General features: G+C 36.4%; 1 protein-coding gene across 1 annotated transcript; it reads left to right on the forward strand.

The window, feature by feature from the left end:
* Positions 1-6302: 6302 nt before the first annotated feature.
* Positions 6303-53491, forward strand: RASSF9 (Ras association domain family member 9). Its single transcript, XM_010599138.3, has 2 exons — positions 6303-6849; positions 51965-53491. Exons 1-2 carry the CDS (start codon positions 6803-6805, stop codon positions 53223-53225), a joined length of 1308 nt encoding a protein of 435 aa, XP_010597440.2. The 5' UTR covers positions 6303-6802; the 3' UTR covers positions 53226-53491.
* Positions 53492-72089: the final 18598 nt, after the last annotated feature.

Below are 72089 nucleotides of genomic sequence, written 5' to 3' on the forward strand. Positions count from 1 at the left end.
TGACCTTCTTGATTGAGGCAGAAAAAGGCATTTGACAAAATCCAACAGCCATTCATGATAAAAACTCTCAGCAAAATAGGAATAGAAGAAAAATTCCTCAGCATAATAAAGGACATTTATATAAAGCCAATAGCCAACGTCATCCTAAATGGAGAGAGTCTGAAAGCATTCCCCTTGAGAATGGGAACCAGACAAGAATGCCCTTTATAACCACTCTAATGCAACATTGTGCTGGGTGTCCTAGCCAGAGCAATGAGTCTAGAAAAATAAATAAAGGATATCCAAATTGGTAAAGAAGTAAAAGTGTCTCTATCTGCAGATTTTCCACAGAAAACCCCCCGAAATCCACAAGAAAACTACTGGAACTAATAGAAGTGTTTAGCAGAGTATCAGGATACAAACTAAACGTACAAAATCAGTTGGATACCTCTACACCAACTAAGGGAACATCAAACAGGAAATCACCAAATCAATACCATTTACAGTAGCCCCCAAGAAGATGAAATACTTCGGAATAAATCTAACCAGAGATGTAAAAGACCTATACAAAGAAAATTACAAGACACTACTGCAAGAAACCAAAAGAGACCTACATAAGTGGAAAAACATACCTTGCTCATGGATAGGAAGACTCAACATTACGAAAACATCTATTCTACCCAAAGCGATCTATAGAAATAATGCATTCCAAATCCAAATTCCAATGGCATTTTTTAATGAGATGAAGAAACAAATCACCAACTTCATATGGAAAGGGAAGAGGTCCCAGATAAATAAAGCATTACTGAAGAAGAAGAACAAAGTGGAGGGCCTCACACTACATGATTTTAGAGCCTATTGTACTGCCATGGTAGCCAAAACTGCCTGGTGCTTATACAACAATAGATACATAGACCAATGGAGCAGAATTGAAAATCCAGATGTAAACTCATCCACCTATGAGCAACTGATAGTTGAAAAAGGCCCAAAGTCTGCTAACAGGGGAAAGACAGTCTCTTTAACAAATGATGCTGGCATAACTCGATACGCACCTGTAAAAAAAAAAAAAAAAAAATGAAACAAGACCCATACCTCACACTATGCACAAAAAACTAACTCAAAATGGATGGAAGTCCTAAATATAAAATTTAAAATGATAAAGATCCTGGAAGACAAAATAGGGACAATGCTAGGAGCTCTAATACATGGCATAAACAGAACACAAAACATTACTAACAATGCACAAACACCAGAAGAGAAACTAGACAACTGGGAGCTCCTAAAAATCAAACACTTATGCTCATCAAAAGACTTCACCAAAAAAGTAAAAACACAACCTGCACACTGGGAAAAAAATTTTGGTTACAACAAATCTGATCAGCACTTAGTCTCTAAGATCTAGAAGATACTGCAAAACCTCAATAACAAAAAGACAAATAAGTCCATTAAAAAATGGGCAAAAGATATGAACAGATACTTCACCAAAGGAGACATTCAGGCTGCTAACAGATACATGAGGAAATGCTCACGATCATTAACCATTAGAGAAATGCAAATCAAAATTACAATGAGATACCATTTCACCCCATCAAGGCTGGCATTAATCCAAAAACACAAAATAATAAATGTTGGAGAGGTTGTGGAGAGACTGGAACACTTATACGCTGCTGGTGGGGATGTAAAATGGTACAACCACTTTGGAAATCGATTTGGTGTTCCCTTAAAAACCCAGAAATAGAAGTACCATATGATCCAACAATCCCATTCCTTGGAATATATCCTAGAGAAATAAGAGTTGTCATCTGAATAAATACATGCACACCCATGTTCACTGCAGCACTGCTGACAATAGCAAAAAGATGGAAACAGCCTAGGTGCCCACCAAGGGACGAGTAAATAAGCAAATCATGGTATAGTCACACAATGGAATACTAAGCAACGATAAAGAACAGTGATCAATCCTCGAAACATCTTATACCATGGGTGAATCTGGAAGGCATTATGCTCAGTGAAATTAGTTAATTGTAAAAGAACTAATATTGTATGAGACCACTATTATAAGAACTGAAGAAAAGGTTTAAACACAGAAGAAAACACCCTTTGATTGTTACTAGGGTGGTACTCGAGGGAGAGGAGTATTCACTAAGAGATAGTAAACAAGAATTACCTTAGGTGAAGGGAAGGACAACATGTAATATACAGGAAGTCACCACAACTGGACTAAAACAAGCTAAGAAGTTTCCTGAATACAAGCAAACACTTCAATGGATAGAGTAGAAGGGGCAGGGGGCTGGGCACCGTGGTTTCAGGAGACTTCTAGGTCAACTGGCATGACAAAGTGTATTAAGAAAACGTTCTGCATTCCACTTTGGTGAGTTGAATCTGGGGTCTTAAAAGCTAGCAAGTGGCCATCTAAGATGCAGCAATTGGTCCCAACCCACCTGAAGCAAAGGAGAATGAAGAACACCAAGGAGTCAAGAAAAGTATTAGCCCAAGAGACAGAAAGGGCCACATAAACCAGAGCCTAAGACCAGAAGAACTAGATGGTGCCTGACTTCCACCAATGATCATCCTGATAGTAAACACCACAGAGAGTCAGTGGAGCAGGAGAAAAGTGAGGTGAAGAACTCAAATTCTAGTAAAAAGACTAGGCTTAATGGTTTGACTCGAAACTGGAGGAATCCAGGAAGACATGGTCCCCAGACTCAGAACTGAAACCATTTCTGAAGCCAACTGTTCAGACAAAGATTAGGCTGGACTGTAAGACATAAAATGATACTCGAGAGGAGAGTGCTTCTTAGCTCAAGAAGATACATGAAACTAAATAGCCAGTTCCTGTCCAGAGAGGAGATGAGAAGGCAAAAAGGGACAAGAGCTGGCTGAATGGACAGGGAAATCTGGGGTGGAAAGGAGGAGTGTGTTGTCACATTATAGGGAGAGCAACTAGGGTTACATAACAATGTGTGTATAAATTTTTGTATGAGAAACTAATTTGAACTGTAAATGCTCACTTAAAGCACACGCATACACACAAGCACATTCTTCCAGATAATAGAATAATCTTTAGAAGTGACTACTAGACAATGCTCCATTGTATCATTCAAAGAACAAGTCATCATTCATTTGCCTTATTTTCAAATTTGGGATAATTTTTCTTAACACCCTCTATCCTGGAATAAAAATAGTTAATGCTTGGGCTCGTGCTGTCAGCACTTTTCGTTCATTATTTCATTTTGTCCACAAAATGAAAGTTAATGAACATAAGCCTTTTTTATGAAACTCTGTTTCGTTGGGAAAAATTGTTAGATGGAAAGTCAGATAAAAAAGTTTGAATATTTTGAAGGTTATTGATGTACATAGTCAAATTCATTTCTAAAAAGGACATGCCAATTTATAGTACTGCTGTAGAGTATAAGTGACCATCATACTGACAGAGTTGAGCATCACCTTTGAAAAGAATCTGTCAATTTAAAGATGCAAAATAAAATCTTGTTTCCATTTACCTACATACAGCATTTGGTTCCCAGTGTAGTTGAACATTTGAACACGATTTGTTATTTTCTTTTAAAACTGTCTTTTGCTAATTTTTCTTTTTGGGTATTAGCGACTGTGTTTTTAGTTCCTGAAAACTTTTAATAACTGAGTGATATTAACTCTTTGTGTTTAATTCTGATTCATCAAAGCATTTGTCATAAATAATACTATTAGGCTATTTTACATGAAAATAATAACATCATAAATGAGACTTTCATTTGTGCTAACATGAAACTCAATACAAGATTATACTAATAAAGATCTAATGTTTCCTCTTCTTCCAATAAAACTCTTCTGTTGAAAAAAATGTAATACCACATATATACATAAACAATGTCAATAAGAGTGGGGAACCAAAACTATAGGGAACATTACGAGGATATTTGTAAATGTAAAATCCTTTGCAAATTGACTGTAATCATTATCTTAATAAGTAAACTGTATAGCTTTAGGGGATTATATTTTGAACATTTTAGCATTACCTGGGCAATCTTACATAATAGCTTAAATCATTTTTTTTGTGTGTGATCTTCTTGTAAAATAAAATCTAGAACGGAAACTCAAGTATACTTAAGATTATACAATATGTTGCATGCAAAGCTTGTATTTATCCATAAACATGTTTTCATTGATGCCATAAAGTTGATTGTAAAACATAGCAACCCCATGAACCACCCCATAGCATTTTCTTGGCTACAGTGTTCATGAAAGCAGATTGTCAGATGTTTCTCCCTCAGAGCCACTGGGTGGGTTTGAACTGCCAACCTTTCAGTTTATAGCTTAAGGTTACACCTCTAGGGCTTGGTACCACTGCCATAGATCCTTTTAAAAAATTAATTTAAAAAATTGTCTTGTGAGAATAGAAAAAAGATAACTGAATTATAACATTGGTATTGCAATACTCTATGACTATTTTTTGGATCTACAAACACAAGATGGGCTCAAACATCAAAGATCATGGATATGGCACCTGTTACATAAGGTATATACCTACCGGTAATACATAAGGTAGCCATGAATCAGAGCCAGCTCCAGGGGCAACTAATAACATACACACATGCACACATATACACATAAATGTAAGTATACGGAGCCCTGATGGTGCAGCGCTCAGGCTGCTAACTCAAAGGTCTGCAGTTGGAATCCACTAGCTGCTGCTGGGAAACCCTGCGGGGCGATTAGTTGCACTCTGTCCTGTAGGGTCCCTATGAGTCTGAATCGACTGCACAGCAATGGGCTTGTTTTTTTTTTTTTCGTATATATACTGGCAACAGCAAAAAATACATACGCATATATATTTTTTTTATATATGTATACATATATATATGTAGGGTCGCTATAAGTCACAATGACTCGAAGGCAACAGGTTTGGTTTGGTTTTGGTTTTTATACATATGCATACACAAATACATACACAGGGAGCCTTGGTGGCACAGTGGTTAAGAGCTCGGCTGCTAAGCAAAATGTCGGCGGTAAGAATTCACCAGCTCCTCCTTGGAAACCTTATGGGGAATTTTTACTTTGTCCTGTAGGGTCGCTAAGAGTCGGAATCGATTACACGGCAATGGGTTTGGGTTTTTATATGTACACACCCATATATATAATGTAATATATTTACATATTTAGTACAGAGACCTAAAGAGTATTTTTGATAGTAAATAGAAAGTAGTTTCATATAAATATATAAATATAAAATTTATATTTTGGGGAGTCGGGGTGGGGAGCTCCCAAAGAAAGTGTGAGCCCTTCAAGTTCCTTGCTAAGGCCCAGAAAACCATTGGCGTGAGGCCTGACTCAGAGTGAACCTACAGCCCATTGGTTTCCTCCTGCTCCCTCCCTCTGTCTGATGCCAATAAGCAGAAGCTGGAGGACGCGAAATCCCAGGAAAATATCCTGGGAAATTACCTGGAGCCCTAGATTTCCCACGGCGCCGCCGAGCCCTGGGGTCCCTCAGCCGAGCGCTGGGGCGCCGCACTGGCGTCCAGTCGCCAACTCTGTCTTGGCTCCCGGGTCGTGGTTTGGAGCTTTTTTAGGACGAAGTGAAACCCTCTACCCACGCCCCTCATCCCCAGACCTCCACCCCACACTTTGAATTCTATGAAATCCCGTAGGTGCATCCTATCTCGCTTTACGGGTTGAGGGTGCGAGGTGGCAGGAGCAAACAGTTTGCTTTTTCCTCTAAAATTCCCGAGATCCTAATAAAAAACCCAATGCCGACTAGTCGATTCCGACTCGCGATCCTATAGGACAGAGTAGAACTGTCCCATAGAGTTTCCAAGGAGCACCTAGTGGATTTGAACTACGAATTTTTGGTTAGCAGCCGTAGCACTTAACCACTACGCCACTAGGGTTTAGTTAGGGTTTCTAACAGCCCAGTAAATGCCAAAGAATCGGCTGGGGTCTGTGTAAACGCCGCCGAAGTTGGACACAAACCGCAGCTGGCTCTTACACCCGTGATGTGGCCAGTTAGCCTTTGGTCCTTAAGGTCCTTCAACTCTTAGAAGACGAATTTGAGAAGTGTGGAGGAGGAGTGTTAGCGAAGGTAAGGAAAAAAAAAAAAAAAACGTTGCGGTCGAGTAAGTTTGGGGGAGGCAAGGTAGCTCTTAACGTCAAGAACTCATGAGCTAAAAACTTCAAATAGTCTGTGAGTCCACCTCGATCCAGTCTCCAGCTTCCCTCTTTCTCACTACATTTTACAAGGCTGACACCCCGGGCAGGCAGAATTTTTGGCCCTCACTCACGCTTGCCATGATCGGATTGCTTTTCACAAACAGGAGCTGGCAGGGAGGTGGGGGTATTTACTTTTAATCTTTTTATGTGTGCTCCGTTCACCTTGTGTGGTAGGGTGTGGAAGGCGGGGGAGGGGGGTTTCCAAATCGAGTGAAATTCCCATTCCACGGGTATTACCATGCCTATGAAGCTGGCAGTTCTCGAAGTTTAGCAAATCTGCAAATAACTACAAAACACAATAGAGCATCCCCTCCCTTCCTCTCTCTCTCTCTCTGTTTTCTTTTCCTGCTTCCAAACGCCTTCTTGGAGGCTGAGGGTGAGCTTGGGCAGGTCTCCAAAGGTGCAGCAGGCACAACAATCCTGCAGTTCAAAGTTAAGCACCAGTTGCACAACTTTAGCAGCTGTCTTAGCTGGCTACTAAGGAGCTGAAAGCAAGGGACGTCCGAGGGAGTGAAGAGCCAAGTTTCCAGCCCACCGTCAAATCCAAATACCCTCAACCTCACCTCCACCCCCACCACCGGAAACTTTACAGTCCTGTAACTCGCCCGCATAGCAGGCCATGGCTCCCTTTGGAAGAAACTTGCTAAAGACTCGGCATAAAAACAGGTAAAGTCAAGCGTGTGTGTGCGCGTGTGTGTACTGGGGAGTCCACGTGTGAAAATATGTGCTTCCTTGCTGTTTGATTCTCATGAAAACTACTCTTGTGAGAACAAAGCTCCCAAGAGTTAGGTCTTGTATGAATATGCAGCTCATGAGAATATTGTTCTAGTATCTTGATTTCAGGTGGTCAGGCAAGCATTAGAGAAAAGAAAGAATGAAGAATGATTCTTTTTACTCCTTTTTTTTTTTTCTTTCTTTTTTGCCAGCCCTGGTTCCACAGCTAGCACCATCAACTATATCTCTTTTTGTCACTCTGAACATTTCAGAGTAGTAGGATGGCATTTTGCTTGGCAGAACTTTACTATATTACAAAAAAAAAAAAAAAATTACAGGAAGGGTTAAAAGTCTTAGTGAAGATATAACTAGAATTCATAGCCACTAATGAAATACACAGTTGCAGAGACCATGCTTGGGGTACTCTGGGAGAGGGACATTCATGAAATCTGGAAAGTTCCCAAAAGTGAAAATACTGAGACTTGATATGAACTGATTCTTTAGAAAATCTTCTGGAAGTATAGGTGGTTTTAGGGACTAAATGACGGCTAAAATAGCTGTTCTCCTTAATTATCATTTTACTTTGATTTGCTATTTCAAGTCTGCAGTGCCCGTAGTGTAAATAAATGTATTTTAAAAACATACACGCACACATTTTTCTTGAGCCAATATGTGTTTCAGTCCTATTAAATATTTTACCAGTACCTGAAATGTTACATTTTTAAACCAAAAAAAATATGAGCATGATTTCAGACATAGCCTTTACTTTCTGAATGTGTTTATTTTGGCATCGGGGCTTTCCCATTAGTCTTCTCTCACGTTTGTACTCTTCCTTGTTTGTACTTGTCATAATTTACTCACTGTAAATTTAAAAAGCACACAATTACATGGTAGGAAATGATATAATTATTTTAAAGTGCCTGCATGACAATACAGGGTGGTATGACTTTAACAAAAATCTCTGCTTTATTTTGTGGGCGAATTTCTATTTTAATTTTTTAACTCATTTCCAGATCTATTCCTGATTTCCTTATGAAACTAAAATGATAATAATATATACTGTAAAGCTTTCTAAACCCATTTTATTTGCTAATATTTTGATAATGTATCGCAAATGTGGTATTTCTGGCAATTAGTACAACTATCTGTGTGTTGGAGTCCTGGTGGTACAGTGGTTAAGAGCTCAGGCTGCTAACCAAAAGGCTGGCTGTTCAAACCCACCAGCTACTCCTTAGAAACCCTATGGGGCAGTTCTACTTTGTCTTACAGGGTCCCTTTGAGTTGGAATCAACTCAACGGCAATGAGTTTTTTTTTTTTTTTTTAATCTGTGTGTTAACAAAATACAGTGGTTTGAGTATTAAAAAAAAAAGTTACTGATGGTTATCAAATACAGTTTTGTGTTTTAATGGTGACAGTACTAAACAAACAAACAAAAAAACCAGAAGACCAAAAAACAAGCAAAAACAAAAACCCATATTGCTCTTTAAAATGATTATTCAGTAGCATTAATTTGAAGTATGTTGGTTTAAATGCTATCAAAATGTATGAAAAATTACTTTGGAAAAGTTCATGATTTTAAAAACAAGTTATGATGTCATACTGATTTTTGTGAATATTATCCCTGTAGTTGTATCCCTGTAGTTCTGGGTTTTTTTTTTTTTTTTTTGAGCAATTCAGGGATTCTGCCATTAGTATGAAAAATAACAGTGCAACAAAACTTTGCATGCGCTCCAGTGAGTTCCCCTCAGAGAAGTCCATTCTCCGTTTTCATCACTTCTGTTTCGCCACAGCACTATCTATAAGTAAAACTAACTTTCATTCGCAAAAGTGAGTATACAGGCCTTTTTTTTTAATATGATATTTTCTGTGTAAAATGATAAAAAAAGATAGAATAATAAAAAAAAGGGAAGTTTAATAGTATTTCTCGGAGGAAATGAGATGCTGCTTCTGAAGCTGATGCTTTATTATAATCACAAGTATTTTGGTGAAGGCGGCCGTAGTGAGAGTATATTAAGTTGTTGTAATAACTGAGATTCCTTTACAGATTTGCATTTGTCCAGTTCTTTAGAAAAATGTAAACCACATTGAGGTGGTTGAGGACATAAAAATATGGGTCTTTCAAACTAAACAGTGAGTAAACCACATGGTGTATTGAGGTAGAATGGATATGTATTTATTATTTCAGCGCTTAGTATTACTACACGGGAGGCTTTTTTTTGTTTTTTAACCTCCTAAGAGGTAAAAATATAGATGAACCTTAATTACACCATTGACATTAACCATTCCAATGCCGTTAACTTTATCCATTTTGTTTACAGTGTTCCATATGATTTAAATAATTGCACCCTGACATATGAAGATTAAATATCTTTCCTTAAATGTGATTGATGGTGAAACAGTTATCTGATAAGAACCAATGCATTCTTCAAACGTGTAGTATAAACTACATTGTAGGATGTCCATAAGGGAAGAGTTTGAGTAATATGTGTGCATCCCTTGTATATACCTTATACAATTAAAATAACTATTTCAGTATAATTGTATTTTTATTAACAGGAAAAAATACAGATTTCTAGAGAAAATACTGGGGATTTGAGAGCATATAATTTTGAGAAAGTTTGTTTACTGGACTTTTCCTTATCATGTTCACTATTGGAGTAATAATTAATCATCCAAGATTAAACCTTATGAGCTAGTTCTATAAGCATTTCAAAATACATGGATATTTGAGAGCTTTTAAGACACGGAACAAAAATGAAAATTCAAATGTGAGGCATAAAAACATTTAGAAAGAACGCACTATAATGTCAGAAGGCCATGTCTGTCTAGTCACCATTGAGTTCTCACTCCCAGGATGGTGTCTAGCATGTGGTAGACCTGCAATACAGATGTTTATATAATTTTGAAAACTAAAATTATAATCTGTACTCAAACTAGAAACATAGTAATTTTGAAATTAATTTATTATCTATTCATCATGTTATGTTAGCTGTTACCTAGTAAAAGCTAATGCTTTATGAAGTATCGGTTGACATTTAATATAATCAAAACCTAAGAAGAATCTGGAAACCAAGCTAATCTCACTTTAGCAGATAATCTTTCCTAAATTTTAAGAAGCCTTTAGTTCAAAGTTTTGGAAAACGGCCTTTGGAAAAATTGATAATAATGTCTGGTCACAAAATATTATTGTATTTGGACATAAAAACTTTCTAGATGTTTCATTTTAAGCTTTTGTATAAAAAAGAAATCAGGCCAACTTAAAATCCTTTATGTTTACGAACAGAGTTAATGTTTTTTCGATTTTTCCAATTGTGATAAGATTTAATAGTAAAAAAATAGATTAGAATACAGTGTAACTGAATTGAACAATATTAAAACCAGTCCGGAATAATCACAAATGCTACTGAGAAAGGTGAAGCTTGACTGCATATGTTGGTTAAGATTCTCATAACCAAGAGTACCCTTACACCAGGAAGAGGGCAGTTTTCAGAAGACCTGTTGGTCTCAGGAGGTGGATTGTTTACTTTGGTTTCAGAATAATGGAATGTTCTGTGACTGAATCCCAAAGATTGATGCATATCTTTTTAAGCAGGTTTTTGTTCAGTATAACAAAGGAAAATGTTAGACAGACTAGAATTTTTTTGAAAAACGATTCAATTTTAAAGCATACAGATTTTGAAAGTGTTTTCTAAAAGTAGCTAGGTAGGCGTTGTTTCTCACATGAAAGCCAAAGAAACACATAATGAAGCACCAATTCTCTTGGTATTCATATGGACATTCCATAATTGAATTTAGATTGTTAACATATTTAGGTATCTGGATAAGTTCCATTTTTGAATGTAATCATGTATATATTTGAGTCTATTTCCAAGGTAATTGTTTTAAAAATTAATATTGTTAAATAGTAATTGGGGACTTATTAACAAGTTCAGAAAGCTGCAATGTTACTATGAATCTTTTGGAATATTTGGTTAGCAACGTGGTTCCTTAGGTGTTTTCATTGATAAAACTTGGGGGCAGAGGATTGTTTTGACCTTTTACCAACCTTTCTAGAAGCAGGAAATTGTCATAATGAAGCAGTGTCCCATATATTTTTCAGAAAGACAAAATTAGAATTTTTCTTTTAAGTGATTTGTAAAAGAAAATTCACAATGAGTATGAAAGGATCAAATACAGTAAGTAAGACCTATGTAATTATTGTCATAGTACTATTCAATCATCATTTCGATTTTTCTGTGTCTTTAGTCTCAAAGATTAAAAAATCCATCCCAGGTGATAATAGGCATCGTCATAAGGACAACTCGAAATTAAAATGCTCCAAAACATGCACTCCTATTGGGTATGTTAGAAGTAAGCATTACAGCTCTATTATTGTATGTCAAAAATGGGTATTAAAATTTGCTTTTGAATCGATGAGAATATATCTGAACGAGTTTTTGAAAGCCAAGTGCATTATATTACCTCCATAAGTACATCATACCATGATGGGTTCATCAGAAGGAAGAATTGCGTTTTGCGATTAGGGTAAAAGTTGCTAACAGTCATGTATTCCCTCCGGAGTTAGGAGTATGGTAATTTATGAATTCCACAAAATGGAAAATTATCATATATTGTTTTATGTAATCTTTCAATAAAGATTTAAAATCCCAAATTGGATTGAGAAATGTCAGTTTATTTGAGTATGTAAATCTTCGTAGTTCCCAGGAGTTCCTAAAAGAGATTTCCCCTCATGATACCTGGTAACTTAAGTAGTTATTCACTGGCAGCAGACAGCCCATTAAGAACAATGACTGGAATGCTTTTTCCCTGGCAAAAAGATCCCAGGAATAGTGGCAGTGGTGAGACAGAGCTCCGGGTTAAAACCTGATTTGTTACTCAAAAAGCCATAAGCCAACTTAAACTCCACTCATAAGGTCTTGTGTTATGTGCTCCCATACAAAGTAGGACACATGTCAAGGAGAAAAGTCCTTGAACAGATTTTAGAAGAAAAACAGAAAAAGTTTGAAGCTAGTTACCAATTTTATTTAGACCACACCTTTATTAGCCGAACCACATGACTTGGAAAGTTTTGATGTTATCTAATTGGTATGTAGTTCCAAGATATCTGATAATAGCCCTAAATAATTCACAGAAGTATGGCTCTATTTTGTTGATTTTTACTTTAAGTTCTGAAAATGGAAAAAAAAAATTGAAGTGGGGTACATGTTTATCTCTTTCAGGTGTATGTGGATACCAGTCCTTGACAAGGAACCTCTTTGTCCCTAGCATATTGGCTTTCTGAAATGAGGCACTGTGTTATCTACACTGTGTATCTGCCAAAGGAAAAATTCAGCATACTTCTGTGTTTTAATGTTCTTTAACGTATACTTGCTTAAGGAGTCTTCATGACGTTCTTTTGGCAAAACAGCCGTGATTTCTTAAGAGTTAATTATTTGCTATTTTTTCATAGATTTTGATTCAATTACTGTTGACCCTGCTTTTATACTATACCTTCTAAAGAGAGTTTGCATGTTTGTTGGTTAGAATTGAAAGGAATAGCCAAGCAATTACTAACATGAGTGCAAAGTGATCACTTCATGTGAATGGAATAGAGCCTTGGGAAGAAGTTTAGCACTGGCAATGATGAGCAAGATATTTCAAGAATAAGAATGATCAATGTGTATTAAATATGCTGGCAGATAAGAAAAATTATCCTCACAGGTTTACACTGCAAGCTGGAACGCCTTCCGTTTTCACAAATAAAATGACATAAGCTTTCTATTAAAAAAAAAGAAAAAAAAATTCTCATTGAGTATAGATAGACTGAAAGCAAGAACCTTAAGTGCTACGATCATTTCTAGATAATAACTGCTTGTAGTAATACTTGGCTGAAAATAGGCGCTCAATAAGTATTTGTTGATTGAATAAATAAATTCAACAAATATCCACCAAATACAGCTGGTCCCCAAACACAGCACCTGGACCAGCATAGCAGATAAGTAAAAGTTTCTTGAACGGATGCATGGGTAACCTAAAGAATGAATCCATGAGTACAGGAGAATCATCGTTCCTGCTCCTGGGCTCAGCTCATCCTTCCTTTCACATGGCAAGGGGCCACATTGGACATATAGGTACCGTAGAGACTTTATCAGTCTTATAGTAGAAACCAAGCCAAGGAACAGGATTACTCACTCTTTTTCCAGTGTTGTTGTTAGTTGCCATTGAGTTGATTCTGACTCATGGCAACCCCGAGTATAACAGAACAGAACTTTGCCAGGTCCTGTGCCATCATCATGCTTCTTGATATGTTTGAGTCCATTGTTGCAGCTACGGTATGGTGCCTCCAACCGAGGGGTCTCATCTTCCAGCACTATAACAGACAGCTATCTGTTTGGTCCATAAGGTTTTCTCTGACTGGTCTTCAGAAGTAGATTTCCAGACCTTTCTACCTAGTGATTCCTAGTTTAGAAGGTCTGCTTAAACCTTTTCATCGTGGTTAACCTTGTTGGTATTTGAAATACCAGTGGCATAGCTTCCAGCATTATAGCAACACACAAGCCACCAAAGTATGACAAACTGGCAGACTGTTCTTACTTCCCTTGTGCCCCTTGAGCACAGACCCCGTATGACTATCAGAAAGACTTGGCAGATGTCAGTGGATAGTTACTATAGACCCCACTGTTGAATGTGGAGCATTTCCCTTTTCTTATGAGTTATAAGAGAAGAAAAGAGAGAGAGAAACAGAAAGAGAGAGAAGGGGGGACCATTTTTGACACATGATTCTCTTCTATGATTGGGTTTTTTTTTTTTTTTTTCTTAAGGAGAGTTTATGCTCTTTGTGTGAAATTATTACAGTTTATGAGGCAAAGGGAATATATTAGAAATAGGTAGAAAAAATATCTTGGCTTGTATTCCAGCTTTATAATCACATAAACTGTAAGTCATATCCCAGCTGTGCCGTTATTAGCTGTGTGCCTTGGGGCAAATATTTACTCTTTTTTAATACAGCAACAATAATCATAGCATGTATAACTTGGCAAATCCAAGTTATACATGTGTATAATAATACAGAATTATGCGTAAAAAAATAGTTACTCAGGCCACTCAGAGGTCTTGGAAGGGGATTGTACAAATAAGGGAATCTCACTGGTGCTTTAGGCTTCGTTAGCTTCCTGGTAGACCCTCCTCTGCTGACATTCCTTATAATAGTACGTGCCAGGCACTGTTCTAAGTGATTCACATATACCAAATAATTTAATCCTTAAAGCAACAGTATGAAAAAGGTACTTATTATTTTTCGTGTTTTACAGATGAGGCATCTAAGGCACAAAGCAGTTAAGAAATTAATAAGTGGTAGAGCCAAGATTTGAACCCATGACTTTAACTGTTACTCTGTAAGACCCATTGAGGATTTAGTTTTCTCATCTGTGAAATAGTTAATCTCAGACCACCAAATATTTGGATTAAATCTTATTTTGTAGAAACAATTTAGCACAGTGCTAGGTCCATAGTATATGCTCAATAAATATTTATACTCTGTTCAGACCTGTTAGATTCAAAATGCTGTGAAGTATATCTGTATCTTTAAAGTTTAAAGGTTTTGGTATTTTGGCATTTGGGGCTTTGAAACCTTCAGTTCGAGTCACTAGAACTTCCTTATCACCTCTGATCTCTTTTTTCCTCCTAGATATAGATTATAGGTTACTGAATGTAATTGGAAATAAGTCTACAAATGTACAGAAGACCCTTTTGAATTTGATGAAATATTTGATTTCTGTCAGCTTTTAGGTTTAATCCTCACACTTCTTTTGAGTCAAAATTATGAGCCAATTAGTGATTTTGCAATGTATAGTATCATGTAATTGAAGGGATATTTCCATATGTGTCTTTTTTGATTTTTGATAAATGAAAGGTCACATGATTTAAATACTTTAGTGTTATCTTTATCCTATAAAATGGGAGACTGAATTCAATATTTTTTTTAATAACTTTTATTAAGCTTCAAGTGAACGTTTACAAATCCAATCAGTCTGTCACATATAAGTTTACATACATCTCACTCCCTACTCCCACTTGCTCTCCCCCTCTTGAGTCAGCCCTTTCAGTCTCTCCTTTCGTGACAATTTTGCCGGCTTCCCTCTCTCTCTATCCTCCCATCCCCCCTCCAGACAAGAGTTGCCAACACAATCTCAAGTGTCCACCTGATATAATTAGCTCACTCTTCATCAGCGTCTCTCTCCCCCCCGCTGACCAGTCCCTTTCATTTCTGATGAGTTGTCTTCGGGGATGGTTCCTGTCCTGTGTCAACTGAAGGTCTGGGGAGCATGGCCGCCGGGATTCCTCCAGTCTCAGTCAGACCATTAAGTTTGGTCTTTTTATGAGAATTTGGGGTCTGCATCCCACTGATCTCCTGTTCCCTCAGGGATCCTCTGCTGTGCTCCCTGACAGGGCAGTCATCGATTGTGGCCGGGCACCAACTAGTTCTTCTGGTCTCAGGATGATGTAGGTCTCTGGTTCATGTGGCCCTTTCTGTCTCTTGGGCTCTTAGTTGTCGTGTGGCCTTGGTGTTCTTCATTTTCCTTTGCTCCAGGTGGGTTGAGACCAATTGCTGCATCTTAGATGGCCGCTTGTTAGCATTTAAGACCCCAGACGCCACATTTCAAAGTGGGATGCAGAATGATTTCATAATAGAATTATTTTGCCAATTGACTTAGAAGTCCCTGCAAACCATGTTCCCCAGACCCCCGCACTTGCTCCGCTGACCTTTGAAGCATTCATTTTATCCCGGAAACTTCTTTGCTTTTGGTCCAGTCCAATTGAGCTGACCTTCCATGTATTGAGTGTTGTCTTTCCCTTCACCTAAAGCAGTTCTTATCTACTGATTAATCAATAAAAAACCCTCTCCCACCCTCCCTCCCTCCCCGCCTCGTAACCACAAAAGTATGTGTTCTTCTCAGGTTTACTATTTCTCAAGATCTTATAATAGTGGTCTTATACAATATTTGTCCTTTTGCCTCTGACTAATTTCGCTCAGCATAATGCCTTCCAGGTTCCTCCATGTTATGAAATGTTTCAGAGATTCGTCACTGTTCTTTATCGATGCGTAGTATTCCATTGTGTGAATACACCACAATTTATTTACCCATTCCTCCGTTGATGGACACCTTGGTTGCTTCCAACTTTTTGCTATTGTAAACAGAGCTGCAGTAAACATGGGTGTGCATGTATCTGTTTGTATGAAGGCTCTTGTATCTCTAGGGTATATTCCTAGGAGTGGGATTTCTGGGTTGTATGGTAGTTCTATTTCTAACTGTTTAAGATAACGCCAGATAGATTTCCAAAGTGGTTGTACCATTTTACATTCCCACCAGCAGTGTATGAGAGTTCCAATCTCTCCGCAGCCTCTCCAACATTTATTATTTTGTGTTTTTTGGATTAATGCCAGCCTTGCTGGTGTGAGATGGAATCTCATCGTAGTTTTAATTTGCATTTCTCTAATGGCTAATGATCGAGAGCATTTTCTCATGTATCTATTGGCTGCCTGAATATCTTCTTCAGTGAAATGTGTGTTCATATCCTTTGCCCACTTCTTGATTGGGTTGTTTGTCTTTTTGTGGTTGAGTTTTGACAGAATCATGTAGATTTTAGAGATCAGGCGCTGGTCGGAGATGTCATAGCTGAAAATTCTTTCCCAGTCTGTAGGTGGTCTTTTTACTCTTTTGGAGAAGTCTTTTTTTTAGATGAGCATAGGTGTTTGATTTTTAGGAGCTCCCAGTTATCGGGTTTCTCTTCATCGTTTTTGGTAATGTTTTGTATTCTGTTTATACCTTGTATTAGGGCTCCTAGGGTTGTCCCAATTTTTTCTTCCATGATCTTTATCGTTTTAGTCTTTATGTTTAGGTCTTTGATCCACTTGGAGTTAGTTTTTGTGCATGGTGTGAGGTATGGGTCCTGTTTCATTTTTTTGCAAATGGATATCCAGTTATGCCAGCACCATTTGTTAAAAAGGCTATCTTTTCCCCAGTTAATTGACACTGGTCCTTTGTCAAATATCAGCTGCTCATACGTGGATGGATCTATGTCTGGGTTCTCAATTCTGTTCCATTGGTCTATGTGTCTGTTGTTGTACCAATACCAGGCTGTTTTGACTACTGTGGCTGTGTAATAGGTTCTGAAGTCAGGTAAGGTGAGGCCTCCCACTTTCTTCTTCTTTTTCAGTAGTGCTTTGCTTATCCGGGGCTTCTTTCCCTTCCATATGAAATTGGTGATTTGTTTCTCTATCCCCTTAAAATATGACATTGGAATTTGGATCGGAAGTGCATTAAATGTATAGATGGCTTTTGGTAGATTAGACATTTTTACTATGTTAAGTCTTCCTATCCATGAGCAGGGTATGTTTTTCCACTTAAGTATGTCCTTTTGAATTTCTTGTAATAGAGCTTTGTAGTTTTCTTTGTATAGGTCTTTTACATCCTTGGTAAGATTTATTCCTAAGTATCTTATCTTCTTGGGGGCTACTGTGAATGGTATTGATTTGGTTATTTCCTCTTCGGTGTTCTTTTTGTTGATGTAGAGGAATCCAAGTGATTTTTGTATGTTTATTTTATAACCTGACACTCTGCCAAACTCTTCTATTAGTTTCAGTAGTTTTCTGGAGGATTCCTTAGGGTTTTCTGTGTATACGATCATGTCATCTGCAAATAGTGATAACTTTACTTCTGCCTTGCCAATCCGGATACCTTTTATTTCTTTGTCTAGCCTAATTGCCCTGGCTAAGACTTCCAACACGATGTTGAATAAGAGCGGTGATAAAGGGCATCCTTGTCTGGTTCCCGTTCTCAAGGGAAATGCTTTCAGGTTCTCTCCATTTAGAGTGATATTGGCTGTTGGCTTTGCATAGATGCCCTTTATTATGTTGAGGAATTTTCCTTCAATTCCTATTTTGGTAAGAGTTTTTATCATAAATGGGTGTTGGACTTTGTCAAATGCCTTTTCTGCGTCAATTGATAAGATCATGTGGTTTTTGTCTTTTGTTTTATTTATGTGATGGATTACATGAATGGTTTTTCTGATATTAAACCAGCCTTGCATACCTGGTATAAATCCCACTTGATCAGGGTGAATTATTTTTTTGATGTGTTGTTGGATTCTATTGGCTAGAATTTTGTTGAGGATTTTTGCATCTATGTTCATGAGGGATATAGGTCTATAATTTTATTTTTTTGTAATGTCTTTACCTGGTTTTGGTATCAGGGAGATGGTGGCTTCATAGAATGAGTTGGGTAGTATTCCGTCATTTTCTATGCTTTGGAATACCTTTAGTAGTAGTGGTGTTAACTCTTCTCTGAAAGTTTGGTAGAACTCTGCAGTGAAGCCGTCCGGACCAGGGCTTTTTTTTGTTGGGAGTTTTTTGATTACCGTTTCAATCTCTTTTTTTGTTATGGGTCTATTTAGTTGTTCTACTTCTGAATGTGTTAGTTTCGGTAGGTAGTGTTTTTCCAGGAATTCATCCATTTCTTCTAGGTTTTCAAATTTGTTAGAGTACAATTTTTCATAATAATCTGAAATGATTCTTTTAATTTCATTTGGTTCTGTTGTGATGTGGTCCTTCTCATTTCTTATTCGGGTTATTTGTTTCCTTTCCTGTATTTCTTTAGTCAGTCTAGCCAATGGTCTATCAATTTCGTTAATTTTTTCAAAGAACCAGCTTTTGGCTTTGTTAATTCTTTCAATTGTTTTCCTGTTCTCTAATTCATTTAGTTCAGCTCTAATTTTTATTATTTGTTTTCTTCTGGTGCCTGATGGGTTCTTTTGTTGCTCACTTTCTATTTGTTCAAGTTGTAGGGAGAGTTCTCTGCTTTGGGCTCTTTCTTCTTCTTGTATGTGTGCATTTATTGATATAAATTGGCCTCTGAGCACTGCTTTTGCTGTGTCCCAGAGGTTTTGATAGGAAGTATTTTCATTCTCGTTGCATTCTATTAATTTCCTTATTCCCTCCTTAATGTCTTCTATGACCCAGTCTTTTTTCAGAAGGGTGTTGTTCATTTTCCAAGTATTTGATTTCTTTTCCCTAGTTTTTCTGTTATTGATCTCTAGTTTTATTGCCTTGTGGTCTGAGAAGATGCTTTGTAATATTTCGATGTTTTGGACTCTGCAAAGGTTTGTTTTATGACCTAATATGTGGTCTATTCTAGAGAATGTTCCATGTGCGCTAGAAAAAAAAGTATATTTTGCAGCAGTTGGGTGGAGAGTTCTGTATAAGTCAATGAGGTCAAGTTGGTTGATTATTGTAATTAGATCTTCTGTGTCTCTGTTGAGCTTCTTACTGGATGTCCTGCCCTTCTCCGAAAGTGGTGTGTTGAAGTCTCCTACTATAATTGTGGAGGTATCTATCTCGCTTTTCAATTCTGTTAAAATTTGATTTATGTATCTTGCAGCCCTGTCATTGGGTGCATAAATATTTAATATGGTTATGTCTTCCTGATCAATTGTCCCTTTTATCATTATATAGTGTCCTTCTTTATCCTTTGTGGTGGATTTAAGTCTAAAGTCTATTTTGTCAGAAATTAATATTGCTACTCCTCTTCTTTTTTGCTTATTGTTTGCTTGATATACTTTTTTCCATCCTTTGAGTTTTAGTTTGTTTGTGTCTCTAAGTCTACGGTGTGTCTCTTGTAGGTAGCATATAGATGGATCGTGTTTCTTTATCCGGTCTGTGACTCTCTGTCTCTTTATTGGTGCATTTAGTCCATTTACATTCAGGATAATTATAGACAAATAAGTTTTTAGTGCTGTCATTTTGATGCCTTTTTATGTGTGTTGTTGACAATTTCATTTTTCCACATACTTTTTTGTGCTGAGGCGTTTTTCTTAGTAAATTGTGAGATCCTCATTTTCATAGTGCTTGACTTTATGTTAGTTGAGTCGTTACGTTTTTCTTGGTTTTTATCTTGAGTTATAGAGTTGTTATACCTTTTTGTGGTTACCTTATTATTTACCCCTATTTTTCTAAGTAAAAACCTAACTTGTATTGTTCTATATTGCCTTGTATCACTCTCCATATGGCAGTTCAATGTCTCCTGTATTTAGTCCCTCTTTTTGATTATTGTGGTCTTTTACCTATTGACTTCCATGATTCCCTGTTATGTGTATTTTTTTTTTTAATTAATCTTAATTTGTTTGTTTTTGTGATTTCCCTATTTGAGTTGATATCAGGACGTTCTGTTTTGTGACCTTGTGTTGTGCTGATATCTGATATTATTGGTTCTCTGACCAAACAATATCCTTTAGTATTTCTTGTAGCTTTGGTTTGGTTTTTGCAAATTCTCTAAACTTGTGTTTGTCTGTAAATATCTTAATTTCGCCTTCATATTTCAGAGAGAGTTTTGCTGGATATATGATCCTTGGCTGGCAGTTTTTCTCCTTCAGTGTTCTGTATATGTCGTCCCATTCCCTTCTTGCCTGCATGGTTTCTGCTGAGTAGTCAGAACATATTCTTACTGATTCTCCCTTGAAGGAAACCTTTCTTTTCTCCCTGGCTACTTTTAAAATTTTCTGTTTATCTTTGGTTTTGGCGAGTTTGATGATAATATGTCTTGGTGTTTTTCTTTTGGGATCAATCTTAAATGGGGTTCGATGAGCATCTTGGATAGATATCCTTTCGTCTTTCATGATGTCAGGGAAGTTTTCTGTCAGGAGTTCTTCAACTATTTTCTCTGTGTTTTCTGTCCCCCCTCCCTGTTCTGGGACTCCAATCACCCGCAGGTTATCCTTCTTGATAGAGTCCCACATAATTCTTAGAGTTTCTTCATTTTTTTTAATTCTTTTATCTGATTTTTTTTCAGCTATGTTGGTGTTGATTCCCTGGTCCTCCAGATGTCCCAGTCTGCATTCTAATTGCTCGAGTCTGCTCCTCTGACTTCCTAGTGCGTTGTCTAATTCTGTTATTTTATTGTTAATCTTTTGGATTTCTACATGTTGTCTCTCTATGGATTCTTGCAACTTATTAATTTTTCCAGTATGTTCTTGAATAATCTTTTTGAGTTCTTCAACAGTTTTATCAGTGTGTTCCTTGGCTTTTTCTGCAGTTATCCTAATTTCATTTATGATATCATTAAGCATTCTGTAAATTAGTTTTTTTATATTCTGTATCTGATAATTCCAAGATTGTATCTTCGTTTGGGAAAGATTTTGATTCTTTTGTTTGCGGGGTTGGAGAAGCTGTCATGGTCTGCTTCTTTAAGTGGTTTGATATGGATTGTTGTCTCCGAGCCATCACTGGGAAACTAGTTTTTCCAGAAAATCCGCTAAAAAAAAAATGCAGTCAGATCCCTATCAGAGTTCTCCCTCTGGCTCAGGCTATTCAGATGTTAATGAAGCCGCCTGTAGAGGGTGGGGGAGGGAACAGAGAGATAGGAGGGTAGCACCTCAGAATATAGCCAGAGTTGCTTGTCTTGCTTGGAATGACTATTATATCTGAGACTCCTCGGGGCGTGTCGCCTATGTGTGCTGGCTGTGTGGAGATTGCCCCTGGGGGGTCTGGCCCGATGGAGTCACGGTCAGATCCTCCGCTTCCAGCCCCACGCCCAGCATCAAGGCTCCCCTACTGGGACGGTGCACTCTCGACTCCAAAATCAGTCGCTGCCTCCCGGGGACTTCTTGTCCCTCCAGCCGCGTGGCCGTGCTGCTCCCGAGAACCAGTTAGGCCTCCTCCCAGGGTTAGTTCAGATGGGTGGAGCAGGTCCCCGCGCTTGTGCCGTGATCGAGTGTCCTGGCTGGGACACTGTTCTCCCTGCTCCAATACCAGTCGCTGCCTCCCAGGGACTTCTCCTACCGGCTGCGTCCCACGCCGCCCACGCGACCCAGCTGGTCCCCTTCCCGGGGTTAGTTCAGGGGGGTGGAGCAACTCTCCGTGTTTATGCCGTACCTGCATCCAGTCCAAATCCCTGTGGGACGGTTCCCTGGCTCGGACGCTGCTCTTTCTGCTGCAAGACCAGTCACTGCCTCCCGGGGACTTCTCCTACCGGCTGCGTCCCACGCCGCCCATGGAACCGGCTGGTCCCCCTCCCGGGGTTAGTTCAGGGGGGTGGAGCCGCTCTCTGTGCTTGTGCCGTATCTCACTGGTACGCTGGCTCCAGGCTCTGGAAACAATCGCTGCTTCCCCGTATTAGTTCGTTCTCTGTCTCTAAATCTGTGTTTGTTGTTCAGGGTTCGTAGATTGTTGTGTATGTGATCGATTCACTTGTTTTTCCGTGTCTTTGTTGTAAGAGAGATCCGAGGTAGCGTCTGCCTAGTCCGCCATCTTGGCTCCCGTTCTGAATTCAATATTTAAGGTCCCTTTCAGATTTAAGCTTCAATGATTCTAAAATACCCACTGTGGAATAGAATTTAATTGTTATGGTATTGCCTATTTTTCCAGATAACTTAAAAAATAGGATTATTAGAAGATTGTCTTGGTAATTTTATTTTATTTAAAACATAATGCACTGCCACATAACCTCCATCATGAAAGAAAGCATTAAGGTGAAAATCAAATATGTTAATTTCCACTTATAAAAAGATGTGTTTATTTTATAAATGATACTAATATCTATATAACTATTGAGTGATTATTATTTGGTAAGCAAGGTTCCAAGTTTAGCAACACATATATATTTGATTGTTAGGAGTACCTCTCTTTTCATTTTATTTCTTTATCACTGGCAAACTCTGTGTGGTCCTATACAAGACTTGCAAAGACACAACTTCATTCCTAAAAGATTAAACTCCTAATTGAGAAAACAACATTATGGTTAAATATCTCATGCATGAACTCTTTTTTTTTTTTTAAATCACCTTTCCATGGGAAACTATCTTTGACAGAGTAGATGAAATGGCAATCTGTATAATACAATTAAGAAAATGAGAATATCTTTTAGAATTGAAGAAGGGCTGTTCCTTTGTAGAGTAGGTGTTCAATAAATGCTGTTGATTGACTCTCAGTAGACATATATGTGAAAAGAGTAAAAGGAGGTAAAGGAAAATAAAAGGAGCATCGTTATAATTAGATAGCATTTATTAAGCTCCCACAGTTATATGACAAGCTTAGACAAGAGAAGGGAATGTAATACGATGTACAAAAAGGTGTAGGAGGGGGCTGAATCACACAAAGCCAACACTGACTCAGATAGGATAATCAAAAGATTCCAGGAAGCAAGCAGCAATATGGTCAGCTTGACAAGAATCCGTAATTTTCATCAGATTGGTACAGAAAAATATTTTACTATTGTAAGTTACAAAGGAAAGTGTTTAGAAGAAAACTTAAGAATGTGTTTATATAACGGTGTCAGTCTTAATGGTAACTATAGTTGACTGCTGCACATTTTAATTATTGTCTTAAATCGGTCAGTTTATCAGTTCGTGGAATTGAGTGATCCCATCATTTTAGGATCTTTTAATTTGAATTCCATTAATGCAGATAGGGATCCAATTTCAGCAAATTTTTGTGCCCACTAGTAATGGGGTATAACTGAGAGAAATTTTGTGTCTAAGGCCCATTTAAATACTCTGTATGTGTATGTTTGTTGTTCTTCACCAATGACTGGGGTATTTTATAATAATCTCAAATACTTCTTAGTCTAATTTTCCTTGTTTACTCTGACCTCTTTCATCCCCACTGGAATTCTCAGCAGTTATAGTTAATTGAGGGGGCATAGGACCCAATAGGAAAGCATTAATTTTGGGAAACCACAGTCTTCCACAGTGCAGCCTAAGAGTACCAATTTTTAGCCTTGCACATAAGACCTCACATTTTCCTGGAATCTATGAGAGATGCTATTGAAAAACCATGGCTATTCCCATGGAATAGGCATATAAGAACCATATTCTCTTATGAAGGAAAGAGTTGTATACAATTAGAAAAACACTTAAGAAGCTATGGTGGACCTTTGAGGTTCGATCTCTATTAATAGCACAGTGGACCACAAAATATTTAACTTGGTTTCTTGATTGTCTGTTCGTCTAACCTAGTGTGAGTGTGAAGGGATTTCTTCCTAGAACTATTAATAATAGTAATAAAACCGAGACTAAGTTATTTTTATTTTCCTGTTGGTCATTTTTAGTGATTCTGCTTTCAATTGGAGAACTTGTTATAATCATAATTTAGAGGATTAAGTAAAGTTATTTGTGCTCAGGTTGGGTATCTACCTATATATATTTCCCCTGTTGTGAGTTAAGACGATGGATATTTGGTGATTAAAAATAAATCCAGAATTATTTATTGAGTCTCCCTCTTTGGGGAGCATCATGAAAGATGACAGATGAATCAGATAATGAACTATGCTTTTCAGGAACAAGCTGATTAGCAGACACACAACATACATAAATAATTGCAATACAAAGCAGGCAGTTTTAAGTATCATTATAAAATCCATGCATTCAACAAATATTTATTTGCCTCTTAATATTTGACAGATGCTATTCTAGGTACTAGGGAGAGAGTAGTGAGCAAGATAGTCAAGGTCTCTAGTCTCCTTGAGTTTACAGTGCGGTGGTAACCACACATTGAACAGACAATAAATGAATGAAAAAAACCCAGTTAGTGATTACTGCTGTAAGGCGAGAAACCAGAGTGCTATGATGGAGAGCGTATGATGATCTGGGAAGTGGATTTGAGTTAAGATCAGAATTAGCGAAAGGAATCAGACATCTAGTACTCTGCAGGAAAAGTATTTTCGGTAGATGGAACAGAAAGTGTAAAATCACTGATACAAAAAAAGTGCTTTGAGTTGTTAAAAAAAAAAAAAAAGACCAGTGAGTAAGAGGTGGAATAGTAGGAGACATAGTTGAAAACCTAGGTGGGGATATAATCATTAGGTATTTGTAGATCATTAGAGATATTGATTGCATTTTAAATCCAAGGGGAATCCACTGAAGGGCTTTAAGCAGGGGGATTATAGGATATTATTTATGTTTTCTAAAAGGTGATCCTGGCTACTATATGCAGAGGGAATTGTAGTAGGACTAAGAGTGGAAACAGGGAATCTGGTCATGAAGCTATTGCAAGTAAAGGATGATCACCAATTGCTGTCAGTTCTGACCCATAATGACCCTATAGGACACAGTAGAACTGCCTTACCGGGTTTCCAGGTGCAGCAGTTAAGAGCTCAGCTGCTAATCAAAAGGTCGGCAGTTCAAATCCACCAGCTGCTCCTTGGAAACCCTATGGAGCAGTTCTACACTGTCCTATAGAGTTGCTATGAGTCAAAATTGACTTGGCAGCAGTGGGTTTGGTTTTTTGGTTTGGGTTGTGACCTTGTTAAGTTTCCTATGCTTATAAAATATCCAAGTGCAAGTGCTTAGTAGGACATTGGTCCCTGAAGATCTGGGCTGGAATTACAGATGAAATGGCATATGAAGCTAGAAAGAGAGAGCAGTTCCCCTCTTTGGGTTTCACAAAGTAACAGTTGATTGTACCCTAAATGAGAGGAAAGATTTAAATATAGATAGATAGGAAAAGAACATCGTAGGTCAAGAAAAAACATGAGGAAAGGCTAAGTATTTGGCATGACCATGTCATGGGAGCTCTTGGAAGGCCAGATTATTTTTGTCAGTGGGAACCACTAAAAAACTGTGAGCAAGAAAATGACATGTTTATTACACATCATGAAATATATAGAAAATATTGGGGGGAGTAGAAGAAGAATCTGGGTGGCCAGTTAGAGAATTAAAGAGATCTTTTACATAAAAAAAAGAAGTAGATAGATCAAAGAGTCACTGTCAGAATTTATAGGAATTTAAAATTGAATGGATTGGGGGGGCCACAGAAAGTGTCAAGTTGAAAAAAGAGTCAGTGATAACTAGAATTTTGGATCTAAGTGACTGGAAATATGGGTGTGCCAACATTAAGAACAGTAAAAGAAAAGAAGAAGAAAAAAGGCAAACATAAATTTGGGAAGGGAAGAACATCAGGTTGAAGGGTGAAAAATTCAAGGTGTCATTCAACTATTTCCAAATATTCCACCTCCAAACAGCTGGTGTTTGGACACACTACACCTGAGATAGGACTGTGAAAGCAGGCTTTCATCCAGCCTACTCTCATCCCTTCTGACCTCCACATGGGGCTGATTAATACACATACGCTGCACCTGGAAGGGAGCAGTTTGGGCCTTTGGGCTGACTAATCCTATGTTAAACCCACTCCATCCACATGAAGCATTTAGCAGTCTTTCTTTTAGTGACTTTTGGGTTTTGAGTTTAGTCATTACCTTTGGCTGAAATTACTTTTAAATACGGGTATCACTTCCTCTAGTTTATAAGTTTCTTATGTGTAAAGACCACATTATTTTCAACTTCTTCTGCCTAGAGAACCTTGCACAGATTGCTTGCATTCCTGGTGAACTTAGATAAATGTTTCATTATTTAAATAAATAACATCTAGACCTTTGGCTCATATGAATTACCTAGGTCAAGGGTTGGCAAAAGTTTTGTGTAAAGGGCCAAGTAATAAATATTTTGGGATTTTTGTGCCATAATGTTCCATCTCGACTACTCAACTCTGTCATTGTTCCGTGAAAACAGACGTTGTTGTTGTTTTTACGTGCTGTTGAGTCGGTTCCTACTCATAATGACCCTATGCACAAAAGAACAAAACACTGCCCAGTCCTGCACCATGCTTACAATTGCTGTTATGCTTTTGAGCCCATTGTTGCAGCCACTGTGTCAGTCCACCTCATTGAGGGCCTTCCTCTTTTCCACTGACCCTGTACTTTACCAAACATGATGTCCTTCTCTAGGGACTGATCCCTCCCAACAACATGTCCAAAGTACGTAAGACGCGGTCTCGCCATCTTTGCTTCTAAGGAGCTTTCTGGTTGTACTTCTTCCAAGACAGATTTGTTCATTCTTTTGGCAGTCCATGGTATATTCAATATTCTTTGCCAACACCACAATTCAAAGGCGTCAGTTCTTCTCAGGTCTTCCTTATTCATTGTCCAGCTTTCACATGCGTATGATGCAACTGAAAATGCCATGGCTTGGGTCAAGTGCACCTTAGTCTTCAAGGTGACATCTTTGCTTTTCAACACTTTAAAGTGGTCCTTTGCAGCAGATTTGCCCAATGCAGTGTGTCTTTTGATTTCTTGACTGCTGTTTCCATGGCTGTTGATTGTTACGGATCCAAGTAAAGTGAAATCCTTGACAACTTCAATCTTTTCTCCGTTTATCATAATGTTACTTATCGGTCCAGTTGTGAGGATTTTTGTTTTCTTTATGTTGATGTGTAATCCATACTGAAGGCTGTGGTGTTTGATTTTCTTCAGTAAGTGCTTCAAGTCCTTTTCACTTTCAGCAAGAAAGGTTGTGTCATCTGTATAATGCAGGTTGTTAATGAGTCTTCCTCCAATCCTGATGCCCTGTTCTTCATATAGTCCAGCTTCTCCGATTATTTGCTCAGCACCCTGGTGGCGTAGTGGTTAAGTGCTATGGCTGCTAACCAAAAGGTAGGCAGTTCAAATCTGCCAGATGCTCCTTGGAAACTCTACAGGGCAGTTCTACTCTTTCCTGTTGGGTCGCTATGAGTCAGAATCGACTTGATGGCAGTGGGTTTGGTTTTTGGTTTATACAGATTGAATAGGCATGGTGAAAGGATACAACCCTGATGTACACCTTTCCTGACTTTAAACCAATCAGTATCCCCTTGTTCTGTCCGAACAACTGCCTCTTGATCTATGTACAGGTTCCTTATGAGCACCATTAATTGTTCTGGAATTCCTATTCTTTGCAATGTTATCCATAATTTGTTATGATCCACCCAGTTGAATGCCTTTGCATAGTCAATAAAACACAGGTAAATATCCTTTTGGTATTCTGTGCTTTCAGCCAAGATTCATCTGACATTAGTAATGATATCCCTGGTTCCTCATCCTCTTCTGAATCCAGGCTGAGCTTCTGGCAGTTCTCTGTCTATATACTACTGCAGTCACTTTTGAATGATCTTCAGCAAAATTTTGCTTGCATGTGAGTGATATTAATGATATTGTTTGATAATTTCCACATAGACAATGAGTAATTAAATGGACGTGGCCATGTTCCAATAAAACTTAACTTACCAAAAAAGGCAGTGATACAGATATGGCCACCAGCCACTAGTTTGCAGATTTCTGTTCTAAATTATTGGCTGACAAGTTTCCTTCATTTATCTTGCTACCGCCCACGAAAAAAAAAGGATACATTTAACACCTACTTTTTTTTTTTGTTTTATATTAGGCACTTTAGGAGCCCTGGTGGTACAGTGGTTAAGTGCTTGGCTGCTGACCGAAAGTTTGGTGGTTGGAATCTGACAGCCCTCTTTGGGAGAAAGATGTGGCAGCCTGCTTCCATAAAGATTACAGCCTTGGAAACCCTATGGGGCAGTTTTTATAGGGTTGTTACGAATTGGAATTGACTTGACACCCATGAGTTGTTTTTTTTTTTTAACATACATATATCAGGTGCCTAGATCTTAAAGACATCCATGGAAGCAGCAGTCAAGAAATCAAAAGATGCATTGCATTGGGCAAATTACCTGCAAAAGACTTCTTTAAAGTGTTGAAAAGCAAAGATGTCACCTTGAGGACTAAGGTATGCCTGACCCCGAGCCATGGTGTTTTCAATTGCCTCATATGAATGTGAAAGCGGGACAATGAATAAGGAAAACCAAAGAAGACTTGATGCCTTTGAATTGTGGTGTTGGCAAAGAATATTTACTGTACCATTGACTGCCTTTAAGAAAACGAACAAATCTGTCTTGGGAGAAGTACAACCATAATGCATCTTAGAAGCAAGAATGTCAAGATTACATCTCACATCTTTTGGATATGTTGTCAGGAGGGATCAGTCTCTGGAGAAGGACATCATGATGCTTGGTAAAGTACAGGGTCAGTGAAAACGAGGAAGACCCTCAATGAGATGGATTAACACAGTGGCTGCAACAATGGGCTCAAGCATAGTAACAATTGTGAGCATTGCACAGAACTGGGTAGGGTTTCGCTCTGTTGTGCATGGGGTCGCTATGAGTTGGAACCAACTTGACAGCACCTAACAACAGTCAGTCCAGGACCTGACTGGCAAACTAGTAATGAAGTAACATTATGCAAGGTTGTTGTTGTTTTTAGGTGTCATCCAGTCAGCTCCGACTCATAATGACCTTATGTATAACAGAATGAAACACTGTTCTTTCTTATGCCATCTTCACATTCATTGCTATGTTTGACCCCATTGTTGCAGCCACTGTATTAATTCATTTCATTGAGGGTTTCCTTTTTTGCTGATGCTGTACTTTACCAGGCATGATTTCCTTCTCCAGCAATTGGTCCCTTCTGCTGACATTTCCAAAGTAAGCAAGATGAAGTCTCGCCCTTCTCACTTTTAAGGAACATTCTGTTGATATTTTCTCCAAAATTGCTTTGTTCATTATTTTGGAAGTCCATGGTATATTCAGTATTCTTCACCAACACCACTGGGTTCTGTGGAAACCTCAAGGGTGGCACATATTTCCATCTGGGGTGATAGGAGTGGGGTTATTCAGACAGGGTCATGGAATTTTCCTAGAGAAAGCAACATTTGAAGCAGAATAAAATGGAGAAGGGTAGCAAAGGGTAACAGGTTATGGAAAAAGGTTATGAAAGGGCCAGAGTCAAAACAAAAGCATGACAGATGCAGTCTAATCCATTCTAGTAATCAATAGGTTTCCCAAGGGCAACATCATTAGATTAAGGAGCGATCATCATACAATTAGTTGAAAAAGTTTTAGATGATGTTACAGTCACCCAGAAAAGTGTGCATAGTGAGACAAGAAATGAGTCATAGGCAGAAACCTGGGGGATACTGACTGAATCAGTTATCATTTACTACATAATAAAATACTCCAAAAATTAATGACTGAAAATAACAACAATTTATTATTTTTCGTAATCTGTGGCTTGCATGGATGACCCTTTTGCTGGTTTCTTGATACTGTGAGTTGGCTTTGTGGCTGGTCTGCTGGTTTCATGCGGGTTTTTTTCATGTAGTGGCAGATTGGCTGAGGCCTGGGTTCAGCTGGGATAGCTGAAATGGTTGGACCTTTCTCTCCACTTGGTCTTTCATCTCAGGCTTTTTCCTCATATGGTGGTCTCAGAACAGCATTCCCAAAGGAAGAAATTGGAAGCTGCAAGTCTTCTTGAGGTCTCCATAATTTGCATAACACAGCTTTGTCACATTCCATTAGTCATAGCAAGTCCTTAAGTCTGTTTAAGGGGTAGGAAATAGACTCTTTCTCTTGATGGGAGAAGGTGCAAATAATTTATGGCCAGGTTAATTTACCACATCTGCATTTATTAAATATGGAGACGAAGCAAGTCCCATAAGGGAACTGAAAAGGAGAAATTAGAAATGTGAAGGAAGTACCATGTGAGAGTGGCATCAGCTAAGTCAAGGAATGGACAGCTGCAAGGATGAGAGGGAGAGGCCAACAATAGGTAATGTTGCAAAGAGGTCAAGCCAGATTAATTCTGAAAATGGCTATTGGGTTTAGCATTTAGGAGATTCCTGATAACTCTTACAAGAAATGCACCTCTTGAGGGTAGTTGGGGCAGAAGTCACTTGGTAGTGGGTTGAATAGTTACTGGGAAACAATGAACTAGAGACAGTAACTGGGAATTGCTATTTGAGTTTGGCTATGAAGGAAAGAGAGTAGAGGTCAAACAAAGTTCATTACAACATGACAAGATTGATACACACCGTGGAAAGTTCCAGAGGAAGAAGTAGAAGTTATAAAGAGTTTGAGAAAGGATAAATTATGAAGCAAAGTCTTAGAGGAGAGGTAGACAGTGAAATATTAAAGAGTTTCAAACCTTGGCAGGCAAATGGAAATATGACACTTTTGATATGGATGATGAGTATTTTGCTCACGTTAGTATTTTTAAATTTCTCTCCTGTTCCTTGCGCTGGTATATTTGTGTTTATGCAAGTTATTCATTTTGTATTGCTCTTTATTGTTGTTGTTAGCTGCCTTCAAGCCTGCTCCGACTCGTGGTAACCCCATGCATAATGGAATGAAATGCTGCCCTGTCCTGTGCCATCCCCATGATCAGTTGCACCCAGGACTTTTGTGATCTAGAGGATTTTCATTGGCTGACTTTCAGAAATAGGTTACCAGATCTTTCTTAGTCTGTCTTAGTCTAGAAGGTCCACTGAAACCTGTTCAGCATCATAGCAACACACAAATCCCCACTGACAGGCAACTGGTGGCTGTGTGTGAAGTGCGTTAGCCAGGAATCACACCCAAGTCTCCTTCATGGAAGGTGAGAATTCTACCACTGAACTACCACTGTCCCCATTTACTGCTCTTACGTAATTTGTTTTTTTTTTACTAAGAGTTGACTATCTTAGATTAAGCTCCCAATAGAAAGCCTTAGCTTCCTTTTTGGAAGTCATATTTTATTGCAGTTTATTTTACAAAACACTCAAAAAATGAGAACCAGAGATAAAGAAGCTCACCTTGTGTTTTTAGCTATCGTCATGGATAATTCAGATTCTTTCAGATTTCTAGTGCCATTCAAATTTGCCAACATATCTCAGAAAACAGAGATACGAGCTTAAAATTGTCATCGTTAGGAAATACCTTCCACCAAAACAGGTAAAACCAATTATGGATTTGACTGCCTACAGAAAAAATAATGCTAATAATTGATATAACCACAGCTCTCATTAAACTAAATGTTCGGGCTCGGTAACATTCTTTTAAATAAATATGCTTTGTTGTTATGAAACGTTTCTCTACAAAGTGTAAAACAATAAAGAATCTAGATACTTGTCTGGCACAGGTAACACTGAGAAGTAAGTACTAGAATTTCCAAAGAGATTAGGTATTTTCTCAGCATTTCATTTGCTAAATACTACATGTTAAATATTTACAGTTTGATTATAATCAATTTCCGGAATCTGAACTATGAGCTTAGTTTACTTAACCCCCAGAAGTCTCCGATACACATTCTTTACACATTCCCGTCCCTCTACTCTGTTTATGGGAATTATGTATTATAGCTACTCTACAGTTATGGAATGTCTGCAGTTTTCTTTTCCTGCGTTAACTGGTTTTTATTATTACTTCCTAGAAAAGAAAACTGGTGTTATATGTATACACACACACACACACAAATATACAACAAATTTTCATTGTAAGAGTAATTTTTTCCTTCTGTTTTTGTTAATTTTGTGAAGGATTCCAATTTAAAAACTATTTTAAGAAAAACCTTAACTGATTTGTGTTTAGAGAAAACTTTTGATAGCACTGTCTTTCATGCTTTGTCCATCAAAACAGTGATTCAAATTGTCTTGGTGATCTGAGGAAAGATCTGTACTATTTATAGCTGAAAGAGCCTGTTTTTATCTCTTCCTGATAATGCAGCTCTATGACCTAAAAACGTTACTTCAGAGGGAATTTGCCACATGTCAGGTAAAATTAACCACAGTTAGCTGGTGGGCCGGAGATTCTTCACCATGTGCCTGCTTCATTAGTTTTACTTAATATTGTGTTTGTGCGCACATGCCTTTTAAAGAGAAACAAAAAAAATCGTCATTTAACATTGCTATTTCTATTTTATGTTGACTAAACAATTTATACGGCACTGGGCTTTTTTTAACAATTTATAGTGTAATATATTTGTTTTTTTATATTTGTTTTACTTAAAAAGGCTTAAGTTTTCCTGAGGTGATCATTTTTTTTTTTTTTTTAAGTACAGGAAACAGTCAAAACAGATTTAAAATAGGTTTAAGCAGTCATTATAGTTTTTAAAGACTGAACAAATAGGGCATATATCGTGTTTTAGAACCAACTAGAAATAAGTTTATGAACAATTCTCTAAAATTTAAAGACTTGCAATTCTTTCCTAGCTTGAATTGTTTATTCAACACCTATTCTTTCAAAATTCACAATGTTTTATATAAAAAGACCCATATGAATGTTTTATTGAATTATATGTAGTCATGCTTTGGTTATATTGAAATATTATTTTCATTTCCTATTAATGAACGTTAGTGGCTTATGAAAATATAAATGGCATGTTTCATTGCAAAATTTTCTTATAAAGAAAATAATTGAATTTGTATGTTTAAAATGTTTCCTGTAAAATTTAAGTTTTGTGAGGTATTCTTCCAAGCCCCATGATGAAAACCTTTTTCACTTTGTTAACACAGCAATTGGCAAACTTTCCCTGTAAAGAGCCAGAGAGTAGATATGTTAGATTTTATGAACTATATGATTCTGTCTCAACTACTCAACTTTGTCATTGTAGAGTGGAAACAGCCTCAGACGATATGTAAACGAATAAGCTTGGTTGTGTTTCAATAAAACTTTATTTATGGACACTAAATTTGAATTTCAATTGCATATAATTTTCACATATCATGAAATATTATCCTTCTTTTGATTTTTTTTAAACATTTAAAAATGTAGAAAACATTCTTAGCTTGTGGACCATACAAAAATAGGAAATAGGCTGGATGTGGTCAGTGGCCTGTAATCTGAGAACCTCGTGTTAGCCAAACATTTTCCAAATTTATTTGAACATTGTAATATTGACTTACACCTACTTCTTACACATTTGAAAAGTCTAAATAAAGCTGGAAAATTAACCAAACCGATTATCTCTTTCAATTTCTAGTTTCTAAAACTAGTAGTGACATTTAGCTTTGTATGTTTAAATATCTAAGCTGGCACTTACAAATGTGAACTGGCTTTTTTAGCACTCTCCATATAGCCATATTGCTGATGTCTTCTTTCTTTTGGTCTTTTTAGAGTAAAAAAGGAACTAGTAATTACTAAAAGCAAATTATGGAGTCCCTGGATGGCACAGTGGTTAAGTGCTGGACTACTACCTGGAAGGTTGGTCGTTCAAACCCCCCCAAGAATTGCCTTGAAAGTAAGGCATCGTAATCTGCTTCCAGAAGGTCACAGTCTTGTCACAGCAGTTCTACTCTGCACACATAGGTTTGTCATGAGTCAGAATTGACGCAACAACAGCATATATGTATCAGCCTCTGGGCTAGGAACTTAATGTATATTGTCTCTTTTAATATTTATTACAAGCCTGTGAGTTGGGTATTAGTCTACCAAGTTTACAGATGAAAAAAATGGAAACCTACAAACATTAAATAACTTCCTCAAGGAATTTTTAAATAAATGACAGTATGTCTAGACAATAGAATATGATGCTGTAAAGAATAATTAATGTCATGGGAAAAAGGTTAATGATTTAATTATTAAATAAAATGCAATATGTACAAAATGATCTATACTTACTCCTTTACTCATCTGTGAAGTAGAAATAATAATAGCACCTCCCTCATTGGTTGGGCATATGAGAATTAAATGAGTTAGAACATGTAAAGCACTTAACCTGGGCATAGCACATAGTAAGCATTCATTAAATGTTGGTATTACTATCGTTTTAGAAGTCTCTGCATGGTACAGACCAGTAAGCACTCAACTACTAGCCAAAAGATTGGTGGTTTGAACCCAACCAGAAGTGCCTGAGGTGACCTGTTTTTGAAAGGTCGCAGCCTTGAAAACCCCATAGATCAGTTATGCTCTGCACACATGGGGTCACCATGGGTTGGAATTGACTTGATGGCAAATAACAACAAAACTACTATTATTAATATTATCTTGTACAAACATATAGAAAAAAACTGTAGGGAAATACTTAAAATGTTAACAATTGTTAGCTCTAGGTGATAAGATGAATAGGTCATTTTTATTTTCTTATTTAAACTTCATATTTTGCTTATTTTATGACAAATATTATTGTATAATAAGGAATGATGAAAATAGTAAAAATTTGTCTAGCATTTAAAAAAGCCAGTAATCAAACTTAAGTGCAGCTGATTCAGCAGCTCAAAACTTTTTCCATCTTACTACATTATATTTTTGGGTTTCACAGTGCTGTGAAAATGAAAAAATATTATCTCTTGGATACTTGGACACTTTGGTTAAATTCATTTTTAAAATCTTTTAAAAAATCTGAATTGGATGGACAATCACTTTAATATTTCATCTAGCCACTCACCGGAGAAACTGAAAAATAATCTTGCAGTTGCTTCTTAAACAGGTTAAAATAATTAGGGTTTTGTGTTATAATAAACCTCTCGATTGCCAGCAAAGTCAGTTGTTGGATATTTCACTAACAGGCAATTGTATATTGAGGATATATAGAAGTCAGGATAAGTAAATAGTCTGTTCTCTCATATTTTTCTTAGGATGCCACAAAACTCTGTTTTCTAAATAAGTTAATACATCTGACTCAGATTTAGTATCTTGATTTCAGAGAGAAAACTTAATGAAATATACTGATTATTAGAATTTATAGAGAGTTCACCAGTACTCTGCTTCAATTCTAATTCATTCATCCAAACGCATTTTCCCTCATTTATGAGCTGAGGGTAGCATTGAACAAATACTTAATCTCTTGTGCCTCAGTTTCCTCATCTGTAGAATTGGTTTGACTACGGAACCTACTGTTAAGTCCTAATTTGAATGGATCTTAGAAACAAGATCCAAGGCAGTATCTTGTCCCAAATGAGATTTCCTGAAGTGCTCTTGCTTAATCTGACTTTCTGCAAAGGGTTGTGGGATTTGAGAATGTATTGAAGATACTGAAGTCAACTTCTACTTTTTTTTATTATTTATTAAATATTACTTAACTTTTATTGTAGTTTGCTTTCTTTCTCTGAAATTTTATAACACCTTTGGACAATGCATAATTCCTGATTTTCAGTACTGTTAGTATGGCTTGGATTTTTTAAAACTTATATCTCAAAATGTATTTTCTCCTTTCTAGCTATATGACAGATTCTTATGCATAAAGATATTATTTTCTATTTCTCTTTTTACCCTCAGCACTTAATCAAATTTGCTAAAATTATAGGTCAATTAACAAAGGAATGTTGAAGGAAGTTAGAAATTCGTATATAATAATTCAAAATGGATAATTTATATATTTTTCTTTTAGATAATAATGAAGAAGCTAAAATAATTTCTTGGCTAAGTTGAAAGTACAGTCTATTAGTTTGAAAATAGCTGTGACATTTTACTTCACCCTTCAGCATCCAAATGGATTATTATGACACCCGGCTTTTAAACTTCATAATTGGTATTGAGCTGGGTTTGCAAACTCATATACTATTTTACTACTTCTGGCATAGAGCTAATTTAGTAAATTTTCTTATTATCCACAGCCACCTTAATTCATTAATAAATCTAATGCTTTTATTCAAAGTATTGCTGGATTTAAGCCTCAGATAAATATGCTGAAACTAAAGCATTGAATTCGTTTTATTGTTTTATAGCTCCCCTTCCAAATGAGCCTTGTGTGGTTGAGTCACTCTATCTCCAAGTATTATTTACAGACACGTTTTTAATATGAGCTATTTTTTATATATACAGTGATATTTTAAATGGTTAAATAGGCTCACCCTCACTCCCCATCACACTTTATAACTTATTTAGGTAAAATGTGCTGAAAGAAGAATTGTCTGAGAAGAGTTTTTGTAACTGTCGCAGTCATCTAATGCATTTTCTATGAAAAATCTGACAATATTCCATTAAATCTGCATTTCCTGTTGAACCGGAATCTCTGTGCAGTAACTATTTTTTTCTCTGTATTATTATTTTATATTGCATTTATTAGAGTACCAGGCACACACTGGTGAATAATATACTCTGTATGAATTTTTGTTCTATTTCTTGCCATGGCTTTAAATTACATTGTGACATTAAGGGAAGTGAAAGTCTTATCAATTGAGTAGTATATATATGTATTGAGCTTTGATCAAAATTTTAAAGTGAATTGATTGTATTATGTGTTAAGAAAATGTTAGGAAGACAAATCCCATTTCCCTACGAAAGGAGAATTTTGGCTGAGAAGCATTTTTCTTCCTAACCGAATGGAAAATAAAATGCTAAGTTTCTGTCTGCCTTACTCAGAAAGCAGAAAATGTAGAATACTATAAAATCATGTTTCGTATTATAAATGCTTGTTTTGTATTTAGCAATCAGAAATACAAGTCACCTCTTTTTTCTTTTTTCTTGGTATAGTGCCTCATGCCAATTAGGAGTCCCTGGTTGACGCAAAAAGTTAAGCGCTCAACTACTAGCCAAAAGGTTGGCAATCTGAACCCACCCAGAGGTGCCTGTAAAGAAAGCTCCATAAGTCCGAACTAAATCCAGTGCAACTGGTTTGGTTTTGAATTTTGATCTGCCAGTTGATGTGAATAATGGTGATTTCAGTACAATATTCCATTTCAAAATCTTTTGAATAACCAAAGCAAGATGATATTATATTGAATGTAGTTTTGTTTTATTGCTAAGATATTTTATTAAAGACTGCTCCTAGTCTATGTAGACCTATCTTACCACAGATATGTCTAGGTGATAGCAGAGATTTTTTTTTTTCTCTCTCCTTTCCCACAGTTGCCTCAGGGGATTTTCCTTTCATCTTGTAATGGCCGCAGGTGTTGTCTTGGCCTTCTCTTCCCCCAAACTCTGGTGTCTAGAAACCTCCCTTCCCAATCCTGGTTTTGTTTGGCCTTTTTGCCCAGGGCACAGTAGACTGAATGGAATGAGAAAATGCAATGAAAAACCCTTCTGCCTACTCCCTCCCCACCATGACCATGGCACTGGTCTCTTTGACTATTCCCATCACGTTATCTCACTCACTCATCTTCTCATCCCAAGGCCCAGCAGTTACCAGATGTTCAAATACTATTTCTTAATGAAGAAATAAGATTTGGTACATAGTGAATGCAAGTTTTACCCTAAACTAATTCCCTAAATACCCTATTTGGATGTTTGTGATTCTGTAACATCTACGCAGACATCTCTAATATCTAAATGCAAATGTCTGTAGTCCTTAGGACCAGCTCCGGATTGGCTATAGTTTTTTTTTTATAGGCGAAAAAGAGCAAAATCAATGCTCCATTCATGTACCAGTAAATAGAATGCCAACTGTCATCCTTATTTATTTTAGACTACTTGAGATTGGTAATATCTCCCTTGCTTGTTATTTTTGCCTTCATATATTTTACTTTTAGATTCCCTGAAAGATAAGAAAAAGGGTAAAGTTGAGGCTGTGATGAAAGTCTATTTTGTTAGAAGCCTGGAACAGGATTTCTCAACAGGGGCATTATTGACCTTAACCCAGAAACCCAGTGCCATCGAGTCAATTCTGACTCATAGTGACCCTGTAGGACAGAGTAGAACTGCCCATAGAGTTTCCAAGGAGCACCTGGCAGATTCGAACTGCCGACCCTTTGGTTAGCAGCCATGGCACTTAACCACTACGCCACCAGGGTTTCCTATTGACCCTTAGTATTAGGTAATTCTTTACTGTGGAGGCTGCCATAGGCATTGTAAGATATTTACATCACTGGCTTCTACTTACCAAGTGCTATAGTACACTGAAACCCTAATGTATAACCAAAAATGTCTCCAGGCATTGCAATGTTTCTTAGTGACAAAATTACCACCAGTAGAGAATAACTGACTTAAAACCAAAACCAAACCTGTTGCTGTCCAGTTGATTCTGACTCTTGGTGACCCTATAGCGATAACTGGCTTAGAAGGAGGGAATTTCAGTTTAAAAAATAAATAATGGTAGTAAAAAGGAAACAGAGACCGGTCTTTGAGAATTTGCCTGGGACTCAGGTATATCCCCAGAATTTCACATCTCTTTATCCTTCAATCTGATGGAAACTTCTATCACAATATCCAGGCACAGGGATCAAGAAAGTTCTGTTATTTCCAAGCATGAAGTCTTGTTCTGCAGAGTCGAGCAAAGGAAGCATTTTACTTAGAATCAGTTCTATATACACGGTGGCTAGATTGAATTAGTAACATACATTCTTGTCTGACCTAGGAAATAAACAAGGAATTGTGGCATAGGTTCTATGGAAAAGTACATTCAGAGTTCCAAATACTTTCCATAAATATCTACGCATTGCATCCTATTGTACATATTCAGGGTTTTAGAAGACTATTTGATAATTTAATTATCTTTAATTCTTAACACGTTAATGATTCTGATTGTTTTGAAAGTGGGAAGAAATATAAAATATTTGTCTCACTAAGTTTGATATACCTAACTAACTTTTAGTGCCTACTATATATGAGGAGGAAACCCTGGTGGCATAGTAATTAAGTGCTACTTCTGCTAAAAAAGAGGTCGGCAGTTTGAATCCATCTGGTGCTTCTTGGATACCCTGTGGAGCAGTTAAGGATGTTATTAATCAGGATAGCTTAACTGCTAACAAACTATATCAAAAACCTCAGTAGTTTAACACTATAAAAGTTTGGAAACCCTGGTGGCATAGTGGTTAATTGCTACAGCTGCTAACCAAAAGGTTAGCAGTTCGAATCCAACAGGATGCTCCTTGGAAATTCTATGGGGCAGTTCGACTCCACCCTGTAGGGTCGCTTATGAGTCAGAATCAACTTGACAGCAAGGAGGGTTTTTTTTGTCTTTGTTTATATCTACATCTACATATACATATATATATATATATATGAGGAAAGACATGCTGCTTTTTGATTATTCTATTCCCCAACTTCATTGTCTTTTTCTTCTGGACAACTTGAATAGAGATAGCCAAATATGCATTAGTAATCTCCATTTTTGTCTGCTTTCACTCTTAATTCCCGATGTGTGTGTTAGATGTCATCGAGTCTATTTTTGACTCATAGTGACCCCATGTGACAGAGTAGTACTGCCCTATGTGATTTTCTAGGCTGTAATCTTTATGGGAGCAGATCACCAGTTCTTTCTCCCAAGGAGCCGCTGGGTGGGTTCCAACAGCCCAGAGCTTAACCATTGCACACCAGGGATATCTATATCTAGCTATCTGTCTGTCTGCCTGTCTATCTATTTATTATCTCTCTCCGTCTCACTCTCTCTACCTATCTGTTGTTGTTGTGTGCTGTCTAGTCTATTCTGACTCTGTCGATAGTGACCCTGTAGCACATAGTAGAACTGCCCCTACAGGGTTTCCTAGGCTGTAATATTTGCAGAAGCGCATCACCAGGTCTTTTCTCCCATGGAGCACCTGGTGGGTTTGAACTGCCGACCTTTCCATTAGCAATTGAGCGCTTAACCACTGTGTCACTAGGACTCCTTCATATAGATAGATTAGATAGATGATAGATAGATAGACAGACAGATAGATAGATACACGATAGACAGATAGATAGATAGATAGATAGATAGATAGATAGATGATAGATATATAGATAGATGTGCAATTTGACATTGTAGTATCTTAAAAAATATTTTATCTTAAAATTTAAGATTAAAAAAAGATTTAAAGTGTTATTTTATTCTCTAATGCTGTGTGCATAGTAGTTACTCAATGAAAGTTTGTTGAAGGGATATTTGATTGTATGACTGTTGCATTTGTAATTACTCATGACCACCTCATCGTAATTCTGTATAGTTGATTTTTTGGTATTAAAAGTAATTTTAGTGGAGAAATATTTTTTAAGTTCCTAACTGACAATGGAGTTAAAGCAAAAAGTCCCGTATTTAATTTTTCACTATCATTTTAGAGTGAATATGGAAAAGCATATGTGAGGCTAACACGTTTTTGAATAGTTTTACTTAGCATGTAAATCTGCTTATTTAATTTTCTGCTAAGGATATTCTAAAAAGACGAAAAAGAAATAATGCGGTAGCTGGAGAGGAACAATCAGGTGTGTACATATCTTTTTGGTGAAGTGAGTCTCATTAATACCATCTTCAACAATGTCAGAGAAGATTAAAAGCATTCTTGACTTCCCTGTTATCCAAACATTATAATAATTATTTTTCCAATGTATTTTAGTAGCTAAATAATTATGTTGGTAGTATACATGCAATAAAATTGACTGGTTGAAGCAGGTGAAAAAATATGTTGAGATAGAGAAGTATTTGAATAACAATATTCTTAACTACTGTACCAAATTCAGTAATGTTCCTGAATAAGTACTAAAAACACTATGCCCTTTTCTACATTAAATAACAACAACAGTATATTTATTAATATTGCCAATAACTTGTATTCACCTAGTACATTTTTAGTTTTCAAAGTTTTTACTCTTTCTCTTGTTTGTTATAACCTCATGAGAAATATGAGGCAGATATGTACATTGCAGTATTACAATTAAGGGTAAAGAGGCTTAGAAAAAATGATTTATCAGAATTCACAATACCTGTTAGTTATAGTTAAGATGAAGTAATAAATTTTAAATCATAAGACTAATTGTTCCCACTATACTTTGCTGTGATATTCATAAATGGTTTGTATTAATATTGCAGAGAGAAAAATGAATTTAAGGAATTAGATAAAAATGTATACAGTAGTATTATAATAATTACTTTCTTCTGTATCTATATTAATAATTTTCAAACATTTAATGAATATAAGCTATTTTGAAATAAACAGAAGTGTCCTATGTACACAAAGCAGAATATTTCCACAAGAACCTTAAAATATATTCAGTATTATGAACTCATTAAGTTATTAAAAACACAGATATAAGTAAGAACAGAATGTGCATGAGAAATGCCATAAATATATGCTACATAATTACAGATGCAGTGTAATATATATTTAGTGTAGTATGTATTTAGAATGAGAAGTAGATAATTTCTTCTGAGTAATGTTTCAAATTACTTTTAATTCAATTTCCAGTCACTAAAATATAGTAAGAGATGATTGTGTGAAATAAGTTATTAACGTGGAAAGTCATAGTTTAGATACTAAGAGCACTTTCTCTTTTGTTATGAGCCACTCTTGAAGATAGACACACTAGTTAAGTCAATTCAAAGCACAACCATTATCTTATGTAATTTTTCAGCACATATTTGATTTTTAAATTCCTTAAGTGTTATTGACTGTGGTGTGTTTTACTCAGAAGCAAAATTTGAGGTACCCTATTTAACATTGTGTAAGGCAGTATTTTTAGTTTTTATTTATTCAGTATGCCTACTTAAAATGGAGAACTGGTAAATTACCTTGCTATATGTGGTGAAATAAATAACTGACTCAAATCTTTCTGGTCATGTAATCTACTCAAGAAGCTGCCTAGATTTTAAGACATGTATGCTTATGCTTATTTTAAGATATGTATGCTTTAAAAAAAAATTTTTTTTTTTCTTTATGCTTAGGTATGAATGGTAAGTACTGTACATCTAAGCCATGACTTGATCAAATCCTGCCTTATGGGCTTTCATATCTGCCTTCAGACTGAACAATGACTGTACGTTTTTCCAGTTAACCTGACTTTCCAAATTTAAAGTGGTGTCAGTGAAATCTGAGTGTTAATTACATCATTCTTATAATTATACAAGTATTTAAAAAGTGTATTTAATGTATAATGTAATAGAAAAGTTATGAACTTTGAATTCTTTAATCCAGGCAATTCCATTTTATAACCAATTAATAATAAATGACCTTCAATTGCAAACAACTATGGTATTCCTATTCAGCCTCCTAGCAGGTAGTCCACCTGTTGGCCACTCCTTCCAGAGTGTCTGGAAAGGACCGCACCTGGAACCACCATATATGTTAATCTTATCCTTTGCTGCCAATCTCTTTGTCTCTACTCCCTTGATATTACAGGCTCTGTAAATTTTAAAACATGTTTATCACCTCAAGAAGAAACCCCATACCCTTTAGCTCTCACCCTCTATCTCCCATTCACTCCCCCAGCCCTAAGCAACCACTAATCTTCTTTCTGTCACTATACATTTCCCTGTTCTGTACATTTCATATGAATGGAATTATACAATATGTGGTCTTTGATGAATGGGTTTTTCATTTAGCCTAATAATTTCAAGTTCCATCCATGTTGTAGCAGCTATCAGTACATTATTCCTGTTTTTTGGCTAATAGTCTTTTTTTTTAATAGTCTACTGTATGGATGGATATACCATACTTTGTTCATGTATCATTTGATGGAAATTTGGGTTGTTTCCACCTTTTGGCAATTACAGTAGCCCCCTCTTTCCTCAGTTTCAGTTACTCATCATCAACTGGGGTTTGAAAATGTTAAATGAGTGTGTAGCCTGATGAAATCTCATGCTGTCCTGCTCGGTCATTCACATAACTTTTATTACAGTATATTGTTATAATCATTCTATTTTACTATTGTTGCTAGTATTTTACTATGCCTAATTTCTGAATTAAACTTTATCATCGGTATGTATGTATAGGACTAGGACAAAACGTAGTATATATAGGGTTCGGTACTATCTGCAGTTTCAGGCATCCACGGGAGGTCTTGGCATATTCTCTGCAGACAAAGGAGAGCTACTTGTGTATATAATCTTGCTACCAACATTTGTGTACAAGTATTTTTTGTGGACATATGTTTTCATTTCTCTTCGGTATGTATACCTAGAACTAGAATTGCTGGGTCACGTGGCAACCCTGTGACGGCCCTGGTGGCGCAGTGGTTAAGAGCTACAGGCGAGTTATGGCTGCCTGTAAAGGTTGACAGTTAGAATCCACAAGCTGCTCCTTGGAAACCCTATGGGGCAGTTCTACTCTGCCCTATAACGTTATTGCTTTTATGGCAACTCTATGTTTAACCATTTGAGGAACTGTGAAACTGTTAGAAAATGGAATATTTTGTTTAGACCCAATTCTAATGTTAAATTCTTTATTTACTTCCAATTACTAGTTTTCATGAGTCTATGACCAAATAAAATCTATTTGCACTATAGATCAGTGATTCAAGGTTGCTAAATTGCTTTAGTTTTGACAAATATTTATTTTTCATCTTTCCTATTTGTGTGTGTGTGTGTGTGTGTATGTATATGTGTTTCCCACAATAGGCCAGGGACGCTGTTTATAAATCATACATGACTTTTTGTATCATCCACATTTCCCATGACACTGCTAGCCACAGAGGAGGCACTCAGTAAATGTTTGTCGATTGAAAGAATAGACACTCAATCAGAGCCATATTATAAAATCAGTACAGTTTTCAAAATCCTAAACTTGCTACAAAGTAGACTTTAAACATGATGAAGCATATTATAGGTGTAGAAGATTTATTACCTAAATTCAGTAATGAATTCTCATTACTTTTGAACTTGTTCAATTGACAGAATTTTTTGAAAATTACCTGGTTTAAAAGAGTTGTAAAAATTCTTCAAAATATTTAGGAATAGCTGACCCAAGAAGTTAAAAGGACATTGTTTAGGACATTAGGGAAGATGTAAAAAAAAAAAAAAAAAGTTTGGAACCAGTCAGACTTGGATATGAAACCTAGCTTTATTTTTTCACCCTATGAAGCAGTGTGAGATTATTTATGAAGGCACTAATTTTCAGATACATAACATGGAAATTAACTGGTCTTCCTTGTAGGAGTATGGATATTATCCTATCACTGGCAGGATAGATCTTGAAATGTTCTTTTTGACGATGAATCTGACACCATTCCTCTAACATCATTCCTCTTCAAGCTGTCATTCCTGGCATAGTAGATTATATGATTGTCTGATTCAAAATGGCCAATACCAGTCCATTTCAGCTCACTAATGCCTAGGATATCAATGTTTATGCATTCCATTTCATTTCTGGCGATTTCCAATTTTCCTAGATTCATACTTTGTACATTCCAAGTTCTGATTATTAATGGATGTTTGCAGCTGTTTCTTCTCATTTTGAATAGTGCCAAGGAAGACCAGTTAGTACAAGTTAATAATACGACTATTATTTAAATTTACCCGCCAACCACTAAGGCCAAAGATGAAAAAATAGAAGATTTTTATCAGCAGCTTCAGTCTGAAATAGATCGAACATATAATCAGGATGCATTGATAATTACTGGTGATTGGATTGCAAAAGTTAGAAACAAAGAAGAAGGATCAGAAGTTGGAAAATATGGCCTTGGTGGCAGAAATAACGCTGGAGGTTGAATGATAGAATTTTTCAAATCCAGTGACTTCTGGGTTGCAAATACCTTCTTTCACCAACATAAACAGTGACATGGACCTCATTAGATGGAACATACAGGAATCAAATTGACTACATCTGTGGAAAGAGACTACAGAAAAGCTCAATATCATCAGTCAGAACAAGGCTGGGGCCAACTGTGGAAAAGACCATCAATTGCTCATATGCAAGTTCAAGCTGAAACTGAAGAAAATCAGAGAAAGTCCACAAGAGCCAAAATATGACCATGAGTATATCCCACCTGAATTTAGAAACCATCTCAAGAATAGATTTGACACATGGAACACTAGTGACCGAAGACCAGATGAGTTGTGGAATGACGTCAAGGACATAATACATGAAGAAAGCAAGAGGTCATTGAAAAGACAGAAAACAAAGAGAAGACCAAGATGGATGTTAGAGGAGACTCTGAAACTTGCCCATGAATGTCAAGCAGCTAAAGCAAAAGGAAGAAATGATGAAGTAAAAGAACTGAAGATTTCAAAGAGTGGCTGGAGAAGACAAAGTACAGTATTACAATAACAAGTGCAAAGAACTGGAGAAAGAAAACCAAAAGGGAAGAACATGCTCAGCATTTCTCAAGCTGAAAGAACTGAAGAAAAAATTCAAGCCTCATGTTGCAATAGTGAAGGGTTCTATGGGGAAAATATTAAATGACGCAGGAAGCATCAAAAGACAATGGAAGGAATGCACAGTCATTATACCAAAAAGAATTAGTCGATGTTCAACCATTTCAAGAGGTAGCATATGATCAGGAAATGGTGGTACTGAAGGAAGAAGTCCAAGCTGCTCTGAAGGCATTGGTGAAAAACAAGGCTCCAGAAATTGAAAGAATATCAATTGAGATGTTTCAACAAACAGATGCAGCGCTGGAGGTGCTCACTCGTCTATGCCAAGAAATTTGAAAGACAGCTTCCTGGCCGACTGACTGGAAAAGATCCATATTTATGCCTATTCCCAAGAAAGGCAATGCAACCGAATGCAGAAATTGTAGAACAGAACAATATCATTAATATCACACGCAAGCAAAATTTTGCTGAAGATCATTCAAAAATGGCTGCAGCAATATATTGACAGGGAACTGCCAGAAATTCAGACTGGTTTCAGAAAAGGCTGTGGAACCAGGGATTTCATTGTTAATGTCAAATGGATCCTGGGTGGAAGCAGAGAATACTACAAGGGTGTTTACCTGTGTTTTATTGACTATGCAAAGGCATTCGACTGTGTGGATCAGAACAAATTATGGATAGCGTTGCGAAGAATGGGAATTCCAGAACACTTAATTGTGCTCACGAGGAAACTTTACATAGATCAAGAGGCAGTTGTTAGGCCAGAACAAGGGGATACTGATTGGTTTAAAGTCAGGAAAGGTGTGCGTCAGGGTTGTATCCTTTTACTACGCCTATTCAATCTGTATGCCGGGCAAATATTCTGAGAAGGTGGACTGTATGAAGAAGAACAGGGCATCAGGAGTGGAGAAAGTCTCGTTAACAACCTGCATTATGCAGATGACACAACCTTGCTTGTTGAAAGTGAAAAAGACTTGAAGCACTTACTAATGAAGATCAAAGACCACAGCCCTCACATGGATTGCACCTCGACATAAAGAAAACAAAAATCCTTATAACTGGACCAATGTGCAACATCATGGTAAACAGAAAAGATTGAAGTTGTCCAGGATTTCATTTTACTTGGATCCACAATCAACAGCCATGGAAGCAGCAGTCAAGAAATCAAATCACACATTGCAATGGGTAGATCTGCTGCAAAGCACCACTTTAAAGTGTTGAAAAGCAAAGATGTTACCTTGAAGACTAAGGTGTGTGCGCCTGACCCAAGCCATGGTATTTTCAATCGCATCATATGCATGGGAAGGCTGGACAATGAATAAGGAAGACTGAAGAAGAATTGATGCCTTGGAACTGTGGTGTTTTGAAGAGTATTGAATATACCATGGAATGCCGAAAGAATGAACAAATCTGTCTTGGAAGAAGTACAGCCAGAATGCTGCTTGGAAGCAAGGATGGCGAGACTGCATCTTACATACTTTGGACATGTTGTCAGGAGGGACATCATGCTTGGCAAAGTACAAGGTAACGGAAAAGAGGAAGACTCTTAACAAGGTGGATTGACACAGTGGCTGCAACAATGAGCTCAAGCATAGCAACGATTGTAAGGATGGTGCAGGACTGGGCAGTGTTTTGTTCTGTTGTGTGTAGGGTCACTATGAGTCGGAACCGACTCAATGGCACCTAACAACAACAACAACATGGAAATAATATTCTTGTTTGTCCTGAGGACTAGAGATAACACATGTAGACGTGCAAAGAGAACCTCTGGCACAGAGTAAGGTAGTTAGTGTTAGTATAAAAGAAATCCTTTTGTATGATAGAATAATAATAATGCCACTTCCCCAACACTTCTATGAACCCGACCACAATTAATACACTTTCTTTTTTGGAAGGATCGAGTTCTTTTGTACTGTGGCCTCTCCAAGATTGGTAGTTTTCAGCTCACTTGGATAATGTAGCACTAATGGTCTTTACAGAGGGCCCTTCTAATGTCCCTGATCTGTTTCCAAGTTGTCTTCACAGCTGTAGTGTAGGGCTAAAGAATTTATAGGTCATGTTTCATCCTTAGCTATAGATTTGGCTGTGATGTTTCCCATCCAGAAAAGGGAGGAAGGCATAGAGTACTAATTTAAGGAGATAACAGTAAAGGAAAAGATTAATAAGAAAAAGGCACAGAAGGTAACGCATTTCTAAACATTTTTCACAATGGCTAACCATTGGGAAAAAGGCCTTCCTTGACCAGTAGTGCTCTTAGGGGCATGAGGAACTTTTTTTTTTTTAAGGTTCTGTTGTTATCACATCAGTACATCGACAGGAAACTGCCAGAAATTCAAGCCAGATTCAGAAGAGGATGTGGAATGAGGGATATCATAGCTGATGTCAGATGGATCTTGGCTGAAAGCAGAGAATACCAGAAAGATGTTTTACTGACTATGCAAAGGTATTTGACTGTGTGGAAATAACATATTATGGATAACATTGTGAAGAATGGGAATTTCAGAGCATTATATTGTGGTTATGCAGAACCTGTACATAGACCAAGAGACAGTTGTTCAAACAGAACAAGAGGATACTTCATGGTTTAAAATCAGGAAAGGTGAGTGTGTCAGGGTTGTATCCTTTCAGCATATAATCCTAGACGCTGGATTATATGAAGAAAAATGTAGCATTAGGATTGGTGGAAAACTTATTAACGACCTGCGATATGCAGTTGACACAGCCTTGCTTGCTGAAAGTCAAGAGGACTTGAAGCACTTACTGATGAAGATCAAAGACTACAGCCTTCAGTATGGATTACACCTCAACATAAAGAAAACAAAAATTCTCACAACTAGACCAACAAGCAACATCAAGATAAATGGAGAAAAGATTGAAGTTGTCAAGGGTTTCATTTACTTTGATCCGCAATTAGTGCTCATGGAAGCAACGGTCACGAAATCAAAGACTGTATTGCATTGGGCAAATCTGCTGCAAAAGACACCTTTAAAGTGTTAAAAAGCAAAGATGTCACTTTGAGGACTAAGGTGCACCTGACTCAAGCCATATTTTCAATCACCTCATATGCATGTGAAACCTGGACAGTGAATAAAAAAGACTGAAGAAGAATTGATGCCTCTGAATTATGGTTTCTGTGAAGAATATTGAGTATACCATGCATTGCTAGAAGAAGGAACAAGTCTGTCTTGGAATAAATATAGCCAGAGCACTCCTTGCAAGCAAGGGTGTCACGTCTTTGTTTCAAGTACTTTGAACATGTTACCAGGATAGACCAGTCCCTGGAGAAGGATATCATGCTTGGCAGAGAGTCAGTGAAAAAGAGGAAGACCTGGACGAGATGGATTGACACCGTGGCTGCAACAAAGGGCTCAAACAAAGCAATTGTGAGGATGGTGCAGGACTGGGCAATATTTCGTTCTGTTGTACATAGGGTCCCTATGAGTTGGAATCAACTCAAGGGCACCTAACAACTACATTGTTCTAAAAGGCTAATTTATGTAAAAGTTCTTAAAGAAAAGAAAAAAAAAGTTATTTTATGATTTTCCCCCCAATTAAACCAAATGTCTAAATTATAAAATTTGTAATCTTGCTTTGTAGTGTACTAAGTTCTAGGATTGCAGACTCTGGAGCTAGATTTCTTGGTTGGGTTTGAAATCACACTCCATCACTAACTGTGTTAAACCAAAATGTCCTTTGTTTCACTTTCTTTATCTTTAAACTCCAGATAATATTACTACCTACCTTATAGAATTGTGAAGATTAAATGAGTTAATGTATATGTAAGAGCTTAGAACAGTGCTTGGCACATATTAAATGTTGATACTTATTATCTTTAATGCTGTTTATTTTTAATAAGTTTTTTTTAAGTTTAACTTGATACACTAAAAATAACATAAAAATAAAGATGTCTTTAATTTTATCACAATAGCTACAGGTATTATCTAACAAGATTGATAATTTAAACAAGTATGCAGTTTTTTCTTATTTTTATCATTATTTATAAAATGCTCTGATTGAAATTAATTATAATTTTACCTACATTAAATGTATATAGTGTGACTTACTGCTTTTATGATATCCAAGTTTAAATATAGCCTATCTACATGGTATACAAAATTTGCATTTATTTCAAGTGTTTCATATTTATGACTGAAACATATCAAGGTAAGGATTTATTTAGGACAGATTTGTACTGTATACCCATAACACAGACAGTAGTTAGTATTAGTTACTTTGACGTTTTGTTTGATTTTGCTTAGAAGGTATTTGTATATTATTTCCCCACTAATCAGAATATGAAAATAATTTCATTTTAAAGTACAACCTGTTTTTTTGCTGCTTAACAGTATTAAATGATGAATTGTAAACGTTGCCAAAAGATCACATTCATTTGAAAATATCACCTTAGTTAATACTGAATCATTAAATGTGAACAGTTTTACAGAGAATAATAACAACTTAGTATGGCTTTTTACATAATTATTTATAAAATTTTGCTTAATACAGTTAAATACTTAAACGTTATTGGGTACTCTTTGTTAGGAACTGGATCTAATCTTTTATGTTGTTTGGTGTTACCGATGTTTTTCTTTCACCCTTATTAATCACTTTATGACCTCAGGAGAGTCAATAACCAAAGTATAATAATTAGTTCACTTAAGATAAAGATAATGACATGGGATTAGTCACAGTTGCTGCTAAAATATAAACATTATAAATTGTAAGTGTTAAAAGATTCTAGAAGCCAGGGAAAATTTCTTTGGTCTGTGCTTCGTGAAGCCATGCTTTGAGGGTGCTACATACATAAGGTGATGAATGACTGTGACTTAACGTTCACAACAAGCTAATTACTACTCAAGGTCTTACGTCTCCATAAAGCGTATTGCATTATAATTCATTTCATATCATTTGTTCTCAGCATTTTGTAAGGAGCTATTATGAAAGACATGGACGGCATGATTTACAGTCATGATGGAAAATATGGTCTTAAAAATTGTCAAATAATAATACCCTAGAAATTATGGAGCTTTCTTGATTCTTTTACTATCAGTGTCTTTTTTTTTTTGTCCAGGAAATCTGTTTTTTTTTTTTTTTTTTAATTCCTCTAAACTACAGAGTAAATTACGGTCAAGTCCTTTTTTAAAAAACTATATAAACCAATTTTGACCCCCTCCTAATATTTCTACCTCTAAAACCCTAGTCCAGCGAATCATCATCTGTTTCCTAGACTGCTGCACAAGCCTTCCAGTTCAGCCTTCCTGCCTCCAATTTTGGCTTTTTACAATCAGTTCTTTGCACAGAAACCAGATCCTTTTAAAACATAAGTCGTGGCACGCTACTCCTCCGCTTAAAACTTTCCAACACCCTCCCATTGAAATTGAAACAAAATCCAAACACCTCATGATCTCCAAGATTTTACTTTCTCCCTAATCTTATCACCTATTATTTAACCTCTCCTCTCCCCTGGCAACAGCTCCCAACTGCATTAGCGTCATAGTTTTTCTCTTTTGAATATACTTCACGACCCTTGCACTTTTGTTCATTCATCTGAGAACTCTCCCCTGAGGTCTCTGATTGCTTCCTTATGGCAATTTATGTTCCTACTCAAATGTCAGGAGCCCTGGCAGTGCAGTGGTTAAGTGCTTGGCTGCTAACCAGAAGGTCGGCAGTTCGAACCCACCAGCCACTCCATGGGAGAAAGATGTGGCAGTCTGCTTCTGTAAAGATTACAGCCTTGGGAACCCTATGGGGCAATTCTACTCTGTCCTATAGAATCACTGTGAATTGGAATTGACTTGATGACAATGGGTTTTTTGGTTTTATTCAAATATCACCTTCTTAATGAACCCTCTCCAAAATACCCTGATTAAAATAGACCTACCCTTCTACTAAGACATTTCCCTATCACATCATCCAATTTAATTATTTTTATCATGTTTACCACTATCCGATTTTATATTAGTTACTTATTCATGTTTGCGTCTTTTGCCTTTGTTTACTGATGTATCCTTAGCATCATCAAACATGCCTAGCACATAATTGGCACACAATAAACATTTGATTTATGAAAGAATGACAATTTTCTGTAATGGACTATTTTCAGCTCTATGACTCCAATATCATCCCACCATTCCTACCTATGTGTCCGTGTTCCTTCTCTATTCCTAAGGCTCCAGCAAAAATAGTCTTATTCCATTGCCTCTTACTCATCCATCTCTCTTTGATTATTGTCTTAACTTCAGTAGTTTTAACTATAGTTATATTGTTGCTAACCTTTAAATATAGGTTAATATAATTTTAATTGTCTTTAACAATTTCCTTTTCCAGAGCCTACCATGAAATTAAGATACTTTGTATGGTCTTCATTTTTTTTTTTTTTTTTTGCGTTAAAACTCCTGATTCTTTGATAGTCTCAACCTCAAAGTGCATCTGTCAAAAAATAGTAAAATTAGGAGTGTATATATTAAACCATCATTCTGAGTTTACGAAGGTGATGACAGAAATATAATGTGCTTTCTTTTTCTTTTAGATCTCCAACTAAAGACATGGATTCAGAAGAGAAGGAAATTGTGGTTTGGGTTTGCCAAGAAGAAAAGATTGTCTGTGGGTTAACTAAACATACCACCTCTGCTGATGTCATCCAGGCTTTGCTTGAGGAACACAAGACTACGTTTGGAGAGAAACGGTTTCTTCTGGGGAAGCCCAGTGATTACTGTATCATAGAAAAGTGGCGAGGCTCAGAACGGGTTCTTCCTCCACTAACTAGAATCCTGAAGCTTTGGAAAGCCTGGGGAGATGAGCAGCCCAATATGCAATTTGTTTTGGTTAAGGCAGATGCTTTTCTTCCAGTTCCTCTGTGGCGGACAGCTGAAGCTAAATTAGTGCAAAACGCAGAAAAACAGAGGGAACTCAGCCCAGCAAATTACCTGAAGACATTACCGCCGAATAAACAAAAAAGAATAGTCAGAAAAACCTTCAGGAAACTGGCTAAAATTAAGCAAGACATGGTTTCCCAAGATCGAGATAACATGGAGACATTAGTTCATCTGATCATTTCCCAGGATCATACTATTCATCAGCAAGTCAAGAGAATGAAAGAGCTGGATCTAGAAATTGAAAAGTGTGAAGCTAAGTTCCACCTTGACTGGATAGAAAATGATGGAGAAAATTATGTCCAGGATGCATATTTAATGCCCAGTTTCAATGATGTTGAACAAAAACTAGACTTGCAGTATGATGAAAGCGAGACACTGGAGGACCTGAACAAAAGCGATGGAATCATACAACTGGAAGAACGACTAAAATATTACAGAATGCTCATTGATAAGCTCTCCACTGAAATAGAAAAAGAGGTGAGAAGTGTTTGCATTGAGATAAATGAAGATGCAGAAGGGGCAACTGCAGCTGAACTGGAATGCTCAAATTTAGAAAGTGTTAAGTGCGATTTGGAGAAAAGCATGAAAGCTGGTTTGAAAATCCACTCTCACTTGAGTGGCATCCAGAAAGAGATTAAATACAGTGACTCATTGCTTCAAATGAAAGCAAAAGAATATGAGCTCCTGGCCGAGGAATTCAATTTGCTTCATGTTAGCAACAAAGATGGATGCCAGCTAAAGGAAAACAGAGGGAAGGAATCCGAAGTTCCTAACAGCAGTGAAAATGTCCCTCCATTTACTCAAAGGGTATTTAACATGTATACAAATGACACAGACTCAGACACCGGGATCAGCTCTAACCACAGTCAGGACTCAGAGACAACTGTAGGGGATGTGGTGCTGTTGTCAACATAATGTCAATGGCTTCTTGCTGACCAACCTTAATGTTGTTAATGTCTGTTTAATTTTAAATATTACCTCTTGAAAAAATGTAAGTCATGTTACTCAGTAGTTAATAAAAATCAGTAAAATATGTAACATTTGTTTTTTTTATGTAACATTTCCAGTATGACTTTATTACAAGCTCAAACTATAAACTATTAGCAATGCAGTACAAAGAACATGTAGGCATATAACAGAAATAATTTGATGGGAATTGTATTATAATTTCTCATACTGTCTATAGGAAATTATTTATACAAACTTAAAATTAATTCTTAGTATTATAGTCAAAATGTTGAAACTATACACATGAAAAAGTAAAATATGCCATAATATCTTTTTTGGAGCCGTGGCGGTGGAGTGGTCAAGAGCTCAGCTGCTAACAAAAAGGTCAGCAGTTTAAATCCACCAGCTGCTCCTTCAATCCCTATGGGGCAGTTCTGCTCTATCCTTGTAGGGTCACTATGAGTTGGAATTGACTTTGTTTGGTTAATATCTTTTTCATTGTAACTGCAATTATCCAAATCTTTGTTCTTTTAATTGATACTTAGAATGTACTACATGTGTCTCTCACTTATTGAATCCCTCTACCTGTTTAGGTCTATATGAGAAGAAGTGGGAAGGGCTGATGTTGAGACATGTACAAATACTGACAGTTGATTAAACTGGGACACAGATGGAGGAAGGGCCAACAACTGCATAAAAACAGCAGTTACTCTAAAGGAACCTAAATGTATTAAAAGATGTGCATGGCCTTTCTCTTTCTACCCATGCAGATCTTCTGATCAAACCAGTGGTCCTTGCAGGTTCATTCTCTGAGTCATACATAGTGTGAGTTACAGAGGAATTCATAAGGTCATAATCTTGTTTATTTATGCTTTATCTATAAAAGTTGAAGGGATGCAATTTAAAGTCCTTTATGGGGGTAAAATAGAGTTTTGCATGCCATAGTATCAGCATTTAGTTTCTGAGTTTATAGAGAGGAATTCACATGGAAACAAAACTTTTGTTCAGCTGTAATTTGCTTCAGATGGCCTTCTTAGTACTTCACCTATGATGCAAACTAAAAAAGTACTAGTTCCACCCCAACATACTAGTGAAACAGTCCCCAACCAATTGAATGCATTATTGGGGTCACCTTGACTGACAGGGATTATAGTGCAAGACTGTGCTTGGTTTTGCTTGGTGTTTAGTAGGGCCTTCCTTTCTTCCCTCCCCTTCCTCCCTTGCTTTTTTTCTTCCCTTCATCCCTTATTCCTTCCGTCCTCCCTTTTTGTCCCTCCATGTCTCCCTTCTCCACTTTCCCTTTCTTCCTTCCTTCTTGCCAATGAATACATGATATAATCATATCGAGAACAGTCAATTTCATTTTATTATACTGTTACCTGAATACTGCTGCAGTTTATTTTTTCTCTTAGCTGAACGCTTCCTTGTATGCCAATGCATATATTAAGTGAGATACTATATTACTTAGTTTTAATATGAGGATATTGGTTAAGATTCCCAGTATTTCTCATCTTCTCCCATTTATTCTTATGCATACTCTAGTGTATGCTTTTAACTCAGTTTTATTAATCTTTTCTTTCATCTCCACCCCCAACCCCAATCTTTTCACCCATCTTTGGGGAGATAGTTTTTTTTGGCATTTCACTTTTTGAGAGCTTCTAAGTTATAATTTCCTGGCCTAAGATACTGCAGCAGGCTAGTCAGAAGTATTTGAAGTTTACTGGTTAAAAAAAAAAAATTAGAAATTTCCATCCCAGGAAAAGACAGTGGTAAAGTTATAGTACTAACATGAGTTTAATTTTTTTTAAAAGCAAGGGAATTGAATGGTCATTTGTGAAAGCCAGGTTTACCTCTGTAATAACCCATTAAATCATTCAGCAATATGGCAAAATATTGACAACATTCACTGTTTACTCCAAGGAATTAAATTCAGAAGAAAACATCATAAATGATAAACTCATTGTAATGTGTTTCTGCCAGGGATGAACGGACTCTTTGGACCACTTTCATCTTTAGTGAGAAAATAATGACAAAAGATGTTGCTTTTCTGCTTATATAATTTGAATAATTATCAGAATTCCTGAGAGGTTCCAATAAGAACTAAGGACTGGAGAGAATTTCATTTTAGAGACTTTGAGTTACCTTCTGATTTTATACAGTTAAGCATAGTGCCACACTCTTTATTTTACAATAAATAATGTTAAAAGGTCTTATCAGAAAGCAAGACCATTGGTTTTTAAATTTACTTAATAATTTATTTGCCATTTGGTTTTACAAATGTACTTTTATTTTTGACCATTACAACATTAAATTTTTCATCACTTACCATGGTGAATCTCTAATTTAGAGTAATATATTAGTACCAACAGGCATACTAAACACAATGGCCTTACCTCCAGATACTGAGCTATTCTTTGTCAAATTAAGTGAGAATTTGAGTTATAAATATAGGACTTGATAGAAACCTTAATATTTTTATATATTTATGGAAACTTTAATAAAATGTTTATGAATCCTTGACTAACCTGACAGGTTAACTATGAAATTGCTATATGCAGCTAGAAGTAGCAAACCAAAGCTGATTGTTCTTCATTCCTTTAACAAGACCTAGCTTTACAGAGACTGTGCTGTGCTTATCCTTCCCTTCAGATGCCTTTTTCCCCTCATTCTTCCATATACGGAAATCCTATCCATTTTTTAGTCTGCTTCATGTGCTCTCTTCTATGAAACATTTATTGTTCCCTTCAATCCGTTTTAATCTATGTACCCACAAATATTTTAGATGAACTTCTCAGAGAAGAACATTTTTATCCTTGCTTAGGTATTTTCCTACACCATCCCGTTGATAAAAGGAGTCTTGATTATCTTATCATCTACCTTATTGACTTTACCCATCCCTGTCAACCTCTTTGTCCCTAATCAGTTTTGGAATTTAATTGCTCAATTTTAGAGGATTGTAACCTTTTTTTGTATTTCTATATGTGCTAACACATGATTCTGCATTTTGTACATAAATATATCATTTAGCATAGTTGAAACATTAGCACTAATTCTACTTATACATTTCTTGGGGGAGGCACTAAATCTTTGTATTATTTTGAAAAAAAATTAATATGGCATACATTTTGGTAGGTTTGAAGGAAATCAAAAAAATATTTATTTGGTTTTTAATTCACGGAAGTACTAATTTAAACAACACAGAAGATTGTTTTTGTTTGTTTTTTAAGCCCTCCAATAGTTAAAATGTGGTATTTTTAGTCTGCATTGTGTGCTTATAAGAAAAAAAAAGTTGAGTTTCAAGTCGTAAACACACAAAATAACTTTGAAATATCCTAAATAAAATATTCATTTTATCTTCTTTTTCATTAAAAAAATGGATAACTCTTCATTAGTGTGTAGAAGCTATTGTAATCCATTAAAACATTTTATTTTTATATTTATTTAAGCATCTATTACATGTGACAAAATATATTTCTGTGGCTGCATTTATAATTTTTCAAAGTAGTGTTATAGCTGTTTTATTTAAAATGTATTTTTCTAGTGACAAAGGAACAACTTTTAATCCAGAAGTAGATTTAAAAAAAAAATTAAGCTATTTCTTCTCATACTGCCTTATTTGTTTAATTAACCAAAGATGACAAGACAAAATATGTATTATTTCTTCAAGTTGTAACTCATCCAGAATAATAAAAAGAATAATTGTATACTTGCATGTGACATTGCTTGTCTGTCAAGTGTGTTACTTGGCTATATTAGAAATAAGTTTTATATCACCAAAGTTATATCATTCTTGAGCAAACGTACATAACTTATTTTAGACTTGGGTGTTAGTTCATGATAATATAAGTGTATAGGAAATAGCATCTAACAAAACATTTTATTAGGTTTCAGCTATATTTCTTTCAATTTGCCATGAAACAATGCCCTAACTTTTACACTGGGTAGCTGGCTTTATGGCCTGATATCTTGCCCTCTAGAATGAGATCGACTCTAATATAAAAAGATTTCAGTTCATCACTTCCCTCATTTCTCAACATGTTTTTGCTATTGTTGTTAGCTCCTATGGAGTCAGCTCTGATTCACGGTGACCCCATTTACAAAAGAATGAAATGTTTCCCAGCCCTGAAGTATCTTCAAGATTGAAGTCGTTTGTTGGAGCCACAGTCCATTGTCGCAGCCACTGCATATTTTGAGCGCCTCTCAATGTAGGGGACATATTTTCAAGGGGAATATAGGACAAGAGTCCGTTGTGATCCATAAGGTTTTTTATGGGCTATTTAATTTTTGGAAGTAGATTGCCAGGTCTTTCTTCCTAGTCTGTCTTATTCTGGAAGCACCTCTGAAACCATGGGTGACCCTGCTGGAATTTAAAATACTGGTGGCATAGCTTCCAGCATCATAACAACACGCAAGGCTCCACAGTGGAACAAACTGAGAGACAGGTGGTAGTATGCCACCTAGCTGCCCACATATCCTCCTCAGAGCCATACACTGGTAAGCGTTATTTATGAATTCTAGAGATAATCTGTGCATATACAGGGCTGCTTACTATCACACTACTGGGCTGTTTGCTTTTCTCACATAATATCCTCACACTGAGATGTAGATATTCTGTAGATGTTACTGTATGGGTCAGATAAAAACCAAACCAGCTGGTGTCAAGTCAATTCTGACTCATGTGTTTCAGAGTAGAAGTATGCTCCATGTGATTTTCAATGGCTATTTTTCAAAAGCAGATCACCAGGCCTTTTCACTGAAGCATATTTGGGTAGACTTGAACCTCCAACCTTCAGGTTTTCGATTGAGCATGTTAATCATTTGCACCACCCAGGTACTCCAAAAAAAATGTTAGGAAATTACTTTTTTGTTCATGGCTCTATTCTCATTATTTTAAAGACTACAAAGGGTTAAAGTAGCCCCCTAACTGGTTAAGAAGACATTAAAACTCAAAACTGCCTCACCTAGCGTTTTCACTTTTGCCTCCCATTTCTTCTCAAATTAGTTAGAGTGGGGGTGTAGGATTGTGGTACATCCTTGACAGACAAGAGCCATAGTTGTTTGCCAAACAATATGTGACCAGGAAAAAAGAACATCATTTGTGTTTCCAGAACAGAAAAACTGTCCTGGAAATAGTGGTGATGAGGAAAGGAAGTTGTATTATTTATTTTTATATCTCCCGTTATAACCCATTGCCATGGAGCCCATTCCAACTCAGTGACCCTACAGGACAGAGTAGAACTGCTCCCATAGGGTTTCCAAGGCTGTAATCTTTATGGAAAAGAAATATCTTTCTTTTGTGGAATGGCTCATGAGTTCGAACTGCCGACCTTTCAGTTAGCAGCCAAGCACTTTAACTACTGCACCACTAGGACTCCATTCATATATTCCTAGTACCTATCAAGGGGCCCTGGTGGTGCAGTGGTTAAGAGTTGGCAGTTCGAATCTATCAGGCACTCCTTGGAAGCCCTATTCTGTCCTATAGTGTCACTATGAGTGAATTGACTGGATGGCAATGGGTAGTGCCTAACAAAGCACCTAGTATTGGCGAATAAATGTTCATGAAATTAGATATGTATCTAAAGGGCTAGCATAGTTCCTGGAATATAGGTGTATTCTATAAATGTTAACTGTTGCTGTTAGGTGCCATTGAGTCAGTTTGACTCACAGTGCCATGTGACGCAGTAGTACTTTTCCATAAGAGGTTTTTGGCTGTAATCTTCATGGAAGCAGATCACCAGGTCTTTCTCGTGCACAGGTGCAGGTGCCTTGGGAACAGCAACCTTTTGTAGAGCAGCTCAGCACTTAACCGTTTGTGCCACCAGGGCTCCTTAAATGTTAACTATGATTATTGTAATTAATAAAAGAAAAGCTAAACTTCTACCCTTGTTTAGAATGTGCTTAAATGCTATATTGAAGATGAACACTACCTCTTTCTTTTCCTTTTTTCTATTACTCTACTGCACAAATACTCTGGCATATATTTGAGATAAGGTTTTTTCCATTGCAAATCTTATTTTTTTAAGGCTTTTTTCTTCACTCTAAGTAGCATTTGCCATACCTCAGACAAGACAGTAAAGAAAGTTTTATATCCTTTCAGAACAATCTATTATCTTAAAACTCACGTTAGCATCATCTTTTATGCAAGTGAAATTTGCATGAGTCACTATACTCTAGTAAAGTGCAGGTGTATGTCATGGAGATTGCTAATGGCTTTTTAGTTTTTCAAGTACAGATCATGGAACAAAAAACTAAATAACCTTTAGGGGACAGAACCGAAAGATGGACCGGAAAGCTGTGTATCCCTTGTCAGCTCCTGCCCACATCATTCCCTCTTGAAGTCATCTCCTAAAGGGTTATAAAATGTACAAATATCAAATACTGTGAGGAACAGCAGTTTCATTGGGTTGGAATTTACACCTGGGATTTAGAATTCAAAAGTAGGACAGAATCAGGGGTAAAATGCCCTGGGTTAGAGATTTAACTTTTAGGCCAACTTGAGTCATGAGCCTTTCTGCGTGGTTTCCAAACCTGTATCCACAACAGAATTACAGTGTTTGTTAAAAAGAGATTCCTGAACCTCACCCTGGAGAATTTGACTGATGAGGTCTAGACTGTGGCCCCAGTATTTGTGCTATTTGATGATTCTACAGCAGTGACATTAGCTCTGTGGTTTATTAGTTCTATCAAAGCCGATGAGTAACTAAAGACTTTACCCAGTTAAAATGGAGGGAATATACAGAACAAACATTTTCAAGATGACCAAGAAGGTCATTGATTTAGAAAGACACAGCAGGCTCTAGATTTTTTACTTTTTAATATGTCAATGGCAATAAAAGAAGGATGCATCTTTCTATTTATGTCAAAAGAAACTTTAATATCCACCAGATTAAACAGTAGATTACGCTGTAGTTTTTGCTGCTAGCTTTTGGAAAATATCTACAGTGGCTACCTGTTCATTCTCTTGTCATCTCAGTTAGCTATGTTTACAAGTTTCATTACTTCCTAAAATACATTTAACATATTTTACTACAATGCAGCATTGAAATAAAAAGTGTGTATGTGGAATAAAAAAGGACCGAAATAGAGCTATGAGATGAAATTTAATACAAATTTTATAAGCAATGCACACTTTCTTCCTTGGAGGATGACCACATTTTTATATTTATTTGGGACACAATGAAAAATATTTTAAAAACTTAGTAAGGCAACCTAACTTTGTGCTGTATTTGGTTGTTGAGAGACATGACCAAAAGGATTGTCTTTTCACAGAACAGACAATGCAATCAAAGGTGGTAGAAATTGCCAAGTTATCTCAGAATGGACCACAACATTTTTAACACTAAGAGAGGTTAGTGTAAGTAACTTATGTGTCAGGAAGACTATCTGTGATGGTTAAGGTTGTGTGTCAGCTTGACTGAGCCATGATTCTCAGTGGTTTGGCAGTCCTCTGTTGTGATAATATCCATAGTGAGATTTAATATAATGTGATCACCTCCATGATGGGATCTGCTGTGAGTGGCCAATCAGTTGAAAGGGATATTCCTTGGGCATTTGGCCTGAATTGAATATAAGTGGACATTCTGGTAAGACTTGTGGGTTTTACTCACTCTGAATCTTGTACCTGGCTCCTGCTCCCCTGATCTCTGGTTCTTTGGACTTGCGCTAGCAGCTTACCTGCAGTCTTGCCTGTTGATTCCTGGGATTCGTTGAGCTTTGCAGCCCGTGAGAAAGAGCCCTGCTCTCTGAACTGCTGATATTGGGTTCACCAGCCCCTGTGGCTATGCGAATCAGGAGAAGGCTCTATCCTGACCCACTAACTTGGAATGTTCCAGCCTCTACAACTGCATGAGCTATTTCCTTGATATAGCTTGATATTTCCTCACTCTATCTATATATAGGTTAAGTGCTACGGCCACTAACCAAGAGGTCAGCAGTTCAAATCCACCAGGCGCTCCTTGGAAACTCTATGGGGCAGTTCTACTCTGTCCTGTAGGGTTGCTATGAGTCGGAATCGACTCGATGGCAGTGAGTTTTTTTTTTTTATATATATATATTTATATGTTTTACTGGTTTTTCTTCTCTAGAGAATCCAGCCTAAGACACTGTCTCTCAGGCATCAAATGACAATTTACCAAAAATACCTGACTGACTTTTTGCAAAAAAAAAGAAAAAAAATGATTTCCAGCAATATTTATTTTATTTATGTTAAAGAATCAAGTTTTGGGGGGAAAAAAAGAGAGAGATGAGATCTTTTTTTTACTATTCTGAGATATTTCTCAGAATAAAGAGATTGAAGTCATAAATATTTGCAATGGAAACCAACATGTCATTTATGTATGTAGTCATAACTGCCGGTACTCAAAAACCCACCACAAACACACTGCCGTTGAGTCGATTCTGACTCATAGGAACCCTATAGGACAGAGTAGAACTGCCCCATAGAGTTTCCAAGGAGCACCTGGCGGATTTGAACTACTGACCTTTTGGTTAGCGGCAGTAGCACTTAACCACTATGCCACCAGGGTTTCCAGTACTCAAAAGTGATCTAGAAATATTTAGAAACTCTAAATGAGAAGGTTTAAACTTAAACACCAGCTTTAACACAGAAAAAGAAAGTAATTTACAAATAATTGAGGTAAATGCTTATAATTGTTGGCTAATGATGCTATAACATGTAGGATTTCTTTTATTCCTCAAAAACTGCATTGAGAATTTATGTACTATTATAACTGCAGTACATTTTATTTTATAACAAATACTTTTATAACTGAAAAGATAAGAGTGACTAAATCAAAAACTTAATTTCTAAAATAAGCAAAGGAGTGTTATATTAAAAAAAAAAAATTCCATTATATAAATGTATCAGGAAAAAAATAATAAGTTGCTGTGCAAAGGAAGAATTTACTATGACAAGAATAAAAATTTATCTCAGTGGCTTGTGTTGTTTTGGTTTAGGTATTCTGTATAATAATTTATTTTGTTTGTATAAATGAAAGCTCAGGAATTAAAATGGTAACAGGAGGAGGGAAAAATGGAAAAAAAAAAAATCCCCAGAAAGACGAAAAAATAATCCTGCAATACAGAGTAAATCTTGAGCCTTAGAAGGTGATTATATGCAGATAATTCTTTGTAAGAGATTACTAATGAATTTTGAAGTCTTACTTTTGAAGTGACCTTTTCTTCTTCTGACATCAGTTACCACTATCATCCTCAAATCTCAACAGCATTCTTTATACCCAAAAGTATTGTATTTTGGAGCATGAAGAAGAAGGTTCTGTGTCCACCTATGGAACAAAGTATAGTCGAGAGAGGAGAGCAACTGAAGGAAGTTAAATAATAAGCAGAGATAAAAACTTAATATGAGAAAAGAAATATGAAGCCAAAGAAGACGGAAGTAATGTTTCCCTGAATTTTGCTAATCCTAGGAAATAGTAGCGATAACATTTATTCCCCCAAAGAACTTAAGAAGAATTGACTCCAAAGGCAACTAATAACAACAACTTGAGAGGAGTGCTTCAAGTGGTTTCATTGAATATGAAAAGGAAAGATAACTTCAGAAACCTGCATAATATGGGGGCAGTCAGAGTACACTAATTTAGGCAAAATAACAACAAAAAAGGAACAAGTGACAAGTTTGTGAATAATTAGGTTGAACTTTCTACCCTCTTTCTTTCATACGATTTCACTGTAGTTGAGCTAGATAGGAGACAATTTATGGCTGAACTGACTGAACTTTGGCATGTAAGGAATTACATGATAGGCACCATACAACTGGAAAGAGATCAGATATGATATATATCTAAAGTCACAATTTTAAAAAGATTATTCTAACAGTCGGTATGTTGGACAAAATGTGACAAAATACCACTTATAGGAAGAAAATTACATAGCTATTATATTACACACAAAAGATGAATTGCAATGTCTATAAATGAAGAATTTCCAAGTTATTAAAAAAAATTAAATGCTTGTTTTGAACTTAAAAATTTTCTAATTTTTCATGCATGCACATACAGATAAGCAACTGCCTGCATATAATGGAGTTAGAGCATGTGATGTGAGAGTTAAATACACAAGGCTCTGCTACAGTGATGTGTCATTCCAAGTAGACGTTTACCGCATTATTGTAAAGGCCTCCATCACCATGAAAGCTCAGCTGAACCTGGCTCTGTAAGTCTCTGTCTCTGCCTTATTTGCACTTAATACCACTATTAGCTAGAATCATGGGTGGTCACTTCTTTATGCTTTACCAGACTATTTTAGAATCATAATTAGAGCCCATGCTTATTATTCATCATTCCTTGCAGATACAAATTAAATGAGGCTTGAAGACTGCTTTCTCCATGCTAAGTGAATAATGAGTTTGCCTGTATATTGCCAAGGGAATTTTTCCCTACGGTTAGAACAAGAATACACAAGTCAAGGAACAACCAAAAAAGAAAAAATTTGTTTATAGCTTCCCCAGATGGTTGGTATCACCCTGGGTACTACTTTCTCCTCATTTTGCCTGCACTTTTGAGAAGTTAATTACCAACCTCTCTAACACTCTTAATCAGATATCTGGTTATCCGAATTGGAATCCTCACAATTTGCTTAGACTCTTCATGCTCCAAGACCCTTAGATTCAATGTCTCTAAGTCCTTTTTACTTATTTACTTTTTGGGGGTTTTTTTTGTTATGTATTTCTCAAAAATCCCATCTTCCTTTTTTCATGACCTTAAACCAGTTAGAGTCTGGCTGGGATTTAGTAATTCATGTAATGTAACTCCTGATACTACAGAAGAGTAAGAGTTCCAGAAAGCTGAAGTTTTATAGTTGAGTGAAATTATGACTGATTCAGGACTTTGAACTCTTAAAATAGAGCTCTTTCGTCTCTGTCTACATGTTGCCTCCAAGAAAGTGGATCCCTTACAGTCTATGTTAGTGTAACTCCTACATGTCCCAATTCTGGAAAAAAAAAAAAAAATTCAAATTCTACCCAACCCCAGCTGCTGTTAATTAGAATATTCCTTTTAGTGTTAGTTCCTTCTTTTGGAAAAAAGAAAAAAAAAGAACTGATAGAAATGTATCATTGAGGTCTAGAAGAGCTTGAGCCTAGGATTGAGTCCTTCTGTAACTCACACAATATAACCATCTATGCAACTAATGGACAATGGCAGTGTCTTGTTTATCTGGGCATCCTTAGCTACTAGAAAAATGTCTAGCACTGACAGGTATTTAAGCATTGGTTGAATTCAAATTACATCAATCATTTTCCAATTAGAAGACCCATACTTATCACCTATTTTAGCAAATATTTTACATTTTTCTGGATATGTAATATAGGAAAATTAGCTGCAGTTTCCAAGGGAAGAGAAGAGGGATTATTTCTGAATGCTGTAAAAATTGGGCCATTTTTAAAAAAGCATGATTCTATATACAGCATTGATTAAAACATGCTTCGTTGTTGTTCACTGCTTTATTGCAGGGAATATATTTTACGGTACAGATTGCCCATAATTTCTGAGCACCTTACAGAAATGCCTATCATGTAAGTACAGCTTTTTTAGTCAGGAGTTTGAACTACCACAGTCTTTCTTTGGGGGAGGCGTTCATGCATTTATTTGGTTCAGAACAGGAAGTGTCCTTGGTTACCAAATTTCTGATAAACGTGAAATAAGAGACCACTACACTACTGGAACTATATCAAGTAAATCCTCTTATTTATTCATTCACACCAAAAAAATTTGTCAGTCCCTCTGTTCTTCAGAGGACAGTGACACAGGGTCATTTCAGAAGTTATCTGTGGAGCTACCTTCTGGGCAGTCACTGCGTTTGCGACTGAGGAGTCAACCTGCCTGTTTCCCTCATCCTACCCTCTCTGCTCCTCCCAAGGAACAGCACGGGAGAGTTCAGCCAAGTTGACAATCTCCAAACCCATTTGTTTATTTAGCTTTCCCAGTAACTCATTATCACAGATAATTAAGAGTTGACTATGCTGTAATTATAATAAAGACGTTTTATGTTTTAGTATGAAATGCACACAACCCTAGGGATGGGTGAGGAAGCTGAACTTGGATAAGCCTCAACTTCAAGTAGCACATTCAGCAAAGAGAAGCAAGGGAGGGAGAACAGATAATATCACCTGTAATAAATGATATAGAAACAAAAAATCATGACTCACAAGAATAAATTAAATATTTTAAATTTGGGAAGAAACAAACCTACACAATATTTATGGTATATACAATGATGATCTCACTTTGTATGTAGTAGTACTTTGAAACTTTCCACAACAAAAACTTCAAAATAGTCCCATACATAATATCAGCCTACCATCGTAACTCACATAGAAGGTAGTTAAAAATTTGCCTGCATTTTAGAGATGTTGAAACTAAGGCATATAAGTTATTTTCCTTCTAGCATTATCATATCCTTAGCATTGTAGGCAGAGAATAAAGCTAGTTCTCTGGCTTTCTCAACAGGAGTATCTGATCTTGAATTTTATATGCATTTTATTTTTTAAAAATCAAATTTTAATTGTTTTTTCTTTCTCCCTTTTTTTTTTTTTTGTCTGTGTTTTTCTTTAAAATGCCAAAAGTCACATAGCTTTGTTTCTTCAGCAAAAAATTAAGAACTTCCATAAAATCCAACTTTAGAAGTAGCAAGATTTTGTTTGGTACTTTAACAAGAGATTTCACTATTTATTTGGTAAAATTCATTCAACAAATATTAAGTAAGCCTGCTAACTGAAAGGTCAGAAGTTAAATCCACCAGGCATTCCCTCTACTTTCTCCTATAGGGTCCCTATGAGTCTGAATCCTCTCGATGGCAACGGTTATTTTTAGCCTGAGTCTTTAAAATCATCTTATTGAAATTTCACGACTCTGATAGATATTATCTTTTCAATCTTACAGATTAAAAAAAAAAAAAATGAGGCCAAGAGAAGTTAAGAAAATTTTCCATGATAACACAGTCAGATTTGAAACTAAATGTGATGCCAAATACCTTTTTTTGGACCCTGAAAGTTATAGATAGTAGGCCAACTTAAGCAAAGGAATAAAAAGATGAATGAATGACCAGAATTTTTGAGAAGTCTAGGCTGGCTAAAGGAAATAGATTTAGGAAAAGGAGACATAAATGTTGCATGAATGACATTTGTTAGTTAATTGGAGTAAATAACAAACTGGCAATGAAATTGTCAAAACTGGTTTTGGAGAATATTATTCTGGAAGAGTATTACAATGGTTAATTTTATGTATCATTTTGGCCAGGCTGTGGTGCTCAGTTGTTTGGTCAAACACTAATCTAGATGTTGCTGTGAAGGTGTTTTGTAGATGGGGTTAACATCTTCAATCAGTTGACTTTAAGTAAAGGAAATTACCCAGACTAATGTGAGTGGGCCTCATCCAATCATTGAAGGCCTTAAGGGCAGAAACTGAGATTTCCTCAAGAAAAAGGATTACTTCCTCAACACTGTAACAGAGAAGTTCTACTTGGGTTTCCATCCTGCCCAGTGGATTTCTGACTTGTCAAATCCCATAATTCCTATTAACAAACAAACAAATAGAAACAACCAATTGGGAACTTGACTGATAGAATTATGCTGGATATAGATTATTGCAGAAGTCTAGGCAGGAGCCAATAAAGTGTTAAAGGGTGGCTGAGGTTGAGATTCTACAGAAAAAGATACAAGAGATGCTTAACAATATTACCTGTAGAAAATGATTGAAAGTTTGTGTCATGAGAGAGGAAGGAGATAAAAGAAGAATACAAAATTGTAAACTGATTGGGATAATTGCAATGCTGTTAATGCAACCCAGAACAGATAAAAGAGTAGAGATTTTGATTTGCTGATTTTGAGGAATTGGTAGAACATCAATTTAAAAATTAGTCACTAGAACTAAGAGGATGTCCATAGAGCAATGGCTTAAACTTTGGCTGTCCATTAGAATGACTTGGGGGAATTATAAAGATCCCAATATCCAAGCTTCGCCCAGACTATATAAATTAGAATAACTGAGAGATGGAAAGTAGTCCTTAGTAATTTTTAATTTTCCAGGTGTTCAGACAAGCTTCAGACCTACTGCTATAGAGGTTGAGATTTGAAATTGTAGATATGGATGAGATTACCACAGGGTGGAGTAAGTAAATATTAACAGGGAATGTCCAAATCAGCAAAAGAGGCAAAAAAGATGAGGTTACAGATAGATATGAAAAGCTGGATAGTGCAAGATCCCAAAGGCAAGTAAGAAAAGAAGTTACATAAGAAAGTCATAGTCAATGAGCCAATAGTTCAGACACAATTAGGATGAGAACCAAAAAAAAAAAAAAAAAAAAAATTCAGTTTGCTGATTAGGAAGTAAACTGCGAATGTTTACTTTCAGGAATATGGAGGAGGTCATATTGCAATTGATTGAGAGCATGAATGTTGAAACGGGGGGGTTAGGTCAAGTGACCACAGTTAGGGAAAAAGTTATTTGGGAATGAAAACAAAGGACAGTCACAGCCGTGTAGATTTAGACTCATGTCAACTCCTTGTGTTTCAGAGTAAAACTGTGCCCCATAGGATTTTCAATGGCTGAGATCTTTCAGAAGTAGATTTCCAGGCCTTTCTTCTGAGAGGCCTCTGGAAGAGAGAAAATGAATGGAAGGGATTTGGTATTTTATTTATGGTAAACCTATAGGCATTTTAAGTTAAAGTAAAGGAAATAGAATGTCGAGAAATATTGAAAATGCGTTAAAAAAATTACTGGTAAGAACGAAATACAAAATACATGTAGAGAATTAATCCTAGTGAATAGGAAAATTTTGTTTTTGAAAAATAAAAAGTAGGAAGAACAGCTTGAGATTTTCTGCAAATTAGGAGACAGGGTTGTTTTCTAAGGATCTGGAAATGACATAGTAATCTACATGAGAGTAGAAGAGGCATGTGATAGTTAATGTACAAACTTTGGTAACGTTATCACTAAGATGTGAAGAAAAAGATTCCAAAATAGCAGTGGGGGCTCAGTGAGGATGCCTAACAGGTATTTGTAATAAACCTAATTAGCATAGTTTTGAGACTTCTTCCAAAAAGACTCTTTATTTGGGATAAAAAAAAAATTGGGGATAGTTGAGAAAAATGGTTGTGAAGTAAGTTTGTGATTTGTATGGATCACACATGTTTAGAAATTGATAAGGAGAAAAGAATAGAAAGTCAATACCTTTTGAGGGGTTTTATATTAATTAGTAGTGGAGCCCTGGTGGCATAGTTGTTAAGAGCTTGGCTGCTAACCAAAAGATTGGCAGTTCAAATCCACCAGCTCCTTGGAAATTCTATGGGGAAGTTCTTTGTCCTATAGAGTTGCTGTGAGTCAGAATTGACTCCATGGCAACAGATTTGGTTTGGCTTGGGTATGTTAGTGGTAATTAAGTCAGATTAAAGTCTGATGGATCTTGGCTGAAAGCAGAGAATACCAGAAAGATGTTTACCTGTGTTTTGGTGACTACCCAAAGGCATTCAGCTGTGTGGATCATAACAAATTATGAATAACATTGTGAATAATGAGAATTCAAGACCACTTAATTGTGCTCATGCAGAACCTGTATATAGACCAAGAGGCAGTCATTCAAATAGAACAGGGGAATACTGCATGGTTTTAAATCAGGAAAGGTGTGCTTTGGGGTTGCATCTTTTCACCATATTTATTCACTCTGTATGTGGAACAAATAATCCAAGAAGCTGAACTATAAGAAGAAGGACAGGGCATTAGGATTGGAGGAAGTCTCATTAACCTGCTATATGCAGATAACAAGCCTTGCTTGCTGAAAATGAAGAGAATTAGAAGCACTTACTGATGAAGCTCAAAGACTATAGTCTTCAGATAGATTACACCTCAACATAGAGAAAACATAAATCCTCGCAACTGGACCAATAAGCAACATCATGATAAGTGGAGAAAATATTGAAGTCGTCAGGATTTCATTTTACTTGGATCCACAATCGACACCCATGGAAGCAGCAGTCAAGAAATCAAATGACATATTACATTGGCAAATCTGCTGCAAAAGACCTCTTTAAAGTATTAAAAAGCAAAGATGTTACTTTGGGGACTAAGGTGCATCTGACCCAAGCTATGGTATTTTCAATAGCCTCATATGCATGTGAAAGCTGGACAATGAATAAGAAAGACTCAAGAAGAGTTCATGCCTTTGAATTATATGTTGGCAAAGAAAATCGAATATTCCATGGACTGCCAAAAGAATGAACAGATCAGTCTTGGAAGAAGTACAGCCAGAATACTCCTTAGAAGTTAGGATGGTGAGGCATGTTGTCAGGAGGGACTAGTCCCTGAGGAAGGACATGAAGTCTGGTAGAGAGCCATTGAAAAGGAGGAAGACCTTCAATGAAATGGATTGACAGAGTGACTGCAACAATGGGCTCAAACAGCAACAATTGTGAGGATGATGCAGGACCTGGCAGCATTTCATTTTGTTGTGGATAGGATCACTAGGAGTTGGAGCCACCTCAATGGCACCTAATAGTAGTAACAACAAAAACAATAGTAATTAAGTGCATTTTAAATCCAGGTCGAGCCATAACTTTTAATCGTTTACATTAATGAAGCCAAAATAGGAAAAAGAATGAAAGAGGTACATTGAGAGACTGACTGTGATGTTCACTAACTGAAAATTTGTTCAGTTCAAGTGAAGAAGTGAGAGAAGTAGGAGAGAGGAGATAATAAAACAGAAGCATTTCAGAGTTCATGATTAAAGGTAATACTAACTGGAAACTGATGTAAAGACGCTTTTAAGAAAGAAAAAGTAGGGTGAGTGCAAGTCATTGAATTTACAGAGTTTAATGGCATGTGAGAACGTGGTGTTGGAAAAATTTGCAAAAGGCGTGCACAGACTACTAAATACAGTCTACTAGAAGAAATGCTGTATTAAGACATTCAAGAAAAATCATTTCTGATATTTTTACCCAAGCATTTGCCAGGAATTGTTTGTTGAAACACTAGCCATGTCTTCTAAAGAAAGAGGGTGGGAGAGTTTCATGGTCACAAATTTTGGAAAATATTGTATCCTACTTACAATTTTAGGAAATTTGCAATGGACATGAGCATACTAAAAGCTCTGAGAAGATCTGTGGCAAAAATAAACAAGCAAGCAATACAAAATAACAAATAGACAACAACCGCTAAAACATCTTGCTTCACTTAAGATTTCCAAAGTATTCCAAAGTATACTTATTTGGCTAGTGATTTCCCCCCTGCCCCGGCACCTGAAAAGACCCCCCCAAATAAAATTTTATGAAACATTTTGAGAGATGCTGATTAGCATACTTCAAATTAAATTGTAATTTGACAATTATTTTCTTACATTGATAGAATTTTTCACTTTTTCCAATGTTAGTTTATTTATTGAATTAAACAGTCAGCTGAATTATAGTTTATCTTTAACTCAACAGACAAAGATTCATTTTCAGGGCACTTGAGTTTGCATGGTTGAGGCATATATTTAGGTACTGGCATTAAAGGTGTGTATTAACACTCACTTTCCTAAAATAATGTGAGGGAATTATTAATAGGTTACTGTTTGTCTAAAATGTTTATATTTGCAGAGTAGTAGAGGATACCACAGTAATAAGGATTCAGAAAAAGAAAATGTTAACAGACCCATACATTTGTTTTCTACGTGGTTATATACATAATCACATATGAAATATGATACATGTGCATATATTGATTTACATAAATGTAATATAGAAGTTTAGAGTTAGAAACTCTAGGTTAATGATGCTGGTTTTGTGGCTGCAGAATTTTACCAGCATTAGCTACAGCCAACTCTCTTTCCCTTAAGAAAAGCTCTGTTTAGGCTTCTTGTTTTTATGAATGATCTACAATTGTGTTCTTACATATATATATATATATATATATATATATACATATATATATATATATACATATATATACATATGGTAGTTTTGCTGATATATAATAAAAAAAGCCCTAAAGCCTTGATGGTCTTTGGAATTGCTTTTTAAAATAAAAGATCTTAGTTATATAAAGTAAGGGAGGACAAATTTATATGTTACTAAAACAACCCAGTGCCCTCAAGTCGATTCTGATTCATAGCGACCCTATAGGATGGAGTAGAACTGCCCCATACTATGGGGGGAAAATTCCAGTACATCAAAGGAAAACAATAGTGAGCCATAAAGCAAAAAAGTAGTCATAAAATTAGGTGAGAGATTGTATAGACAAGGAATAGATTTAGGGATGTGTCAAAAATAAAAAGGAATAGAATAAACAATCAAATAGGCTCTGTAAGAGATAGAAAATGATAAGTTCCACAGGTAAGAAACCCCTTTTAGAAACAATAAGATAGAATGTGTTGAAAACCAACCAAGCGCAATAAATAAATCAAAACGTATTCAACTTTTACATATAATATGTACTGGAATAATTTCTGTAACATCTCTTTATACTAAAAAAATATGAAAAGGCTTTCAAGAAGTTTTTATTGTTTTAGATTTGAGTGATATTGCACTCAAGGATTACGAATCATTCATTTTGGAAGAAATTTTACACTCCAAACCAAATCAAACCTATTGCTGTCAGGTCGATTCCAACTCATAATTACTGCACGGCCGTAAAAGAATAAATATATCTTTCAGGTTCTATGCTCAGATGAATTCATGCAAATTAACTGATCTATATAATTATCAGTTGCTGCAATACAAATTAGCACAAAAATTAGCAGCCTAAAACAACACTTATTTATTTTTCCCCCAATATCATGGATCAGGAATCTGGGTGCAGTGTTTTTCCCAAGACTGCAATGAAGGTGTTGACTGAGGGTGTGGTT

Source organism: Loxodonta africana, chromosome 4, assembly GCF_030014295.1.
Source record: "Loxodonta africana isolate mLoxAfr1 chromosome 4, mLoxAfr1.hap2, whole genome shotgun sequence".
Lineage (NCBI taxonomy): Eukaryota > Metazoa > Chordata > Mammalia > Proboscidea > Elephantidae > Loxodonta > Loxodonta africana.

Excerpts from the sequence above, each read along its gene's own strand:
- RASSF9 (XM_010599138.3), top strand. The coding sequence starts at position 6,803 with ATGGCTCCCTTTGGAAGAAACTTGCTAAAGACTCGGCATAAAAACAG. Across the intron at positions 6,850-51,964 it reads AAGACTCGGCATAAAAACAG|ATCTCCAACTAAAGACATGG; the intron begins GTAAAGTCAAGC and ends TTTTTCTTTTAG.